The sequence below is a fragment of the Cygnus olor genome, chromosome 1, assembly GCF_009769625.2.
Source record: "Cygnus olor isolate bCygOlo1 chromosome 1, bCygOlo1.pri.v2, whole genome shotgun sequence".
Taxonomy (NCBI): Eukaryota; Metazoa; Chordata; class Aves; order Anseriformes; family Anatidae; genus Cygnus; species Cygnus olor.
The window spans coordinates 33854509-33926597 of NC_049169.1; the positions used below are offsets into that span (position 1 = coordinate 33854509).

At 37.7% G+C, this 72089-nt stretch overlaps 1 long non-coding RNA gene across 1 annotated transcript; it reads right to left on the reverse strand.

Moving 5' to 3' along the window:
* Positions 1-2828: 2828 nt before the first annotated feature.
* LOC121064204 lies at positions 2829-22290 on the reverse strand. The gene is made up of 3 exons (XR_005816408.1): positions 22180-22290; positions 12947-12952; positions 2829-2862 (listed from the first exon to the last, which is right to left on the reverse strand). It is a non-coding gene; the product is annotated as an uncharacterized LOC121064204 (long non-coding RNA).
* Positions 22291-72089: the final 49799 nt, after the last annotated feature.

Sequence of the window (72089 nt, forward strand, 5' to 3'; positions counted from 1 at the left end):
CAGCAAGTCCTGGTTTTATTGATGTCTGCTGAATTCACTCAACTCTTTCAAAGCATCTTTCACTAACCCACTGGTTACAATAACTTGCTTTGCTGAGTCCCTGCTGTTGCTGCACCAGTGCTGGAGCCTTTTGAACCTTCTCATACTGTGTCCATAGAGCAGACGGTCCTTGAAAGATACAGTCTGGACATTACTCACCAGATTCTGTTTCATTTTCATCCTGTGTTGACTAGCCTTCACAGATTTTATACTAAAATATCTCGATAGAAACTTGTCTGTTAAAACAGGATTTGAACAGAGTTTGAAAAAGATTATTATTTTTTTAATCATAAAATGTTAAACTGCATCTTTGGCTTCTTTCCCAGCCTTGCCATTTAGTATGGCATAGAGTTTTTACAGCCTGAATTTAAAATAATTTCTGAAAACCTGGAAATCATATGGTTTCAAGTCATATGTCTTGCAAATTGAAGCTGAACTAATTATGTTATTAAACAATTGTTATTGTCTAGTGACTAGTAAATATGTGTGTTAAAAATGTGCTGTAAAATGAGCTTAAATTCCATTAATAGAACCAAACAATGAATGATAAAGTAAAGACTGACTTTTTTAGCTAGTTGCTGTGAATAATATTCCAAAACTGGTTTATAGGCCAGGAGGCAAGTGTGCTAGCTGGGGATGGCCGCATAAAAACAGCACTCAGGCAAAACCCTTTCCTCAGGACTAGTTTTGCTTTCAAACAAGAATCTCAAATAGATGTAAATAAGTTCCAAATACTGAAGACCACCTGTTACAGGGTGATAGATAGAGCTACAGCAAGAAGCCGTCTACGGTGCCTGCGACTGGATTAGTATTTATTAGTGTATACACACACACACACACATACACACACTTAAGGAAACCATGTTTCTCAGTGCCCATCCTTATAAAAGCAGATTTTAATGGTCCATCATGGTTACAACAAAGAGACCCACATGAAATGTAAATCTATATCTCTTTTATCAGGCAGGCTTTCATGACTAGCTTCCTACAAATGAAAAAAGATTTCCTAGGCCTATGGCTTGTGAACATAAACCTTCATTTCAGAGGACTCTGACATGCATATACACTTATCCAAAGGCAGTGTGGCATATTGCAAAAAAATGTCTTTGTAGAAAAATGTACAAAAATATTCTGTACACTTACAGAACCCTGACTCAGGCTTACCAGTCTGAAGAAACTGTTCAGATACACATCATTAACATGACAAATTAATATGATTTTTTTTAATAAGATTTCATCTGACCTTCTATGTGACTTTCTTAGCTGTCTGGGCTGTTAATATGGCACTGATTGCCAGCTAGGAAAGACATATTAACTCCTTTAAATACTGCCTTTAGAAATTCCATCTTTTATATTTTTCCTTATTATTAATTAGAGTGGTTGGTAAGAAGCCAGGACTTTAGCTTAAATTTTGATTGGAAATTCCCTTCCTTCTCCCCCAGCTATTATCAAGAAGCATTTAAATGTTTGCATTGGATAAAGAGACTGAGGGTGGAGGAGTTCTGACACAGCATAGAAATGAAGCAGTCTGGTGAGCAGTGCCCTGTGTGCTTGGTCGCCAGATGGGAGGAAATGGGGGAAAGAGAAGGGTCTTAGAAACATAAAGGATTGTAGTACCGTATAAAAGAGATACCTGCTTTCTGCAGAAATATATGGGTGAGGTGCCATTTTCTGATCTTCCATTAAATTTCTCTTACCAATATAAATTCTTGTGTTTTCCAGAATTCCCTGTGAAACAGAGCAACATTGTAAGACTCATGGTTCTAACCAATGCTGTGAAAACACAGCCAGCCACTGAATACTTAACGGTATACTACAATTTCTTTACGTGCATCTGCTGAGTGGTGTATAATCTTGGGAAGGAGAAAGTATTGCTTCCAGGACTGAAGGTCACTTAGTGCCACGTGTCATGCTATGTCCTGAGGAAGAAAGACACTGTTTGTGGGCTATGTCCCTGACATCTTGCATATCAAATGGAATTGCAGAATTTTAGGGAAATGGGACATGAAAGTACTCTTAGGAAATGTGTCCATTATGTGGGATGGCTTTCCTAGTACTTCAGAGGCATATGACCTCCACGAGTGTCATCAACACTTGTCAGGTTGCTTTCATCCACATTTCATTGCATCACTCTTTGCTTACAGAGTTGCCATGTGCTTGGTAAGTGATGTACATGTGGGATGGTAAAGGTGTCTCACTGTGGTGCCCCAGTCACCAAGAAGAGCTTTTGTTCAGGGCTGGTACCAGAATTCCTCCATTCTGTTAATCCAGTATGTGTTGGTAAAATGTCTTAGTTGGAACAGGGCATCTTGACAAGTTAATTAAAACAGTAAAATGTGTAATTTCCTTCACATCTTTCACAGAATCACAGAATCACGGAATCGTCTAGGTTGGAAGAGACCTCCAAGATCACCTAGTCCAACCTCTGACCTAACACTAACAAGTCCTCCACTAAACCATATCACTAAGTTCAACATCTAAACGTCTCTTAAAGACCTCCAGGGATGGTGACTCAACCACTTCCCTGGGCAGCCTATTCCAATGCCTAACAACCCTTTCAGTAAAGAAGTTCCTACTAATATCCAACCTAAACCTCCCCTGGCGCAACTTTAGCCCATTCCCCCTTGTCCTGTCACCAGGCACGTGGGAGAACAGACCAACCCCCACCTCGCTACAGACTCCTTTAAGGTACCTGTAGAGAGCGATAAGGTCACCCCTGAGCCTCCTCTTCTCCAGGCTGAACAATCCCAGCTCCCTCAGCCGCTCCTCGTAAGACTTGTTCTCCAGACCCCTCACCAGCTTCGTTGCCCTTCTCTGGACTTGCTCGAGCACCTCAATGTCCTTGTAGTGAGGGGCCAAAACTGAACACAGTACTCGAGATGCGGCCTCACCAGAGCCGAGTACGGGGGGACAATCACTTCCCTAGACCTGCTGGCCACGCTGTTTCTTATGCAAGCCAGGATGCTGTTGGCCTTCTTGGCCACCTGAGCACACTGCTGGCTCATATTCAGCTGACTATCAACCAGTACTCCCAGGTCCTTCTCGGCCAGGCAGCTTTCCAACCACTCATCTCCCAGCCTGTAGCTCTGCTTGGGGTTGTTGCGCCCCAGGTGCAGGACCCGGCACTTGGCCTTGTTGAACTTCATGCAGTTGACCTCAGCCCATCGGTCCAGCCTATCCAGATCCTCCTGCAGAGCCTTCCTACCCTCGAGCAGATTGACACATGCACCTAACTTGGTGTCGTCTGCAAACTTACTGAGGGTACACTCAATCCCCTCATCCAGATCATCGATAAAGATATTAAAGAGGACTGGCCCCAGCACTGAGCCCTGGGGGACTCCACTAGTGACCGGCCTCCAACTGGATTTGACTCCATTCACCACAACTCTTTGGGCCTGGCTATCCAGCCAGTTTTTAACCCAACGAAGCGTACGCCAGTCCAAGCCACGAGCAGCCAGTTTCTTGAGGAGAATGTTGTGGGAAACGGTGTCAAAAGCCTTACTGAAGTCAAGGTAGACCACATGCACAGCCTTTCCCTCATCCACTAAGTGCGTCACTTTGTCATAGAAGATCAGGTTCATCAAGCAGGACCTACCTTTCATAAACCCATGCTGACTGGGCCTGATCACCTGGTTGCCCTGCAAGTGCCGCGTGATGACACTCAAGATAATCTGCTCCATGAGCTTCCCTGGCACTGAGGTCAAACTAACAGGCCTATAGTTCCCTGGGTGTACCCTCCGGCCCTTCTTGTAGATGGGCGTCATGTTTGCTAGCTGCCAGTCGACTGGGACCTCCCCTGATAGCCAGGACTGCCAATACATGATGGAAAGCGGCTTGGCCAGCTCTTCCACCAGTTCTCTCAGTACCCTCGGGTGGATCCCATCCAGCCCCATCGACTTGCGTACATCCAAGTGCTGTAGCAGGTCGCCAACCATTTCCTCATGGATAGTGAGGGCCACATCCTGCTCCCCATCCCCTTCCACCAGCTCAGGGTACTGGGTATCCAGAGAACAACTGGTTTTGCCACTAAAGACTGAGGCAAAGAAGGCATTAAGCACCTCAGCCTTTTCCTCATCTTTTGTAACTAAGTTTCCCCACGCACCCAGTAAAGGATGGAGATTCTCCTTAGTCCTCCTTTTTGTGTTGATGTATTTGTAAAAACATTTTCTGTTATCTTTAACCGCAGTCACCAGATTGAGCTCCAGATGAGCTTTGGCCTTTCTAATTTTGTCTCTGGACAGCCTCGCAACATCCTTATAGTTTTCCTAAGTGGCCCGCCCTCTTTTCCAAAGATTATATACCCTCTTTTTTCTCCTAAGCTCCAGCCACAACTCTCTGTTCAGCCAGGCCGGTCTTCTTCCGCGCCGGCTCGTCTTTGGGCACGTGGGGACAGACCGCTCCTGAGCCATTAAGATTTCCTTCTTGAAGAGTGCCCAGCCTTCCCAGACTCCTCTGCCCTTCAGAACCACCTCCCAAGGGGCTCTGCCAACCAGTCTCCTGAACAGCTCAAAGTCAGCCTTCCAGAAGTCCAATACAGCGGTTTTACTGGTCCCTTTCCTGACTTCGCCAAGAATAGAGAACTCTACCATTTCATGGTCACTCTGCCCAAGACAGCTCCTGACCACCACATCTCCCACCAGTTCGTCACTGTTTGTGAACAGAAGGTCTAGCGGGGCACCTCCCCTGGTAGGCTCTCTAACCAGCTGCGTCAGGAAGCTATCTTCCACACTCTCCAGAAACCTCCTAAACCACTTTCTCTGGGCTGTGTTGTGCTTCCAGGATATGTCTGGGAAGTTGAAGTCCCCCATGAGAACAAGCGCTGACGATTTTGCAACTTCTGCCAGCTGCCTGTAGAACTCCTCATCCGTCTCCTCATCCTGGTTTCTTCCTGCAGCCCCAGTAGATCCAGGTTAGGTCCATGAATGGACTGAAAGAGAAAACCTGTGCCTCTCCTCTTTCTGTCAGAGGTTTGTTGTGAACAATTATGTCTGATGGTCCCCTTCACACATTCTCTAAACCAGCATGTAAAAGACATTCTCCAGTATAGCTGGGTATTAGGCCAGTAACTTCTTCACATGGAATAGCCTGGTTGCTAATTATTGACTAGGAGATTTCACAGAGAGGTCTCTGTTCATCATCTTCTCTAGCAGCATCCCCTGATTTCTTTCTTTGCCTCTGTGGTGGTTTTACTCGGGTGGGTGGCCAAGATCCACCACAACCACTCTCTCACTCCCCCTCCTCAAAGAGAAACAGGGAGAAAATACGATGAAAAGGGCTCAAGGGTTGAGATAAGGACAGGGAGATCACTCAGTAATTATTGTAATGGGCAAAACAGACTCAGCATAGGGAGATAGTAAGATTTATTGCTTATTACTAACAAGCTAGAGAAGTGAGAAACAAAGGAAAGAAACCAAAAGTACCTTCCCCCCCATCTTCCACCTCCTCCCCCTGAGCAGTGCAGGGGAACGGGGGAATGGGGGTTATGGTCAGTCTATAGCACTTCGCCGCCGCTCCTTCTCGGTCACTCTCATCCCCTGTGCTGTGGGGTCCCTCCCATGGGATGCAGTCCTTGCTGAACTGATCCGGCATGGGCTGCCCACACGCAGCAGCTCTTCAAGAACTGCTCCAGATATGGGTCCGTTCCACGGGGTCCAGCCCTCAGGAGCAAACTGCTCCAACCTGGATACCCCCAGGCAGCAGCTCCTGCCAGGTCGCCTGCTCCTGCATGGCCTCCTCTGCACGGGCTACAGGTCCGGCCCGGAATCTGCTCTGGCAGGGGTCTTCCACAGGCCACAGTCTCCATCGGTGCAGGTCCACCTGCTCCACCGTGGTCTCCTCCATGGGCTGCAGTGTGGAACCCTGCTCCACCGTGGTACTCCATGGGCTGCAGGGGGACAGCCTGCTTCACTATGGTCCTCACCACAGGCCGCAGGGGACTTCTGCTGCAGCACCTGGAGCACCTCTCCACCTCTCCACCTCCAGTGTTTTTTTTTTCCCTGTCTTAAATATGCTCTCACAGAGGCGCAAAACAATATCACTTATTGGCCCAGCTCTGGTCAGCAGTGGGGCCCTTACCAAACACAGGGCAGCTTCTAGATCCTTCTCACAGAAGCCACCCCTATGGCCCCCTGCTACCAAAACCTTGCCACGTAAACCCACTACAGCCCCTGGGCAAGATAATATCTCACAGGTAAACTGAAGTGTAGGCAATATTTTATTCTTCACATCAAGATAATATGCACATAAATATGTATAAGTATGCCATCCTTAGTGCCCAAACCATCTGTACAAGTGTCACCACAAGAGCTATTGTTGGCTCTTCTGCATGTCTCTTTCCTTATTTACAATCTGATTAGAGCTCTAAACTCCAGCTTGACTTCTAATTAGCAGGGTAGCAGTTACTCATTATTGCTTTGCTATGTCCTGCAAAGCCTGTTCTAAGACGGCAAAGCTGTGTGTGGATCTACTGACATGCCAAACTATTTCAGCTTATCTTTAAGGATCTTTTTCAGGCTTGGCCCATTCTTATTGGTCTTCAGTTTGCAAGCAGCATTGACAAGCATTACCAGTTGATAGTGGGGAGTTTATTATGGGAAGTTTTAACAGGAAGCAGAATGAGGCCAGCACTGTTCCCAGAGGCATTAATAAGCTTTGATCTGGTATGATTTGTGTTGTGTGTTCATTGTATTAAGTCTGCCTCATTTGGTTTTAGGTCATCTACTGAAACTATCTTAATCACATTTTAAACTTTACCTATTTATTGTCTCTTTTTTTTATGATCTGATGCAATTGCAGATTTATTTTATTTTTATTTGCCTGAAGATACTCATTTGAAGAGAAGGACATCACCAATGATGGAATAACTGGCTGACTGATGAAGATCTTCACAAGTGACTCATCCATAAATGAGAGGCTAAATAAAATCAAGGATTGCAAAGAAACAGTGAGCATATAGCATGAGTTTATTTGACAGGAAAAAGACTGCATCCATTTGAGGCTTTACCATGTGGGATGTCTGCAGGCATCCAAATGACTTTTGCAATTTCTTATCTTTATAAATTACTTGAATGGACAATAAACAAGTCAGATAGGCTAGCGATGTAATAATGAGAAGAGGAATGACTGCATATCAAGTGGCAAGAAAGATTCAGTATCAGCTTTGTAATGCAGCTGACACCTAGGAAATATAAATTATTCTTGATAAACATTCGGCTTTACTCAAAAAAAAAATGTAAAAAGAACAAGAAAAAAAGTAACAGAATATAACTAAGGAAATAAGATTTTCAAAATAAGGCCTTGAAGAATAGAATAGTGGATTTCCTTGTAAGGAGTACTTTAATTATCTGGAAAGATAGTTCACTGATATGACAGTATACTGTGTCTTCCATTATATTAAGCATTGTGATTTAGGTCAGCCCTATTTCACTTAAAATACACATCCAGGTTTTCTTTCCCCAAAGTTATATATTTTATACAATGATTGCAAATTAAGAATGTACTCACATTGTGTGCACACATACTCTGTTTCAAAACCAGCGTCTCCTATGCCATTCAGCAGCACCATTCCCCAGAATTCCTATCGGTACAATTCACATTGGCACAACATCTTTTGCAACTATTTCAAGAAATACAGCAGTGAATTCCTGGTAACTCCCTGTCTGGAAAAAAAACATGGAAACTCAAGCAAATGCTGATGAAAACTTAACCCAATTGGTCACATAAATAATACTTAAACTCTATCTGCTTAGTAATTTTTTCAAGTTAAATGTTTTAAAGTATGGCCTTTCCTGCAGGGATTTCAAATTCTTCAATAAAATAAAATAAAATAAAAAAATCATTCTGATATACAAAAGAAGATAAAAGAACAAAAGCATGCAATAGTTTTGAAAAATTCACATGGAGTCAACTGTGAGATTCCCTTTTGTCAGTAGCAGAACTCCTACTTGCATCTAAAGGACCCAAATTTCATGCTTGGAATCTGCCTAGTGGAAGCAAATACCAGAAGTATAGTGACAAACAAAAATATTCTCGTGTTAAAAATAGTGTACAAGTCTACTAAGAGAAAATGATGTTTATATCATTGAAACAAACCCACAGATATTTCTTTCTTTGTCATTGTCACATCATATTTTACAACTTCTGGCACAAAAAAATAGCCTAGAGGTGTACTTGTTTGGTTTTCCTTATTCCTAATACTTTACAGGAAATATAATCCAGTAAAATCTGAAGGATTTATGAAAAGCAGATGGCTCATTGTGATGCCAGTGGAATTAATAAAATATTTTTCTATTAGGTAGTTGATGTTAAAAGTCTGGTAGGAGAGTTACTAAATACGAGGACTCATGAAAACTGGTGTCCTGGTTTCATCTAGAGTAGAGTTACTTTTCCTCATAGTAGCTGGTAGCGTGCTGTGTTTTGGATTTAGGGTGAGAATAATGTTGATATCACACTGATGTTTTAATTTTTGCTGAGCTGTGCTTACATGTCAGGGACATTTCAGCTTCTCATACCACCCTGTCAGCAAGGAGGCTCGGGGTCACAAGCAGCTGGGAAGCCACAGAACCAGGACAGCTGACCCCAATTGGCCAAAGGGATAGTCCATACCACGTGGAGTCATGCTGAACAATTATGTGGGGTGGCTGGCAAGAGTGGGCAGGTGGTGAGCAATTACATTGTGCATCGCTTGCTTTGTACATATTATTATTAGTAGTATTGCTACTACTATTATTATCATTATTAATTGTCCTTTTTCTATCCTATTAAACTGTCTTTATCTCAACCCACAAGCTTTTTCCTTTTTTTCACCGATTCTCTCCCCCATCCCACGGGGGGGCGGGAGTAACGAACAGCTGTGTGGTGCTTAGCTGCCTGCCAGGTTAAGCCACAACAACCTGAGAAGGGAAGTCTGGGAGGGGTGTAGGAGCAGTCTTCCAACAAGGGGAAGCTCAGGTGAGATCTTATCCATGTGTATGAGCACTGGCACAGGCTGCCCAGAGAGGCTGTGGGGTCTCCTCCTTGGAGCTCTTCAAAAGCCACCTGGACGTGGTCCTGGGCAGCCTGCTCTGGGTGTCCCTGCTTGGGCAGGGGCTGGGGCAGGTGGGCTCCTGAGAGCCTGCCAGCCTCAGCTGTTCTGTGAACTAAGAGGAGGTTATTGATAAGATGGAAAAATCTCTTCATATGGCAGGTGGATGAGAAACAGGGATTGTAAATTGTAACAGAGAAGATTCTGACTTGATGTAAGTAGAAAAAAAAAAAACAGTATGGAGAGAGTCAGACAGTAGAAGAGGCTGCCCTGAGAGGTTGTGCAATCTCCTTCCCTGGAGGTTTTCAAGACCCAAATGGAAAAGCCCTCAGCAACCTGGTCTGAGCTCAGATGTGACTCTGCTTTGAGCAGGAGGTTATGCTAGAGGCCTTCTGAAGTGGTGTGAATTCCAGGAGGTGGACAGTTGGGGTTTTGCACAGAAGACAAGAAATATTGGAAGATACAGGAAATACAAGACTATAAACGAGCATTGGATGTCAAGGTGATTTAAAGAACATAAATATTTCCTTAACCTCTTGATACTTGGAAATGTCATGTAATACCAACACTGAAATCATCTAAATGTTGCAATGCAGTCAGTAGCTGGAATTGATGTTCACGTTTATTCCTGAATCTATGCCAGCTCTCAGCAAAAATTTACTATATGTGTAATTTAAATTTGGATCGGATATTTTAAGATGTGTTTTTTCACAGGGGATCCTAACTAACTTGACCGGTTAAACTCTCACAGACTATATAAAGGAGCCAGCAAGGGTGAGCTTATTCAATGAGAAATGTCTTTTGTTAGGAAAGGAGCATTGTCATCATCCTGAATCTTCAGTATATAAGGTAAAACTCAGCATTTGAAGTATATCAAGAACAGAGATAATATGGGCTTTGAGTAAGAGTGACTTTGCATTGGAAATTTAATTTTCTACACACTGGAAAAAATAAAGCACAAACTTCCATTTTTTTTTCCCCATAAAATATTGTTCAGTCAGATAGTTTTTCTCAAATCCATAGCTGCCATGCTTTCTGCAGACAGGCTATCTGGGCTGAGTGATCCTGGGATACTCTGAAGGGAAGCACACACAGACAGGGTCCACAAGACATCCAGTTTTCTGCTAATTCTAGAAAAAAACTTACTCCTTGCCTCCAACCTTTGTGGTCTGTATGGCTTTTGAACAACTAGTAAAACCTTCAGTATGACTTTTATTTTTCTTTTTTTTTTCTTTTTTCTTTCTTTTTTTTTTTTCTTTAGAGAAAATTCAAAATCCCTTTACCACGGAGGAAGAGAGAATAAAAGATATTTTTTGTTTGCTTGTTTCAGCATAGTTTTTTAAAATGTAATAGAAATTTCCATTAAAAAAGGATTTCCAGTTTCCAGCCAGTTCCCAGCAGAACCTGTTTATTAGCTTCCATTAGTCACATGTGCTTTCACATCCTTGGAAAAAACGTTTTCTTCTCATGCATCCAGCTATCAAAAGAGTTGTCATTTAGCTCTAGGCCATGATACATATTGTTCCACTGTGATAATCTGCCTTGCTTTTGTGAACTTTAAAGAGTTCTACTATCATTTTAAATAAAGAATTAAAGCATTTGTCATGTTTCTATGCAACTTCTATGGAATTCTCTGTGTGTTTTCATGAAAACTGCAATAAATTAACTTCACTTCTGATCTTAATACCTTGTTATTTTAAATGCAGTTTCCTCTGAACAGATTCTAATGGAAATAAGGTAAGGATTAATGAAAGTTATTTCCTTTTATGGGAGAAGTAAAGAAACAATCCTTAGAGACCAACAATATGCAAAGAGCATTCCTCTTAATAGCAGAGTAAAGAAAACAGAAAACAAAAACAAACTAACCCCAAACACCAGAAGTATTTTCCAGTCGTCTTTTGTGTGTTCTCTTACTTCAGAAAGCTTTTAGTTTCATCTGACAGACAATAAGTAGAGAAATAACTGGCAGAATTTCACATTAATTCCAGTAATGTTTTGTGTTATAAAACAAACCTGATTAAAAGGAAAGGAACACAAAGGAAATAGTAAGTGGCTTACACTGACAAAAGCCAAATCAACTATTTCTAGTTTCCAGTACTATTATAACATAAATGTACACCAACAAATACCAGAATATTTATTCTTATGGACATAAGGTAAAGCTGGATCTACAAGACAATAAAGAGACGCATGGACTCGTATGAAAACTGTTCTCGAGATCATGTTTCTACTATATATTCATTCTGTAGTGAAAACTATATCTGCTCCTTCTTCCAATGTGTTTGTGTTGTGGGAAAGTGAGGAGAAGGGCAAGAAGAGAGAGCATGCCTTTGCTTTCATCCCAGTTGCAGTTGAGCTTTCAGGTATTTAGTCTATATACAGATACCTGAAAATGCTTGTGTTTCTGTTCCCACACCTTTTCCTAGTGGGACTCGGGAATCACAGGTGATAAAAACCTGACTCCCATTGCACAGGGAATAAGGTAGCAGGGCTGCAGCAGAATTATATTTACCTTTCACTAGAGCCATTGAACTAATTGCTTTTAATGAAACATATTATTCAAACAGCGTAGTTCTCTGAAAAAGTGCTATTATGACTATAAAGTCCAGACTCTACCTTTTGGCACAGTTGGAAAAATATACCTGATGTTTTTTGTATTATATGTCTTCTGTATTTCACCTCAGTGCACTTTGTAGTATTAGATCCTACCAGTTAAACAGTGATTGTGGTGTGTTTTTTGTTTTGTTTTGTTTGTGTATGTGTTTTTTTTTGTTGTTGTTGTGTTGTTTTGGGCATTTATTCATCTCCAATCTACTGAAAAATAAAGTCATAGTCTTGGACCGTGCTATTTGGTTACATCACAGCAAGTGTAAAAGGTGCATAAATTTCTACTGGATAAGTATTAAGGTACTAATTTCACTTGTTAAGTGCTTTGATAATTAACAATAGGATTATCCATCTGCTGAGATTTGTATTGGCTCAGGGTCTAATTAAAAATCTACTCATTATTTTAAGGATAGATATGGTTATATAACTATAACATATTATGTTAGTAGCATACAAACTATTCAATTAATTTGAAGATAATCACTAAATGAAAGATAAGTACAAATTGAAAAAAAAAAATCACTATTTGATATGTCATTCCAGTTCTAATTCAGTCAAATAATATATTTTTTTTTAATTTTCCCTTCTCATTACACCTTGATAAGGTTTTGTTTCTTTTCTTTTTTATTTAAAAAAAAAAGTTAAACTAGGAGTTTCTTATCATAAAAGCACATAAGATGAAAGATTTTCTCTCTTCACATTCTTTGCCTGTCCCTCCCATCCAGATTCTTATTATCTTACTTTTATTTTTATTTCTTTCTTTTACTGTAACTATCTTTTCTTCTTTCATTTATTGCAACCATCTTTTCCTTCTCCTTACATTAAACGAATTTCATAGCCTAGGAAATCTGAATCTTTCAGCTAGGAGGGAAATAAATTAAATGGGGTCTTTTTGTCCTGTTGAACAGCCATTAGTCCTAAAACGAGCCCAAGGAAGTGTGCTTCAGAACACAAATGAGGGACTAAAATCACACACCAAGTAACACTGCATGTGAAAGTCATTATCATGATAAATTTGATTGTGTGTTATATAGTTTCATGAAACTTTGTTTGTGTTTGTTTCTCGTTTTTTGTTGTTGTTTGGTGGTGGTGGTGATTTCGTTTTGTTACGAGAATGTAAGCTTTTGATTATAGGCATTGTGTTTTTGTGTATGTCTCTGCAGTGTCCAACCCAGTGGAGACAAATCCTGATTTCAGTCTCAGACTTGTATTAAAATAACAATAGGTGATAAAACAAATGCTGGGAAGATTAGTGTGCTATTGACTCTCAGTAGGAACTGCTAACTCTATTCAGCAGCACAACTATTTGAAGAGATTTTGTCTGATACGTTAATGTGAATTTACCACGCAACTAGCTTTTCAGGCAAGTTTCCAGTAGGTAGTGAATGTGAGGTGATTCCAAAGGCCCAATAAATATGTCATGGAAAAGTTCTGATAACGTGTGGCTCAAGGCACCTGTAGTGGAGTGTGAATGGTTTGCTTGCCAGTAAATTTATGTGGATAAATTTGTACACATTAATATGCTCAAGGAGAAAAACCCTCTAAAGGTTCAGGCATTATAAATTAAAGACTGTTAATGGAAATGTTCACCATCAAGGGTATGATAAGATGAGAATAATAAAGAACATGACCTTCTGGTCTGTCAGCCCACACTGCACCATGCTTCTTATGAAGGGCTCATATGGCACACAAAGATCATCTCAGCTGAACCAGGGGACTGATGGGGACACAGTTGCTGTCATTCTGCTAAACCAAAATGTCCAAAGTCTCTTGCTTTGTCTGCCTCTTCTTCAGGAGGCCAGGAACTGGGCAGTCCACACAATGCTCTCAGTATGAATCAACCTCTCGCATCCTTTACATGTGGATAAAAGTAAGTTATGGGGATCTTCTCTCTTAGAGAGCAAAATTTAGGTTGAACTGGACCCAGTAATGGTATTCTGACTGTGAACTTCAGGCACTGGTTTACTTAATTTGGAGAAAGAAACAGAGATAGCTACTTATTGCTGCCAAAGGCACTTCAAAGAAGAATTAAATAGATTTTGAATGCTTGGTGAAACCTTGATATAGCACTGACTGGAATTAAACTAAAATCTTCCATTTATTTTAGTATGAATATGACTAGGATGATAATAAAAGATTGCGATGGCAATAATCAAGAACCATAGAATAAGTGTAGAAATGCTCTATAAAATTTATCTTTGAAATTCCTAATTTATTTTTTTCCATTTGGAGACTTTTAAAAGAAACAGTGTAGGATTGGTGTTGTTTGGTTGTTGTGGGATTTTTATTTTATTTTTATTTTATTTTTATTTTATTTTTATTTTTTTTTATTTTTGGCAGGAAGGAGGAATAATGTAGCCATATGTTCATATTAGCCATATGTTCATATTAGATTATGAGGAGATGAATATACATGTTATGACATATATACTACTATCTATACTACTACCCTACTTCCATTTATTTTATTGAAACTTAAAGAAAAAAATCCATCCCTGAAAAGTCTATTTGTTCTGGAAATTTTTAATATACCAAAAACAGAAATTTCTAGTGGAAATGTCACTTCAACCACAATGGTAATTAAGAGCATTTTGGCAAAGATTAATTAAAATTATGAAGTTTGTTATGGTCAAAGCAGCATAGGAAAGAATATCTAAATCAAAAAAAGAAGAATTATATTATACATATCTGCTCCACTTTGACTAGAAATCAAACCAAACACTTTTTCATCAAATAACAATAAAAAGGCAAATCTCAGAGGCTTATGTTTTCTTTCAAAATCTGGCACACAAAGATAGATGTATTTTATAGATTCATACTATTTTCTTCATTGCAAGAACATATGTAGCTTTTCTGTTGTCACAGTAATATATGATGGCCAGGATAAATTTTCCACAGTCTCCTAGTACCCTTCCATCAGGCCTGTGGGTGATCTTGAATCTATCAGCTTTCTCAGTTTCACTATTACCCGTCTTCACCCCCGCATCATTCACTATCGCCATCTCACAGTTATCCCAGTATGCCTCAATCACAGTCCAGAAATCATTCATCAGTTAAAGATACCCTAACTCCTATTTAGCAGTCTATTTTGACCTCACTCATCCTGCCCTGAATTCCACCAAGTTGACTTTCCTTAAGATCCAGAGGAAAGGAGAAATATGATGGCAAAAGCAATGGTCTGGAGTTATGAGGTCAAGGAAGAGAAAGTTTTATGTGAGACAAGTCTCCATTGGCGAACATGTTGAAAAAGAGAAAATGAAATAAAAAAAACTTTCCAGATCAAAAAGTCTGGAAAACAGGCCTTAAAACTACAGCATCTCTAGACTGTGGAAAATCGTTTCATAAAACTTGTCTCCAAATACATCCCTAATGGACTATGCATATGTTGTGTTTTGGTGGCCCTTTATATACTTTGTTAACTTTGCCATAAGTGTTTCGGAATTCATCTCTTCATGGTAGATCACCTCTGTCATACAATAACTGTTGTCACTGAAGGTGCTCAAGCCTATAGGATCATCTTAAGAAAAATTAAGGTTGTCAGCAGTCTCCAAGGAGTCTAATCTAATTCATTGCCCTTCGCTCTGTGTTCAAGATAGACCAAGCTTATGACCTTCGTATCAGTCCCTACATATTGTAATTCGGTTATGAGGCAGTGTCATCCCCCATGTGTCTTGTTCTGTAGACAAAGCAAAGAGATACCAATGCTTCCTGTAGCCTTTTAGGTACGTATATATATATATGAATATTATATTGTTATATGTATATTATATGTATATTATAATATATATTATAGTAATAATAATCAGTTATAACTGTTTTGTAACCCACTTTCCATCAAATATGCAGTTTGCATTTACTTCAGAAGCATTTCTCCATGTGAATCTGGGAGCAAGTTTTGGTCTTTAATGTGACTTGTATAAATTGTAGCTTATTAATTCTGGGTTTGACAGAGTTAAATGTTTAAAGAACAATAAAATATAACAGTATTAGCAAAGTCTGCCATGACTAAAATAGTCACAGTTCTTAGGTGACATTTGTATGCCTAACAAAAAAGTTGAGTGCAAAAATCTAAAGCAGATTGGTGATGTGATTAAGTAGTGTATCCTGTGAAATTGGACTTGTTATAACTCTTTTTGTCAAGAGAAACAGTCATTCTTATTATAATTCCTGATTTGAACAACAGTTCTACCCCACACAGAATTTAATTTAAAGTTTAAATTCAGGATTAAAGTTATTAAATTTATAATATCTCTGGTACTTGTCTTGAAAAGATACCTGTCTGAAAATAAGACAGGTATGGAACTGTATCTGACACAGATAACAGTAAAGTGTCTAAATGATGGTGAGGAACACCAGGGAGACGTGTTTTCCACATTATGAATTAAAGAAGATAAATCTAGATGACATTCTGGATGAACACTGTGGAACCTCATGCCCTTTCAATTGCAAGTTATTAAAGCCAAATTTTATTGCAGTAATCTCAAGGAGGTATGAAGAATTTGAATAAGAAAAGCAGACAAAAGAAACTCGCCACAACATTGGCACAAGTAAACAAACTGAATAGTAAATAACAAAGATAATAATACTGGAGTTAATTCTTCTCCTGTGATTTTGCATTTTAGTTGTCTTTAGATGAAACAGGTTTAGTTTGACTGAATTAAGTGAGACGTAACTCAGTGAGTCCAGTATCAGTTTTTTTCACAGGTGAAGTGTTTGTTTTATACAAAGGAGAAAATTAATTTTAAGAGCAACAGCAGACTGAATTTCCATGTGACATTACTATGAGCCTTACATCTGTTGCACAGGAACTTTTTCTGAAGTGTGAGTGGGTGGCCAAATCTTCATAGCCTTTAGAGAAAAATTTTCTCTGTGACTGATTTTATGTTACCATTTTTAAAAGGTCAGAATAGAGCAGAATAGGTTAAAACACTTCTTTTGCTCAGAGCAAAAAAAAAAAAAAAAAATTATATATATATATATATACTCTAGCTTTTTCATGTCATGAAGGGATTCAGAACCTGTCTCTTCACACCCTGGAAGGCTTCATGTACACAAAGCTGTGCGGACAAGAAAGAGTCCTACACCCAGCTCTGCAGCATTTAATTTGAGATGCATATGCACAGGGAACCAGAGCAATAAAGAGTGGCACTGCAGTCCGGTGGTGAGGAGCTGGCCCCGTTCTTGCTTTCTAGACTGTCTGTCTTTTACAGGAAACAATTGCTGTAAAACATTCAGTGCTTTTTTTTTTTTTTTCCCCAAAAGACATAAACAGCCTCTTTCTAAATGTGGGTGCATTACCAACTATATTAAAGGAGACACACACACACACACAAAAAAAATAAAAAATAAAAAATAAAAAATAAATACAGATTCTATGAAGGTGCTTTTATGGACAAATAACTATGAATGCTAACAAAAAAAAAAAAAGCCCTCAGTCCCGAATGTCCAGGAGCATCTTACAAATCTGTATACCTGTGGAGTTTGGATACAAAACAAGATTTAGAAGAATCACTTTCTTGGATTTCAGTGTTTATGCTTGATCAGTTCTTTCCTGCTTGACAGAATAGAGTTATTTTGTGGATTTGGTGTTAAATTCATAATGGAGTTAGTCTTTGATGCTTTGACAGCTTTTTATTTTTGTTGCTGTTGTTATTTTGTTATTTTTTAACCAATAAATACTAAAAAGCATTATAAAAATATTATTCTTGTTGAAACAGAAATGATGGATAAAAATCTAATGTTTGATACCAAAAAATAAAGGTTTTCTACCATTTTTAGTGTCTATTTATCTTTCTAAAGCATATGTCTTGAGGTTATATTTGATATTATATTCTGCAATAGGTTAACAGGAAACAAAATTTTTTGAGGCATGGACAGAAGATGACAAGCAATCAAAAGCAAGGTGCCAGTTTATGAACACAGATTGTAAAAGAGAGAAACAAGAAAAATAACATATAGAGCAGGGAGAAAAGCCATGAAGAAACATGGTAATGGAAGGGGTACTAAGATTTCGTATTGCAAATGCTGTGGCAGTTAAGTGAGCAGATTTTCAGTATCATTGATATCTTTAAGCCACATCAAATGAGGTGTCAGTGAAAATCACTTCTATTGTAAATGATATAAATGTTCTTAGGCCTTACATGACATGAAGAAATTTTTTTAGGATATTGACTGCCATGTTTAATCTATCATAAAGAGAATTTCAGCTGATTTCATTTATAAATTTACTGACCTTTTTGTATCTCCTATATACATATGCACCTATATCATACTTTTCATAAACTGTGATGTTAGATAAAGAAATATCTTCCTGAAGTGTTTGTGTACTGCCAGAAAGAAGCAGTGGACTGTTTGCAAGGTCATCAATTTTCTCTAGCTGTTCATAACCTTCAGATGTTGGAAGGACCTTTTTCCATCAAGCGTGATGATGTTAATTTTCTTTCGTGAACAAACATAAATACTATATATTCCATAATAATACCATGTAAAAGAGCTAGTTTTGAGTGTGGGAAAAGCTCGTGGTTTCTGATGGACACTGTCTGCATGGGTTGCCCATGACTTTGCTGCTGGCATGAGATCTGCAGAGGTCCCTTTGGACTTATGACGCTCTATGGGTCTGATTTCTCCTCCAGGTAGAGAGAAAGGGGAACAGTCTATTTTCTATCTTCTCTTGATATGCAGCAGCTGAAGGGGGTTTAAAGGCTACCCAATTCCTTTCTGTTCCCTCATTTTCCAGTGACTGGTCTCAGAGCTGTCAGAGGTGAGGTGACTGCTGCAGGTAAAGAAGATCTGAGCATTGTGAGAGCTACTGGTACCTCAAAAGGCTTGGTAAATCCCTGGCGGGTTCTAGGATGGAAAAGCAAATCCTGTGTTATGGAGAAAGAGGAGAGAGGAGATGGACGAATCTGGAGAGAATCCCAGCAAGACAAAATTTAGCTACTCATGCACGTTCTTGATGCCTGTGCCTTGCGCTAGCACCAGGAGTAGCAGAGAACTCTCGGCCATTGCCATTCTGAAAATCTGCAAATACCTGCTAATCCCACTCTCTGTCTTACTCCCTGACTGATCCTGGCCCCTTACCACTGCTCCTTGAAACTCTGATGATCCATCACAGCTTCCCACGTCTACCTGCTTTCTTTTACCTGCCTTTATCAGTGTGACAAAATTAAAGTTGTTGACATTAATGTTAAAGAAAAATAAAATGATGGTGTATCTCTTATTATCTGCAGGAAATATGCTGCCTACATAGCAGAGAGGTTTTGAAACAGCTCTGATATTCACACATTACACTAGAGAGGTTTTTAGGCATTGGCCAGTGTCCACACAGAGTGAGAGTTTGAAACCGTTTGCTACTTTAACAACTAGGTCTGAAATTACAAGCAAGTTTGTTCTTTGTCATCCAGGACAAACAGGAGTCCTTATCCTTGCTGATAATCCTTTGAGCCGCCTGATCCTCCAACAATTTCATTCTTAATACAAGGGCTCAAAACAACATTTCTGCATTATACATGACTATTTTGTTTTAAATTGAAATGGAATCTCACAGTCCATCGGTACATTAGAGTTTGACTGTAAATCATAGTCTGAATTATACTGTTCACATAAATTTTTCAGACCACAGGATTGAGTTCAAATCTCTGAGATATCTCTTACAACACATAATGGGTTGTTGAGTTTTTTACTTCAGTGTTGAACTAGTCATCTAAAATTGGAAAAGAGGACTTGTGACCTTAATCTTTCAAAACAATGCTTTCTCCTAAGGAAAGAGCTACAACCATTCAGATTTTCACTACAGCCATTTTCATAGGATGTCAGAATTGCTGAGATTGGAAGAGACCTCTGGATGTCCCTAGTCCAATTCCCTGCTCAGAGCTGGGGCTGCTAGCACAGGTCTCTGTCATGTGCGGTTTTGAATATCTCTTTGAGTGGAGACTCCAGGGACTCTGGAGTCCCTGTTTATAATCTTCCTTGCAGTAAAAATGTTTTCTTGTGTTCAGATGGAATTTCATTTTTTTTATTATTATTATTTTATTTTTAATGTTTCCATTGCCTCTTGTCCTTTCACTAGGCATCACTGAGAAGAGATTGACTCCATCGTCTTTACTGCACTCCATCAAATATTTATCCATATTTGTAAGACACACCTAAACCTTCTCTTCTACAGGTTGAAAAGTCCCATCTCTCTCAGTCTTTCCTCATACAACAGATGCTTCAGTCTCATTAACATATCTGTGACCCTTCACTGGACCACAGCACATCATCCCAGTATGTTCCTGTCTCTCTCGTACTAGGGAGCCCAGAACTGGATTCAGCAATCCAGGTGTGTCTCACCAGTGCTGAGTAAAGGGGAAAGATCACATACAACCTGGTGTCCGCCGGGATCACCAGGGCCTTTTTTGCCAAGCTGCTTTCCAGCTGGTCAGACCCCAGCCTGTACTGGTGCCTGGGGTGATTCCTCCCCAGGTACAGGATCAGTATTTCCCTTTGTGAACTTGATGGTGTTTTTCGACCCATTTCTCCAGCTTGTTCTGAATAGCAGCAGAAACCTGTGGTATATCAGCCACTTGAGGATGCATTTCTTTCTGTCTTCTGGGTTGTTAATGAAGAGGTTAAACAGTCTTGTTCCCAGTAACTCTGTTGCTGGTACCTCTGGGGCACATCATTGGTGCCTGGCCTCCAGTTGGACTTTGTGCCACTGATTACAACTCTCTGGGCCTGCAATGTCAGCAGGTTTCATTCCTTTCCTTTCCTTCTTTGCATTCTTAGAGCAGCAGGACCTTCTTTCTTCCTTTTTTTTTCTTCTTTTATTTCAAATACAGAACAGACTTATGAAAAATCAAAACTGAAAATGTGCTTTATATATCTTTTTAATGTTAGGAGTTAGAATTCTAAATAAAATAAAATAAAATAAAATAAAATAAAATAAATAAAATAAAATAAAAAAATAAAATAAACATTGTTCACCCAGGTAACAGAGCTAAATTGAAAGAGGTCTGGTAGCTCATTGATTCTAGTAATCAAAATACAGATACAGAATCTAATCATATTGTTGGAAATGGTCATTAAGAACGTGAGCAGAAGTCATGCTTTCTACTCCTCTTTGTAGGGCCTGGTTAGAGGCGTGTATGCTCATTAAACCCTTCCAACAGATGGCAGTCTACAGTTATGCTTCGAGATTCCCTCTGTCTTTTTGAAAGCAAAACAAGATGATGCATTCTGCATAAAGCTGTAGCTCACTGTATAAGTAAGTAGGCCCACCGCTGTGCACATCAGGATAACTCTCATGATACATGGAGGTAACACAATGGAAATCACAGTTTAGAAATCCAATTTATCTTGCTGTGAATAGAATTGCATCCACTACAGACAGCAATTAGTTTTGTTCCATAACACCATTATAGAAATGTGACATTGAAAAACTATTTGCAAACTACTAAGTATTCACAGAGGTTGAAGTTTAGAAAAATGTTAATTCCCAGTGTGTGACAAGTACAACAGATTTTTTTTTACCAACTGCAGCCAAAAGGTCAGAACACAACTGCTGATGTAATGAAGCAAAAGCTTCCTTCAACTTGAGTTGCTTATATAGTTTAAGAAGGGCATAATATTCTGTGAATACCTCTTTCTCATGGCACTGTGTTTCTGTTACAGCTGCAATACATATAGCTCTATTGTGAGTCTATACCTTCATACCTTTATTTTATTCGTACCTATAGCCCCAAGACTGATAAACAAAGGATACCTGCTATTTAGAATTTGGATGCTGTGATTTTTTTCCCCTTGCTTTTTCAAATGTCAAATAGAAAGTTCATTCATAATGTAAATATATGCCGCCAGTCCTTTAGAAGCTTTAACATGCTAATGTTAGGTATTATTTGCTGTCTACATTTAAGACATTGACTGATGGATTTACGTATCAGGTCTTATGAGCTGACTAACTGTGATAGAAGGAGATGGGGCTTAACACTATAAGTTCCTTGTGCTCCCATATTCTCACTGCATATGAACCATTCTTATAGCAGAGATTAACTTCTTTCAGAAAGAATCATAGAATGAGAATCATAGAATCGTAGAATGATTTGGGTTGAATTTACCTAAAAGACCATCAAGTTCCACACCCTGACATGGGCAGGGACATTTTCCACTAGACTAGGTTGCCCAAAGCCCCATCCAACTGACCTTAAACACATCCAGAGATTGGGCATCCACAACTGCTCAGGGCAACCTGTTCCAGTGCCTCACCACACTCACAGTAAAGAATTTCTTTTAATATCTAATCTAAATCTACCCTCTTTCAGTTTAAAACCACTCCCCCTTGTCCTATCACTATGCTACCTGATAATGGGTCCCTGTCCTGCTTTCTTGTAGGCCCCTTTTAGGTACTGGAAGGCTGCTTTGAGGTCTCCCTGGAACCTTCTCTTCTCCAGGCTGAACAACACCAACACCTTCAGCCTGTCTTCGCAGGGGAGCTGCTCCAGCCCTCTGATCAATTTTGCAGCCCTCTTTTGGACTAGGTCCATGTCCTTCGTATGTTGAGGGCCCCAGAGCTGAATGCAGCACTCCAGGTGAAGTCTTATGAGAGCAGAATAGAGGGGGAGAATCACCTCCTTTGACCTGCTGGCCATGCTTCTTTTTATGCAGCCCAGCATATGGTTGGCTTTCTGGGCTTCAAGTGCACATTGCTGTCTCATGTTGAGCTTCTCATCAACCAACACTTCCAAGTCTTTCTCTTCACAGATGTTCTCAATCCATTCTTCGCCCAGCCTGTATTGCGTTTGGGATTGCCCCAGCCCAGATGCAGGACCTTAAACTTGGCCTTGTTGAACTTCATGAGGTTTACGCTCTCTGGGGAGACCTTATTGCAGCCTTTCAATAACTAAAGGGGTCTTATAAAAATGATGGAGAGTTACTTTTTACTCAGGTAGGTAATCATATGGCAAGGGGGGGATGATTCTAAACTAGAAGAGAGGAGATTTAGATTTGATATCAGGAGGAATTTCTTCAGTCAGAGTTTGGTGAGGAACCATAGCAGGTTGGCCAGAGAAGCTGTCGATGCCACATCCCTGGAGGTGTTCAAGGCCAGGCTGGATGGGGCCTAGGGCAACCTGATCTAGAGGGTGGCATCCCTACCCATGGCTGGGGATTGGAACTAGTTTATCTTTAAGGTGTCTTCCAACCCAAGACATTCTATGATTCTATACACTTTTCATTACTTTCTCTCTTCCTGACATCATGCTCAATGCTATTCTTCAAGATAGCCAGAAAGAGACATCCTGGAGCTCAGCAGAACTAGCTGCTGGGAAATAGAGGAGCTTATGCAATCCTCTTATGTAAACTCTAAGAAACTGTCATTTGTTTCCCTAGGAATATTCATTACCAGAAGATGCTGGTAGTCAAGGTTCCTCTTCACTATTACCTCATAATTAGCTTTCATTTGAGAACAATTTTTTTTTTTTTTAATTGAAAAATCTTGACTGCATTCAGAACTCATTAATTTCTCCATGAGAACTTCTTTACACAGAGAAATGCTCAGAATCAGTGTTTCAGAGTACTGCATCCTGTTATTTTCTACTCATGAAGGTAAATGCAGCCTTCATCTGAATTATGGAAAGAAGGAACTATATAGATATTTACCTATATCCATGCCACATGACTCAGAATTATGCACTTAATATGCCAGTACCAACACAGGAGCTGAAGTCCCTTTGCTCTTCTTTGCCTTTTCTGCCACTTTTTTTTTCCTCCCTTTTTTTTTTTATTTTTTTATTTATTTTTTATTTGACAATGGCAAGAACTTTGCTGCACAAAGGCATCCTATTCTAAAATTAAAGGCACTGTAACATGCAGGATAGTCTTTGTACAAGGAATTATGCCAAAATATTTAATCCTGGTCAAATTCTTTGTACAGAGACAGATATTTACAAGTTGTTTTAGTGTGTTTTAATGAGTTACTGTTCATAGTAAGTACATCTACTTACGAAGTCTGAGCAAGTTTGTACTAATACCAATACTTAGCTCCTGCATGTCTTTTTGTAGTGACAAGTCTTACAAATGGGTGTAGGTTCCTCATTTAAGCTGAGGAACTGTTAGTAGAGAAACTGAGAAAAGGTGAGGAAGATGGGCTGGGTCAGGATTCTCTCTGTTTCCTTATGTCATGTCCAACTTGGTGTAGAAGCTTATGATTTACTTTTCTCAAGTTCCACGTGATATAAATATTTAGGAAAAAAAAAATCATCCTAAAAAAATTGTGAAGAATCACCTTATCTTTCTAAGCTATCTGAAAGTCACCTAGAAAAAAGGAAAACAGCTGCAGTCAATACAAGAAACAGTCACATCAGAAGGATGATTTACTTGCTCTGTTACAAGTATCTGAAAGACATGGCATTAATTCCTTAGTGGGTGGGTCTGATCCGGTCATTTAAAAATAAGAATTCACTACCTTTGGAGGTAAGCAACTTCTTATATCTGAGAGACATTCAAAAGAGGCTGGCAGATGTAACCCCGAACACAAAAGATTCTGGCTATCCAAGAGGGATAGCCTAAGGCCTCTAGAGAACCATTAAGAGACCTGTGCATGGGAAACCAAAAAAACCTGAAACATTTGTTATTTTTTCCTAAGGAGTAAAGGAGTTGTTGATGCCTTAATATTAATTATTGGGTGGCTAAAGATGAATCCAGTTCACTCATAGCTGTCACACATCACACACCTTTATAATGTGCCAGAGCCCCATTCTGCAGTGCATCATTCCCATGGAAAACATAGTTGCACAACTGGCCTAACCACTATGAAAAGATGGGGACTGTCTTTCATTTTATGTTGAAAATTCTAATCCAATACCTTACCTTACTACACAAAAGTCTGCCCATAATTTCACACAAAATAACTGCAGTGGGTGAGGCAGTGGAAGGAGCTTTAAAACAGATGCAGTACAGGAGTGATATCACTTTACTTCAGTTGGCTGATTTACATGACAAGCAGGTAAGAAATCTGAGAGTACTGAACCTCTCCCTGGAATAAAGCTTTAATTGGATAATGAGGTGAAATAACGGTCTGATGTGCTAGTTTGGCAATAGTTCACAATGCTGACCTCAACATTAACCATGTTTCACTTGTTGCCAAATTTAAAAAAAAAAAAAAAAAAAAAAAGTCAAGACAAGCAGGCAGCATTTCAAGACTATTTCTGTAGAAAAAAGGTTTCCCATCCATACCTCACAGATTCTTTACCAAGAAATCAATTGAGTTAAATAACATGCCAATTTTGGACACTGTTTACATTTTATAGGCTTGGATTTTGATTCTTATATTGATTTTATGCTGCTATAAATCTTTTACTTCAAAGGAGCTACTTGATCTAAATCTGTAACAGAACATAACAGGACCTATTTGCTTTCATTAAAGTCTTTTGACTTCACTAGTATCAGTATTAAACAGGAATGGTCAGAGGACTTCACCATAAATTATAAGAGTACTTAATTTCATTTCGGTACCTACCACATAATTACATTGCTAAGAACAAATTCTTTCTGCAGACTGTGTTGGTGCTACTTGCAAATAAAAAGAAAGCAAAGAGAAGAACGTTCAAAAGAGATGTACATCTTGAAAGAGGAAAAAAAAAAATAAGACGTATGTTCACATGTATGCATGTAGACCCATATAAATATTTAAACATTAAAACTGAGGAGGACAGTTAGTGAATCTGAGCAGGAAACTAACAAACAAAAAAAAGCACTTGTCAGACCTCAACTCCTTAAGTCTTTCATCAGTCTAAGTACAAAAGAAGGAATGAAGCTCATTCAGTTTGATGTTTGGTAATTCTTGTTTCTCTTGAGGGAAAAGGCTTGTTGTCTTCAGAGACTGAGAATGAGAAATAGCATTTTAAAATTTTGAAGTGTTAATGACGCTGAACTCTTAAAAGTAAATTCTAGTTTTGTGATTTCAGAAGGACTTGATCTATTCATTTGAGGTTCAGCGATGTTTTTTCTGCCATAAGCAGGCTTTGCACAGGAACCTGCTGGGTTTCTGGTGCATGCTGCAGTTTGACAGCTCTGCTGTGCACATCTGGAAGGAGCTGCCCTCTCTTCCATGACTCCTCACACCGCCCAGCTCCAGAGTGAGAAGACAATTTTCTGCTGTAATCAACAGCTGTTTGCTTTTCAGGGTTTGACAATGCTTTATTTTATTCTGTCAACTTTGACTATTCAAATATTGGCTCTCCTGCTGTCCTTTCAGCAAGCCTTGATTATTTTCCATGTTGCATCACCAAAATGCTTTTTCCAGTCTTGCCCTTTAGCAAGCTTATTTTCTTTTCCAGCTAACACCTGTCCATGTTTTTTGTCTTTGTCTGTCACACAACATAGGTTTGTACTTGTTACTTTCTCTGAAAGATGGGCCTTGGGTAAGGACATACAGACCTCATAAGGGCAATCAGTAATAGTCTGTAAAATACACCCTGTTTTCACAAGTCACCCCATCTGGCTGTGCCTGCTTTTGATTAGAAGGCTTGCTAAAAATAAAAATTATTATTAAAAAAAAAGAAAAAAGAATAGTTTTGCCTTGCAGAAAAAAAATCATGATTTATAGCTTTGTCCTTAAGGAGGAAACAGAGAGAAAATGCAGAAAGTGTAAGAGACATTGCAAATGATTTTAGACATCTCTTGTACTGCCAATATCATTCTCTGTAACCTCCACTTTACAATTCATTACTGCAGGTTCATGAATTCACAGGTGTTTACAGTACTAAAAATGAGCTAACACCAGATTTAGCATGGCAGAGCTTTAAAGCTGTAGAGAGGGAATATCCCTCGCTCCACAGGTTTGCTTCAGTAGGATCTGGGCAAATGCTGGAAGAAGAACTGATGGCTCCGCATGAAATGTCTGTAAGTGCTCCTACTCAACTGTGTTACATTGTGGGCTTAAATTCATTCTTTTTTTTCTCTCTCTCTTTTTTTTTTTTTTTTTAAACAAAATTACTTGCTAAATAATTAACCCCATGTTCACCCTGCTATTGTGTCCTCATCCTGGAGAGAGTGACTATTGTTTGTTATAAGGAAACATACAAAGTAAAAAGTCTCTGACCCATCAATGATAATAGAAATGACACAGATGAAGTCTTGCCTCTCAGGACCTCCTACTCTTGATAACTTTTGTGTTTGCTGGAAGATATAATATTGACATTGATGGCAGTCCTCTCTGGGACTGTCACATAAGAGCTAATGTAGCTAATACTGATGAACGTTCATTAGAGTCTCGAAGGTTAATCATTGGGACTTCGAAGGATAACCAAAGCTCAAAGGGGAGGTAGTAACAGAATGGAACCTGGGAGTATGAAGTTTTCTTTGGTCTTTCTAGGAGGCAAGATGTTGCATAAAACCAGATAAATGTCTACACAGAAGGAAATAAATATTTTTTCATCCATCACACACAATTTATTCCATTAATACGATTTTTGGAACCATAGTCACATCATCAGGCTTTTGCTAAAAAAGGAGAAGAAATAAGCTGGAGTATTGAACTATGTTTATTCATGGTGCCTAATAGCTAGCACACTACTGGCATGATAATAACCCTGGCAAACTAGTACTTTCTAAGACAAGGCTGGGCATGGGTTGCGGTATTTTATGCATCAGGGTCTATTTCCAAAATCAATATGCATGAGCCTGAGTGAGGTTTTGTTTTCCTCCCTCTCAGGACAGGTCTACAAAACTGTTCTAGGAGTTTCTTAAACACCTCTGTGTTCTTTTAATCCATAGTTTAGTGGAGGAAAAACATACAGCACACCAAAATCAAGGACTATCAGTTTCACACTGTTAAAACACTACTCTAAGGGGCTGTAAAGTAACCTTTAAAATATTTCAGACCTTTAAATTTGAGAAAACAGCAGGAATGTGAGCCATGATTCAATGCAGATGATTCTGGCATGGACCTGAAGGGCACCCAGGAGCCAACATGAATGTAGCTTTTTGGGCTTCTTAGCATGACCTTTATATAGCAGTGTGTGGGGTGTGGGGATAGTATTAGAGGCTTTATATATTCCTGTGCTGAAATGTTTATTGAAACCCTAAACCATTTGTTAGTTTTCTTATCTTCTCTATTTCCTTCCAGCACCTGGGTTGTAACACTGTTTTATTATCAGTCTTTTCATTTCAGTAGTTGAATGCCTATTTATGTAGCTTAGGTAACCATTAAGTGTAAGCATCCTTGAATATTGCATTTCACTAGCAAGAGACATAAGAACTGATTCTTAAATTCCCCTTTTTCCCACCTACACATTTTTTATTCCGTTCTGTTTTGTGAACATAGTGCTGACAGCATTCTTTTTATCGCTTCCCTCTTCTGTGTTGTATATTTTATATATTTTGTATACCAGTGTCATATAGCCTAGTAATTCCCTCTCTGATTCTGGAGAGAAGACATTAGGGTACCTCAGATCCTGGCACTGTCCACCCCTGGTTGTCTTTAGTCTTTGCAGAGACATTGTAGCAGTCCTCCTCTATAGTACTTTTTTTTCTGGGATGAGGGATCTAACTACACACTGATTGGACTAGTGGCTTCTCCTAAGCTTGCCCTTTCAGCTCAGAAAATGTCATTATCAGTGCTTTAAGATACAAAACAAAACAAAACAAAAAGTCTTTTTATGTGAAAGAATATTTCCTGACTACAATACCCTCATTTGCCAACAGGTGATACTCAGGAACTAAGCTGCATTACCATGTCTATAAAAGAGCAGTCATAGGAGTACAAGCAGCTTTGACTGCCAATATGTCTTAGTAACCTTTTATATTATAGCAGTGCTGTTACTGCCACACTAGGTTACAGTATGTCACCATTTCTATTATATTTGAAACCACATTTTTCAGGGTTTTATAGCTTTCGTACTGTGATAAACACTGAACTGAATCTTTATATATGACTTGTCAGATAAAATAGATGAAGACATAGTAGCTGGAACTTGGGTGGTATATTACAACAAAATGGCAAAAAAGAAGACAAGAACAAGAGGAATTCTCTTATTTTTGATAGTATAAACATTAAATATTCTTGAAAGAGAACATAATCTCTGCTCTGAAATTAGGCTTTCTACTTTTAACCCTCAAAAGAAGATTCCCCAGTTACCTGAGTGAAATAGAACTAACATCCATGGGCTCTCAAGACACAGGATGGTATGATATTTTTACCACCTCTGGAGATTAAACAAATGAAGCTACTACTGCCTACTGGGGAATATCCCTTGCAAGGTCTGGCAGAACAATAATTTCAGAGTCTGTGAGAGGCATTCTGAGGTCTGTCCGGCAACACCAAGAGGCATACTAACAGACAAACTGTCAAAGCAATGGGAAAACTGCATAGCTGATTAAATAATCTGAATATGCTCTTTGTAAAAGGGTCATGGCATTCCTCTTTCCCATAGGAACTTTTATGCAGAATTTTCTGTGCAGTGCATGAAATGATATAATAAGCCTGATACAAATGTGCAGTTCTTTTCATAAAATATGACAAATCAGGTGATTCCAGCTAAGTTAATTCCAGCAAATTTAATCCATAAATTCAACTAATAATAGAAGAGAAAACAAAAGACACAAAACCAGGACTATCACTTTGCAGTAGCATATCTGGACAGCAACATCATGTCACCAAGGTTGTTATCCATGTGAGGTCTTTAAGAAGGCCTGTCCTGCATCCAACAGGATGATAGACAGGTGCTTCCACCTGCCATGAACCCCTGCCACCATTTCCACCATGTTTCTGTTTATCCACAAGCCTCTGCGCTGATTCCCAGCTAAGAAGAGAAGCACTCACCTTGGCCTCACCATGGCTGGCGGAAACAAGGGTGTGCTCGTCCCCACACTTTGAATATCCAGCAGTATGTCTGAGTGTGTCCAGAGGTGCAAATGAGTTCCGGGATGAAATAAAAGTTAAAAATTGCTGTCCATTCACAAGGCCTATACAATGCAAGCCTTAAAATGACACTTTCCACCCCCCCCCCCCCCCCCAATATTAGGGTTATTTTAATTAAGGTTGATAGATAGATAATGCAAATAGATAATAGATAATGGCAAAATATTAAATAAATCATACTTTAAATAAATGTCCCTAACTCCCTGACAAACTTTATAAGGGCCTATGGGGAGCAATTGTTCCCAAATGAGTTGAAAATCAGGATTTCCTGAGATTCACAGGCATTATCATGTAAAAATAAATAGTAAATATTAGTAATAATATTTTAAATGAATTTGTTTTGTTCATACTCATTCTTCTTGTTTTCTTGTGTTTTTTCTTAATTTATTCCTTCAAGTGTTTGGGTAAATTTAACTTTATATTTACAAAGTGCATACTGTTTTTAAACATCAGTATTTACACCAGAAATATGTGTGTGCTTACACAAAAATAAACAATAGTACCTTGAGCAATTACTACTAAATACTATAGATCACATATTACAGTCATGAACCTAGAAATCTTTTCTAAATTGAATTCTCATGAGTGATCCAGCCCTAACTCCATACTGGGACATACACTGTACTTTCTCTTCTGCATCTTGGTTTCAAAGGGAAAGCTACCTGCATGGATAGATGAGAGTTAACATCTGCTCTAGTCACTAGGGCAGTGGGAGTACATAGTGTGCTAGAAAGCACATCTACTTTGCTGGTCATTACAGTTATATTTTTTCTGTTTGCTATTTAAACAATCACATGGAAAGCTCTCCAAGAAAGCCACAGATTTATAAACCACAAAAAAAAAAAAAAAAAAAGCATTTTCCATACAAAATAAGATTCATAAAATGTAATCTGCTCATAGATATTCTACAACAAAACAACGCTAAATGCATTATTTATATATATATAATTGGATAAAAAAAAAATCTTAAATTTAGTGGACTAAATTCATAGAAAACATTTTTGAATTTTAAAATGCATTTTCATTGAAAAAAAAAAACAAAATTAATCAAATGACATCAAAAAAAAAACAGAAATGTTACTTATGAATGGAACTGATCATAATTGTCTGCTTCTTAAAATATTTTTAGCAGTCTGTTCACAAATGAATCACATACAAAATACACTCAGAGAAATTGGTTGTACAGTTTAAAACATGTATGTTTTACATACATTTTGCAACCTGCTACAAACAATGCATGAACTGAAAGAGAGGTAAACTTTAATTAAAATAGCTATTCAAGGTTAAGGACCCCGTTCTAGCAGTCATCTGAAGTTGGATTTATTTTCATGTCAGAAATTTAATCTCTTGATGCAGGAAAAAAATAATAATAATAAAAATATCAGCAAACACACATACACAAATCTGATGTGCTTAAAACAATTTTGTGTAACACTTTAATGAGAAATTATGGTTAATAAAAATCTAATAATTAAGGAAACAACTCAGCAGAGAAACAAAGATAAAGCAGCTCAGAAAATCAGTAATGTGTGTTTTTAAGATTTGTACAATTATGTTTCGTTTTTTGGTTTGATTATAAGGTAAGTTATTAGTATACATCATTTTTACTGAGTTGGAAGGGCTACATTTTTCAACATACTGTATGAAGAATAAGTTGTTCTTGAATTTCTGTGTGTTTGTTGTTGCTAAAAAAAAAATGTACCCTTGAGGTTATTACTGTGATTTACAGGAAAAATATGTGATCAGATTATTTCTGGAAAAGTTATATTGTGTCCGTTAATATTTATAAAAGAAATAAAGCATGGAGTGCATTTTTGCAGTGGAAAGGAATAGAATGTTGATGACCACAACAAAATCTCTGTAGAAGCTGGATTGATCACAATAAAAAAGGTACAAAATGCTTATATATTACTTACTAAACGAGATGACAGCATGCTAAAATATTAAAACTGTATTACTGTTCCTCATTTCCACAACCATTTCCACTATTAGTTTAGCATCAAAGAAGGTGGTATTCTGTACTTTTACTAACACATTTTTCATTTCCGGGCTAATGGTGTATTTGTTCTGGGCCTATTAAAGAGCCTTTAGTTCTGAAAACACAGTTTCTATTGCAATGCTACTGGTAGTTCTTGTAAGTGAAGCCTGAACAAATATCTGAATACTGCAGCCTTGGATCTTTTTTATTTTATTTTATTTTATTTTATTTTATTTTATTTTATTTTATTTTATTTTAATTTATTTTAATTTAATTTAATTTTTGAATGCCGGACAGTAGAAAAAGCAGAGGATGAACATTTTAAAAAAGAAAGGTGTCTTGAATATGCATTCTCTTTGATTAGAATAACAGTGTTTATTGAGAAATATGGACCCTAATTTCAGTCAATGAAAGGACATTTTAGCATGCTTCCATTCAACATCAGCTGAAGTGCACTTTCGTATGCTAGGCAGAAAAGTAATGTGAAATAAAAAACACTAGACAAAATGTCGATGAATACATTTGATGAAATATTGGCTGAAATTTCTCAAAATGTTTTCCCTAAGATTTATTTGACAATAAATAAATAAAACAAAGATAGTATTTTTGTCTACATTGTATTTTTTGATTTTCAGCTTTGGCTTGAAATTTCATTGCTGAGTATGAATGCTTGAAGATTTTAAATGAAATCAGATGTAAACTAGAAATCACTACAATATTATACGTCCATCAGAAGATGACATTTGGGCCATGAACATTTTCATTTTGTCTTCAGAAATCTGATCGCCAAATTTTAATTTTTATTTCTTGTCGCAGACTATGCATTTATTTCCATACACATGTGGATTTGCAATCATAAATTTACAAAGACTTGATCTAATCCTCTCGTATCCATAAGCTTTACTCACTTTGCAAGCTCAACATGTTACTTATGTGCCCAATAAAAATATATCACTATACATGTGCCAGGGGACTGTCACACTGTGTATTCTACTGTGTGCCAGGGGACCCTGAGGGTGACACTAGCTGTGTGCTTCATCCTTATTAGGCTCTTCTAACCTTACAGCACCAACATGAGGCTCTTCTTAATGAGTTTATTATTTTTTAAAAATGCAGTTTAGTATAAAACTGCGATGTGTCAAACATTTTTATATCAGTTATACACAAAGGCATATATTTGGTTTAAATACATGTTGATGATGCTTTCTACCCCCAGTAGCAACTGAAAGCTGAATCCTGAAGGTGTTCAAAGGTCTCTGCTGGGGATAATGTCATTTATCAGAATTTTTTACCTGAAATGTAGGCTTCCATAAAATGGTAGTGACATTCCCTGAAAGTCTGTTTTTAGCTGTAAGAACTAGATCTTTACAATGTTGCTGTTAAATATTTTATTAAATATAAATATGAGAATGTAAGAATCTAATAGACTTCAGAAACACAGTGTTGATACAACTGCTTGAACATTAAAGGTTCAGAGCTACTTTGAGTCTTGTAGCTATTATCCTTCTTTTTCATGAGGTTTCTGTTCGATAAATCTTTGGGTTTGTTTCACAGTGTGTAGTATCCCTGGGAGCAAAGGGCAACCCACTATTTCCTGGCATACTGATAGCCTAGAGGCAGATTCTATTGTGTTGAGTTTGTGAGTATTCATTTCAGCTGATCACAAACACTCAGTCTGTGTCCACCTATTGGTCTAAGTAGAGTCTGGATGTAGTTTTTTTTTTTTTTCTGGAGATTACTAGAAACCCTACCATGCACAAGTCCTTATCTGCAAGAGACTTGTAAGCATGCCTACCTCCTGTCAACAATATGGTAGCACCAGGGGATAAGGAACTCTTTCTACTTTTAGGAAATTGTATACTTGGATAATTCTGGAAGGAAATTTGCTTTGTTTATATCACGAACATTTTTCAATGAAAGGTATGTTTAAATTGGGAAAACTAGCACTTTTGTAAAATGAAAATTCAACCTACCCCAGAATGTCAACACTGAAGTGAAATAATGGAAAGGAAATTTCATGCAAATATTTTTAAATGATTAATATCAGAAAGACCAAATTATTTGTTCAGCATATATAATCCAAGCAAGGCTGCAAGTGTTTAATAAGTAATTAAACCTACATAAAAGAGAACCTGGAAGTACAACTGATTCTTCATAAAATGTTTTATTAATCAAAATGCTAACCAAATTGTCAGACTGTATGAATATCTGCGTTAAGACCAGAACAGCTGCTTAAGATGCTGCATGGGTGATTAAGTGCTTGCTTTTCCTGTTTCACTGCATCAAGGTCAAAGCCTTTGTCCTCACCCGCAAGGCCTGTCACAACTGTTTTAGGATTGCATTCCTTTTATTTTTTATTAGTTAACAGACATCCACTGCTTTGCCTGCCTTGCCCCTCACAATTTAGTCTCTTGTGCCTCTGAGGTATCATCTGCTGCCTCCTTTTTGCGTTGTCAGCAGTAACCCTGGTAAGACAACCATTGCCCTGCAAAGCTGCCCTGACAGCTGCCAGGTGGCTGATACTTAAAAAGTGGGGAAGAAAGGGATTGTCAGCATCTGTTTAACTTCTAGTCTTGTGACACAACATATGACTACACCCTTGTACTAGCAGTTGTCCTATGTTGTAAATGCTTTGGGGTTTCTGTGTATTGGAGTAACATGAACTTAACTTCAGAAAAGAAACCACCTAAGAAGAAAATAAAATTAAGTGGGGTTGCAAAACAAAGGATCTGAAAATTATGAAATTCCTCACTTAGCTTAATTTGCTCAGCAGACTGTATACAGCAGGATATATCCTTTTATTACAAGATCACAAACTATGTTTTGCACAGAGAGTGTTTTCTGTACTTTAGTGCACAGAATGAGTGGAGCTCTGGGGAAGAATCACAATTATATAGTTATTCTCTACAATATTCTTGTTTCACCTTTTACAAATGCTGGAAGACAAGTACAGAAAAAACAAACAAACAAACAAAAAAAAAAACCAAGAGTTTGGGGAAAAGTATCCAAAGGAGGGCAGATGAATGCTGTCTTGCAATTCTGGATGTTCTTCCTCCTGCAGCTACAGGGTTCCTGTATGATATGAAGAAAATCATTTAAGGATCAGATTAAATGACATTACTTTTTTCTTTATTTTTTGAGTCTCTGGCCTGTGATTACTGATTTCATTTGCATGCAGTTAGTGGTCATAAACTCCTGCTATGCCAGAGCCTCAGTTACCCGGGGACTCTCATTCTGTGTTTCACTGGTGCTCTGTGTTGTCTCATTTTTGCCCCATTTTAGTTTCCAGTCCCCATCTTCTTAAAAAAAAACAACCCTATACCAGCCTCCAATTCCTCCAGTCTCCAGGGTTCCCATTCCAGGCTCATTTCCCATTTCTCTAATTCTCTGTGCAGTTCCTCGAGTCTCTCTACTCCTTTTGCTCCTATTATTTTCCCTCTCTGCTCTCAGTCTGGTAGCTTCATTTTCTGCTCTGCCTGGGCACCCAGCAGGGACTTGCAACTTGCAAATCAGAGCTGCAGATTTGGGTCTTTGTCCTGAGATAGCCTTTCTTAGCAAGCATTCTTCTAAAAGTTATGAGCAAATGAAAAGATTTAATGCTGCACAGGTAAAACACGGAATACTGAAAATGACGAGTGAATCTTAGTTAATACATTAATTTGATGACTACTATCCTTCAGGAAGGAGCTCACCCAAAAGACCAGTCATCAGAAACAATAAAAAAAAAGAGGCCACCTGCCTCTGGCTGCATTTGGTTTTGCAAAAGTCAGGATGATGTGTACAGAGGATCAGAGAGAAAAGCCTTGCTGGGCTACCTGAGGAGCCACCCTATTGAAAATATCTAAGACCTACCAAAGGTATGTGCAATCTACAGGAAAACACTGCCATTCGTGGCATTCAGCAGACTATAATACAACCTAGCGTATACACTGTGTTTATTAAAAATCTTTTTTTTTCTTTTCTTTTTTTTTTTCTTTCTTGTACAACAGCCAAGTGCACTCTAAAGGGCAGAAAACTTTCTGTCTGAATCAACACAAAAGTGTTATCTTGAAGTTAAATATATATATATATATATATATATGCACAATACAGGACATCAGAGTATGACCTGATCTGACCTCATTACTTTTCTGAAAGTGTTTACCTCTGTGTAAAAACATGTAATGACCCCAAAAATATGTTTACTCAGCTTCATGGACTGCACTTGTGCTTAACTCATTTCTCCTCTGGATATATAGTACAACAACAAAGAATTCATAGTGATTACTAACAAGTCAGCAATTTTACAACCTCTTGCTGTAATAAATAGTCTAAATGAGAACCAAGCAGAAAGCTCCATTGACCAGCTCCTGCGCTAGCTGGGCTGGGAACCATTTGTTTCTTTAAAATAAGTGAGGAGCAGTAGTGTGGATCCTTGCACCCCCCTGAGGGTCCCTACATCCTGTACCCTGCCCTGCCACACCTTCCCCCCCCCCCCCCCCCCCCCCCCCCCCCCCAGCAGAGTTTGTGACACCAGCAGGGCAACTTCTGCCAGTTTCAGGCTATGGCTTTGATCCTTCACACTGATAGGAACAAAGGATCACTCTTTCCAGACAAATAAATAAATAAATACGTTGAGGGAAGGAAGGGGGAACACCAGCTAAAATCCCAGTTTGCTTGCTGTGTAATGATATTCATGAAAATTCTCATCTAGTGACATTTTTCATGTCCTGAATCCAAATGATTTTGTCTCCCGTGTGTACTTTAACATTTTTCACTTAACAAAAAAAAAAATCAGGTTTTAGTCAAAATGAGTGAGCAACGTGCCCTTGCTGCTGAGACAGCTAACAGTATATTGTGGGTTAACACTAGCAGGCAGCTGAGCACCACACAGCTGCTTGCTCACTCCCCCACAGTGGTACGGGAGAGGGAATCAGAAAGATAGAAGTGTGATAACTCCTGGCTTGAGATAAAGACTGTTCATCAAGTAAAGAAAAAGATGCACACAAGCAAAGCAAAACAAGAAATTCACTTGCTACTTGCCATTGACATATTCAGCCGCTTCCAGGAAAGCACCACTCATCATGTATAACAGATTCTTGGGAAGACAAATGCCATCACTTTAAAGGTTGTCCCTACTCCCAGTTTCTTTCCCCCAGCTTTTATTACTGAGCATGACGCCATGTAGTATGGGACATCCCTTTGGTCTGTTTGGGCCACCTGTCCTGGCCGTGTCTCCTCGCAGCACTTTGTCCACCCCTGGCCTCCTCACTGGCAGGGCAGCATGAAAAGCAGGAAAGGCCTTGGCTCTGTGTAAGCCCTGCTCTGCAACGACTGAAATCATCCATGTGTTATCACCATTATTTTCATCATAAGTCCACAACACAGCATCATACCAGCTACTATGGAGAAAATTAACTCTGTCCCAACCAAACCCAGGACAGAGTATTCTTGGTTGCATTAGGCAAAGTATCACAAGCAGTTCAAGAGAGGTGATCTTTCCCCTCTATCCAAAGGTCTCTTCCAGCCCTAATAACTCCGTGATTCTGGTATTCTCTGAAAATCTTAAATATGTAGCTAGAGAAGATGTGACAGTTCTAGTTAATAAATGGTTAATAAATGTTTTTGTTTGTTTGTTTGTTTTTAGGGATTGCGTAGATGGGAAATTAGGATGCAATAAGCTTGAGAGTAAATTAACAATGCTATGATGACTTTCATTAGTAGGTGCAAAGAGTGGTGCTGTGCAGCACCACGGCACCATAAGCACAACAGCAAGTGTACTTTATGTTCACGCCTCAGCTTGCTACCGTGAAGGTTTATGCAGTTTCTTAACTTCCATAGAAAACATAATTCCTTCATTCTATCATATCTTACTTATTGTAGAGGTGAAAAGGTAACAACTGTGATGAGATTTTAATTCAGAAATACTGGGGGAAATGTATGAATCCACAATGTATGAATCTGAGCTGAACACTACAGACAAAAATGAATCTTTGATAGCTCAGCAAAGGACAGGATTTTCTGCAATTGTAGCCTAAAACAGTATGCAACGATTATTAATGTAACTATTGAGAAAAAAGATGTAATTTTATGACATCCAATAGGAGATAAAAGTTACACCCCATTTGGTGATTTCATCATCCTTATTAGGTACCTAGAGAAAGGAATAATTGTTATGGAGGCGTCTTACAGAATAACTGTCTCCCAAAGCAATTGGTGCTTACTATCAATTTTTTATAACGAAAACATAAAACTGTTTCTAAGCATGTAGCTAAAATAAATAAATCAAAACACTGTTAGTTTACAGAACACTTAAATGATATATTAACAGGCTGAATGTACTTTATTTGCAAAACAAAGTAATTTAAAGACTACTGCTGACAGACTGAATAGATTCTATTACTTTAATGATGATGACTAATCTTGATAATACCAGGTGGGACCATCATCCCCATATAACCTAAACTACCTATGTAAAACAAGTACAGATGATATATGTCATAACCTAGACAACAAATTAACTTCAATCAGGCACAGCGGTCAATACTGCCTGCATGCTTTGATCATCAGAAATAATCTTTCATGCTAAGGTAGCTGGTTTGAAGATCAATCTTTTAAGAAGCAGCAGCAAGCTGGTGGGAAAGGGAAGTGAAAATTGATGCAAAAAACACAGTGAAGAAAAGACAATCTTGATTTAGACTGCAAAATACAACATAGTTTGCTAATCATAGAATAGCTCGGGTTGAAAGGGACTTCAAAGATCATCTAGTTCCAACCTCCCTGCCATGGGTAGGGATGCCACCCACTAGACCAGGTTGCTCTAGGCCCCATTCAACCTGGCCTTGAACACATCCAGGGATGTTGCATCCAGTACTTCTCTGGGCAACCTGTGCCAGTGCCTCACCACTGTCTGAGTGAAGAATTTCCTTTTAACATCTAATGTAAATCTCCCCTCTTCTAGTTTAGAACCACTCCTCCTTGTCCTATCATTATCTACCTGAGTAAAAAGTCACTCTCCATCTTTTTGATAAGCCCCCTTTAAGTACTGAAAGTCTGCAACGAGGTCTCCACTCATGACCCAGCCTCTATTTCTGCTTGGGATCGCCCTGACCCAGGTGCATGGGGGTTGCACCTGCACTTGCCCTTGTTGAACCTCATTAAGTTCACATGGGCCCACTTCTCAAGCTTGTCCAGATCCTGTTGGACAGCATCCTTTTTTATGGGATCCTGTTAAGAAACTATAAATGTTTAATTTACCAGGCAACACACTGTGTGTTAAAACTGAATTTCCCTGTAGGTACAGGGAAAAACAAACAAACAAACAAGAACAACAATAAAAACTTAACAACATGATATGTGTTCTATTGTTCCTAACATAACTAATAGAAATTACAAGAGAGATTCCAGAAAGCTTCACTGATATGAGAAATCCTTGACTTTGAATATGATGAGAAGGGAGACTCAGTACTCAGGGAGTAAAAGTGCAAATGACATACACTAAACTCTACATGACAAAACAGAATGATACTGTTATCTGAGAAAGAGTGTGAGAGAGAGGCTCAGAAGGAATAGCAAACCACAAAGTACTTACTGATTAAAATGATAATTAGACTCACTTATATTATTTACAATATAATTATGATCAATATAAACCCAAATGTATCCAAAACTGCACAAAGCACTCCCAACACATATCTTATTGGAGGTAATAGCAGTTTCTTGCCTAAAACAGTGCCTGCAAGAAGGGGTGACAAGAGCACTTAAAGGTCTTCTTAAAGATAAAGGAATCACGGTCTGTCCCCCGATATCTTTCCTTGGGCCATGGGAAAGCTTTTGGAACAAATTTTGTTTTGAGTGAGATATTTCAGAAGGCCAAGAAAACTGACATTTTTCACTGAAACTTTGTTCTACTGGAAAATTTTGACATCTAAAAAAGATAAAAACTGCAGTTGCTTAGATACAACCTATTAATATAAAAGTTTTGTGCAAACTTCCAGACAGCATTTCCGATATGTAACCAAGACATGCAGGGCATGATGGACTATCATTCTTTTGAGATCAGCTATCCAGCTGTGTGTTACATCTCATCCATCTCTAAGCTGCAGGTACTGAGACAGATGAAACACCACTAATCACCCCAGTCAATTGAAACAAACAGCAGCTTTTCTAACTTTTCACACTCATCTTAAATTCATATCTCTACAGACTTCGTAAACACTACCTGGAAACCAAGCCAAAAATTTCCCACCAGGAAAAAAAATCTATTATCAATGAAAACATTTTGGTCTACTGGGGTAATTGACCTTTTGAACTAATGTAAAGGTACTACAAATAAGTACTAAGGGAATTAGGTTGTTTATAGCATCTGGGAATTCAACTAATTTAGCAGTTTGTAAGACATTTAACAACCACCATATGAGAAAGCACTTTGGAACAAGTAATCTGATATGCAGAAAAGAAATTCATTTTGCTTTGACACCTCTTCTTTAGCTTGGAAATTATGATCTGTGCCCTAGGCTATCAAACATCAATGCACAAAATTATTCACAAAGGGTTTATGGTTCAAGTGGTAAATCCAGTCATTTGCAAAATGTTGACCCAAGTGAGTCAGCACAGAAAGCTTGATCTTTCAGTTTGATGAAAATGTAATTTTATGGATGTCAAGTCGAAGTTCAAAAGTGACATATAGTGTCATACAGATAAATAGTTTTGCCGACAGCAATGCCATAATTCATAAGTACTTGTCTAGCCAATAGTAACTACTGTGATGATTAAGAAGGCTGCTTGCTAGCAAATGCATATTTTATCTCATTTTACATATCATGTAAGTCTCTAGAATTAAAAATTAAGACAGACCTGCTTAAGAACTGCATTTAACACCTCAATTCCACATTTCATTTACATGCAATGAGGATCTATAGAAATCTTTTTAAAATTTACTATTTTCATGAGTATTATTTTATATGTACACTTTTGCAAGATTGAAGAGAAATTACAGTTGCTCCAGTTTTGAACCAATGACTAAGTGAAGTGAAAATGCTGTGAGGAATTATGGCATTAGTTATACTGTAGTTGTTAGCAATTAAAAACTGAAATGAGAAATTATTTCTATTTTTAAAAAAATATTTTCCATGTATTTTCTTGTAACTTGTGAGAACAATAATACTCCTTATATATGTTCTCTTTCTCCTCTCTGCAATAATTTCATGTATAATGGAAAAGCACATAAGAACTAATTCGTAGAGCTTTGTAGAAAGTACAGAAGACTGTAACTGCCCCAATACTATTTTATTTACAACAAAGTGATATACAGTAATTAGTTTCTTATCTGTTCTCATTCAAAGCAGCTAGGAAAGCCAATCTTTCTATTCAGTCATAACCCTTCTACACAGTTTCTTAAATGTCTTGATTCCACATAGAGCAAAGAAAGAGTGCAGGGGTCTAACTAATATTTAGGACTGAGTTCTATGTTTACTGAAAGATATTGCGTACCTTGGATAGGTCTTGCCCTATTAAATAAATGAAGCCTGTGAAGAGGTTTGTGTCTAAATGCCTCCAACTCAGTAACACTGTCTCTACATGATTAAACACAGCAAAGACACATAGATCTGTTACCTAAACTTGTCTTTTCTTTGCACCTGTAATGCATGCCTTGAGACAGGAATACAGATGATTTCATATTACTTACACTTATTATAAGTTGTACTTCTGCTGAAGCCCAATAGCTATGGCCCCTGCTACACAGCATGCAGGATCAGTCCCCAGAGGTAATATTCAATGTCAGGCACACCAGGGTCAATCAATTCTAATTTATCATATACTAAAAATATGTAGTAAGTTAGAAGATATGCATAAATCTTATTTTATCTTCGACTCTGCTTATTTGGAGGGTAGGGCAGGAGACTCATAATGCTGTTTCAGTAAGGAGACTAGATCAGAGAAAGTCTCTTAATGGGCCAGTACAAGATGGGCCAGTGTAAGAAGATACAGGGTGAATTCTGTCCCAGGTGTGGTCTGGGGGAACTTTGGAGTGTGTAGGGTCTAGCTCTGTCTTCTCCCTCAAGCTTCACAGTTCAGTCCATCCTAAACACACTGGAGGTTATAAATCCAGATACTGGACTTCACAATGCACCTTGCACAACCATTTAGAGGTAACACCATCACTTGTTCCCCTCCTTGGCCCTGTTCGTTTGTTCATTCGTTCCTTATCACAGAATCACAAGATCATAGAATATCCTGAGTTGGAAGGGACCCATAAGGATCATCAAGTCCAACTCCTGGCACCACACAGGTCTGCCCAAAAGTTTAGACCATGTGACTAAGTGCACAGTCCAAACGCTTCTTAAATTCAGACAGGCTTGGTGCAGTGACTACTTCACTGGGAAGCCTGTTCCAGTGTGCAACCATCCTCTCAGTGAAGAACCTCTTCCTGATGTCTAGCCTAAACTTCCCCTGCCTCAGCTTAACACCGTTCCCGCGGGCCCTATCACTGGTGATTACGGAGAATAGGTCAGCGCCTGCCCTCTCCACTCCCCCTCGCGAGGAAGTTGTAGACTGCGATGAGGTCCCCCCTCAGCCTCCTCTTCTCCAGGCTGAACAGGCCCAGTGACCTCAGCCGCTCCTCATATGTCTTCCCCTCTAGGCCCTTCACCATCTTCATCGCCCTCCTCTGGACACTCTCCAACAGTTTCACGTCTTTTTTGTACTGTGGTGCCCAGAACTGCACGCAGTACTTGAGGTGAGGCCGCACCAGCGCAGAGTAGAGCAGGACAATCACTTCCCTCGACCGACTAGCAATGCCGTGCTTGATGCATCCCAGGATACGGTTAGCCCTCCTGGCTGCCAGGGCACACTGCTGGCTCATATTCAACTTGCTGTCCACCACAACCCCCAGATCCCTCTCTGTGGGGCTGCTCTCCAACGTCTCGTCACCCAGTCTGTACGTATAGCCAGGGTTGCCCCGTCCCAGGTGCAGGACCCGGCACTTGCTTTTGTTAAACTTCATGTGGTTGGTGATCACCCAACTCTCCAATCTGTCCAGATCTCTCTGCAAGGCCTTTCCACCCTCATCCGAGTCCACTACTCCTCCAAGTTTGGTGTCGTCAGCAAATTTGCTCAAAACACCTTCTAGTCCTACATCCAAATCATTTATAAAAACATTGAAGAGGACTGGCCCTAAAATGGACCCTGGAGGGACCCCACTAGTGACCATCCGCCAGCCAGATGTGGCCCCATTTACCACAACCTTCTGAGCCCTGTCCGTCAGCCAATTGCTCACCCATCATATGATGTTTTTGTTTAGCTGTACACTGGACATTTTGTCCAGTAGGATCCTATGGGAAACTGTGTCAAAAGCTTTGCTGAAGTCCAAAAAGATCACATCAGCTGGTTTCCGTTGATCGACTAGATGGGTAATCTTATCATAAAAGGAAATCAAATTTGTTAGGCAGGACCTACCCCTCATGAACCCATGTTGGCTGGGACCAATGACTGTATTGTCCCCCAGGTGCACTTCCTTCCTTCCTTCCTTCCTTCCTTCCTTCCTTCCTTCCTTCCTTCCTTCCTTCCTTCCTTCCTTCCTTCTTTCTTTCTTTTAGCACCACAGGCATTAACAACTGTCATCAGTGACAATCCTGTCCAGGACTATGTTTTCCCAGTGAAAAAAGATATGATTTTCAAGAACTGTAACATATGAATTCCTCCCTATCTTCTCCTCTTCACAGCTAAAAATCTGCCTACCACCTTAATTTCCATTTCTCCTCCAAATTGTTTCTGTGTCCTATGGCTAGCAGAAACTGCATTTACTTTTTGAGTTATTCCTTCATAGATTTTGGAGAAATTTATTTTTATTTATTGATAGCTAAAAGCTTTTATATGTAAACAAAGTAAAATGGGAAGAATGAAAGCACTACTGGGGAATTTTCTCCAGGACAGCATTCTCATTCTGTGGACAAAGCTGATGTTTCACAAACATCTCCTATTTCTTCTGCAGTAAAGACTTTTTAAAGTTTGTTTCTCAACTTACCAAAAATATCTTCAGTAATATTTCAGCAATGTCTTTACTTCATTCATCATTTTATTTGTATATCTTTCAGCCCTGTCCTCACAACTATAATTGCAAATTTGAAGATGTTTATGGATGTGTAAGAGGTTTCATCTGGGGACTTTCTTTTCCATTCCTTGCCTCCTCCACATTAAGTATTTGAGTCAATATGAGTCCCTTCCTACATGTTTGATCCTTTCATTCTTGTCTTGTGAAATTCTTGTGAAGCTATAGTAACAACAATCTGTGAAGGGATGCTACAAAAAGCTCAGGCAACCTCAAGGTTAAACTGATAAGTAGAATTGCAGTGGGATGCAAATATTGCTGCTTACATTACCTTGCAAAGTTTGCAGACTCTCATATGTCTTCTGGGTACCTCTGATTCTCTAAATCCCGTAAGTCCTGAACCAGGCATCCACTGAAATATTCTCAGAACACTCCAAAATATCTGATTTAATATTTCTGAGTGCAATGCACTTAGCTAATTTATTCTTTGGATGTTCCATCTCTTAGCAAAGTTTGCTCACTAATCTGCATTTTTAATAAAAAAATGTATTTTTTTCTACATAAATCTGATACAGTGTGTTAGACAGCTATTCCACATGACCCAAAAACATCAGTGTAAGTTAGGAAGTAGTGGCTTTCCCAAACCAGTTTTTGTTCTTTTTCTGTGATTCAGAATGAGCCTTTTTTGTTTTTGTTTTTGAGAAATGCCAAGAGGAAACAAATATAAAGCCACAGTCATAAGAAGTCTTAATAATACAATAATTGTTTCATGCGCTCATTTTGCAAATTAATTAGATGTTAGCTTTGGCACCTCTCACAGATTTTTTTGCGTTGAAGTACACTATTTTTGTCACCTTATAAACACATTTTTTCCAGTAAAGTATCTTCATAACTATTTTTCCAGCCCAGAGTTTGCTAACAGCACTCTTCTGTTTTTCAGCCTATAAAAAGCATCAGTCTCAAGGGAGTTCATTAACTAGGTGCTCCACTGGATCTGTCTCCCAGGTTATCTGCCCATAGCATGAAGCAACAACAGCAGATGCAGAAGAACTGACCTTGCCTTTGTTATTAATATCCATAGCATTATTAAAGGCTGAGGACAAATATACGATCAGCTGACTTGTATATCACTAAAACTGATTCACCGCTATAACATCAAATATTTACCTTACCTGGGGCTACAAGTAATTATAAGCTCATTCTGTTGTGGCTCAAGCAACAGGGATCAAGAATTTTTGTTAATTATTAAGTTGTAATGAAAAATATGATTTGCCCACTCCTGGAGATATCATATGCATATGATCTCTCAGTACCAGGGAAAACTTCAATTTGTGTGAATATATTCAATTGCTGCAAGGAATCACTTCAAATGTGTCAACTAGAAGTAATTACCAGTCCAGGAAAGTGATTAAAATGGCTTAAAATTAAGATTTAAGCTTGCCACAATTATTTCTATGCAAATATGCTATATTTTTTCAACCAACATGCAGGTCTTAATTAAAAGCAGACTAAAGTTTTGAATAACAAAAAAATTTTAACATTCATTCTGTAAAAATAATTACTTGAGCCTCAGTTGCAAATGAAAGTCTTTTTTTTTTGCTTGCTGTACTTGTTTTCACTCCTCTTTTCTAATGAAGAAAGACATTGCACAATGCACTATTAAATTGTATGTTCATTGAATGACTGCTTGAAAGTATCAGTCCATTTCCTTTATACTGGCTAGCTATAATAGCTCAGAGTGGGATGCTATATTGCAGATTTATTTTTATATCTAATATATATGTCTTCCAATATATGAATTGAGTGATTCAATCCTGGGAATATGACATGAAAATTTTGTTGCAATTTGCAATAGGAAATGGAAATCACAAGAAACACTTTTGTTGACTGTATCTATTCAGGAATATTTGATTGACAGTTTGAGGTCGTCTGAAAGCTGGGTTAATATCCTTAGTGCCTCCTGGATATCAGTCTGCTGAGTATATATAGTGACCTCTGCTAAAGCTCTCCATTTCACATATGCCATATACCATAAGCCAAGCTCAATAAAATAGGGCACAATACTTGCATAACTCTCATTGGATGTAGGTTGTCCTTGCTCTGAAAGAATGGGGCAATAAAAACTTAACACTTTTCATGGGTTAGCATTCCTTTGACCTTCAAATAAGGGACAACTAACTAAGCAGGAGGAAAAACATCCAGAGATTTGATAAATTTTAATATTTTCCTCCCACCTGTTTTTCATTATCTGAAACAGTTCATTAGTACATTTAACTTGATTTTGTGAATCATTTCAGATGTTCCAAACCTTCATTGTTAAGTGAAATTGCCATTTGTTCAGGAAAATCTCTTTTCCTGCTTAACCATTCCTAAAGTATGTTGGCTTAAAGACAACACACTAGTGCATTATTAGTTCATATGCTGGACTGTGAAAAATATGCAGGAATTTTTGCAAAATTCTGTGAAAGGATGGCATTTTGAAACAAATCTATAAAGCTCTGAGAGTTCAGTATTTAATTCAAAATCTAAAGAAACTCAGTAAGTTAGAGAACTCTGGTACAATCAATCAAAGTATCTTTCATCTAATGAGCAGTTCTCCTCAAATTTGAAGCAATGTAATTTCATACTCAACATTTTCTGAGTTAGTTAAATGAAACTATTAAAGGCTAACTATCAAGTTGCTAAAATAAACAGATATTGCCAGAAAGAAATCTGTTCTCTGTTTGCTTTTCTGTTTACTATCACTTACGTCTTGGACATATGGAATGCTTTTGTGAACTGCCTTCACTTATCTTCCTTTTAAAGAGAGTTCTGGTTCTGGTGGAGCTTCTGAAGTCTCCATTCCTCTCATTGAGTTATTTTTGTAATGTGTTCAGAAATTATGAAGGGTAAAGCAATCACAGATCCATCTGTTTCATTCAGAATAAACCTATAGAATAATCTAAAAGTGCTTGGAAGTATTATTTGGCTTTGAGGCCAGCTGGTGCAGGAAGGTCTGCATAATGCTCTTGTTTTCTAAATCAGAATGGCTGGATGCAAACTGACTGTTGGAAATTGGCTGCTACCTCTGCTTACACTTGCACACATGTCCAGGTATTATTTGGGGGAAAACTAGATGATCCAGAAAAAAAAGAAAAAAAAAAGTGCCAGGGACAATTTTAAAAATTAATTGTCCAGACAATAAGGTTCCACTTTAATTTACTATTATAGACATAGCATAGCTTTAATGTTTGAGCTCTACTGATTTTCATTGCAACACAGCTTATTGCTATCCAACAATCAGTCCCAACAAACTCTAGATTCAGGTACATAAAGCCACCACTATTTACACACTAATCTATTAAAAGAGCTAATTCACTGCAAAGAGTTCACCTGGCATCTGAAGAGTTCATAAGGAGAACCCATTTGAACACAGGGTAACATTTAAAGTTTGACTTTATTCTTTGCTGCTATTTGACTGCCTGTCTGTGACACACCATTATAGCTGCTTTTTGACGAACTAAAGCAATCAGTGACAAAGATGGCTAACCAAAGAGCAGGTGCTAGAACTGGTTGTCAGCTGGTCCCCGGAGATGAAACTCACCCTCTGGAAATGTTTTGCCATCCTGTACTGACAGTGCAATATTCATTTTCAGCAATTGTTTCTCTCAGTAACTCCAAAGACATTTAAGAAGAAAGATAGCAGGAGACATTCAGATGCTGTCACTAGTGTCATTCACCACTACATCCTTGTACATTACAGAATTTCAGTTTATCAGTGATAGATATAATAAATATATAAAACAGAATAGAAAGCACTTTTTTACTTTTTTTTTTTTTTTTTTTTTTTTTTTTTTTTTTTTAGGATTTAAAATTTACTATACTTTTACCTGTGATCAGGGCTGCAAAGAAAAGTGAAAGGAGTCTTTTTCCTTGATTCATTTTAGAGGACCTTATCTTCTTCGAAAAAGGAGGATTCACATATTTTCTTGCTGCATGGAGCTGCTTAAAAATATTGGCTGTACCTTTAGATACGCAGGTGGTTAATTAAAAAAATAATAATAATTTGAAGTTCTCAGGGTAAGCAGACAGACTGATATTTGGTTCAGGGAATTTTAATGCTTGGTAGTTTTTGTTCCTCCCTTTCTACATGTGATTTCTTACCTTTCACATGTTCCTGTTCAGTACACTAATGAAAAGTACTTGTTGGTGCTCTTAGTTCCTGTATATTGCTATTACTGAAACAAACTGGGATATATGACAAAGATGAGACTATGAACTGTACTGGCCAAAAGTGTAGCTGGATGGTGCTACTGGTGTTCAACAAACATATTCTTCCACTCATCTATATAGACCCTGCTGTTGCTGCTCAACTCCTCTCCTGGGATTAGAGTTTGCAAAAAAGAGACTACAGGGAAAAATACTTCTTTGGCTGCTGTTTACATCCAGTGATCTAGAGTGCAATAAGTATGACAAAGACTGACAATTTTAAACCTTTGTACAAGTTCCTGGGATAGGAATGCAAAAATAAATTGGAACTTCCACTTAATTAAAATATTTCTTCCCATATTCATAAAAAATAACTTCAGCAGGCAGTGCTGAAATATGTCAAAAATCTCTCTCCTTGCTCAAAACCAGATGTGACATATTTCAGTAAAGATATTTTGAACTACTGCAGTACTGAGTGAGGGGATGAAGAAGGGAAAGGCATTCAGTGTTAGCTGTTACACTGTCACTGTAGTGCTGCAAGGCTGTTCAAACTATGAGAAGTGACAGTTAAAGAAAACAATGAGAAATAAAACTATGTAATTTCAGTGGTGAATGCACTGAATGCTCTTTACTGTTATATGCAAAAAAGTGCATGCATGTTTTTATAGGAAATTATATAAATAAAAAATATCCATAGTAAGCCAAATTGCCTACTTTTTGTTCATGAAAGTCAGATACAAAAATGAAAAACTTTGTCTCAACATGGGAGACTCTATAACAGAGCACTGGCAAGTATATGGTTCTTTAAGGAGTTCAAACTAATTCAGTGGTATTGTCTTGCTAGTATAGTATATAACTTTTAGGATTTTTTTTTTTTTTTTTCAGATTTAAAATTAAGAAGTGATCTTGTCCTGGCTAAGCTAAAGAGCTTACACTGTGTGATATTCATCTTTGTAGCTGTATGAAATAGGAGGCATGAAATGGCTTACACTGTGTGATATTCATCTTTGTAGCTGTATGAAATAGGAGGCATGAAATGCACAATAATCCATGGCTCTATATTTGATTATCCTACTAAAAATAGTAATACAGATAATTGCCTATGAGGAAAAAAAATATGTTAAATTTATAAACAGAGAGAGGAAATGCTGCCAGTATAGTTTATTATGTTTTCCTGTAAAGCTAAGATAATATAAAGTCTTAGCAATACACTTTCACACATGCATATACACAGTTTCTGTTTAGTTTTATGATCCTTTAATCCCTGGAGCACTTGTCTCCTCTTTGTGAAATTCTCTTTCTATGCTCCTGCTTGAGTAAAAGTCATTCTAAAGAATCACAGTCTCCAGAGCTGGAATAATTGAAAAATATAAAACAAACTTTTCTGAAATGCCTAGTTAAAGTTGTTTTAGGTCTCTAAATTGAGTCCTCTGCCAATTAAGCATATAGATAACAACAGAGGGACAAAAGGAGAAGAAAAAAAAAGTTGAAAACAAAAGTTGAAACTGAAGCTTTCTAGGTAGATCTGTTCATGAAAAATACTCAAAAAGTAATATAACCAGAGTTTAGTGCATGAGGTTTATTTTTGCTTTTCCTGTAAAGACATGGATATCAAAGGTGTTCCCATGGTTCAACAAGCAGAATGAAATATTAATGAAGTTCATTTTTCCATTAGAAACATGCCAGTGTTAACTACAGTGTGAAGGATATTGTAATTTTGGCATGAATAAACTGAGTGTTGTAAAGGATAATAATAAAATGTTTTTGGATAATGTAGGAAAAAAATATATATAAATATATTTGCTATTTATAGAAGGCACATTTCCTCAGCCAGTCACGCCTTTTACTGCTGCAGTCATAGATGGTATGTGGATCAGACAAATTTATTGAGACACACAGTAAAGAGTATCAGTGGAATTGTGAAAGCGATGAACACCATCAAACATGTCAAGAATAATAAAGAAAGGTGAAAAATTGGGGTTATGGATTCTATGCATTCAAAAACTTGTCTCAGTAAAGGCACAAGAGTTATATATTAATACAGTCCCAAGAGGACAGTATAGCCTCAAAGAAATGCAAGCAAATGATGAATGTCTTCTGTTTTGTATTTCTTTTTTAAATGACAATACCTTCTTATATGCTACTCCTCACACTTAGAAGTGATGCTGTTTGCATTTAATTTAGTTAAACCTGGCAATCGTCATTGCGTTGAGGTATTTATCTAGAGAGGTCTGGAGATCATTATTGCCAGGAATGCTATCAAGGAATCAGAGATACTTCTTGTAAAGTCAGGCAATGAATGGTAAACAATTGGGCAGGCTTGTTGACTGACAGATGAAACAATTTGTTCTGAAAATATTCTGCATATAATGATTATTTAGGTAAAGTTGTTTGTTCTCCTTTTCTTGTCAGTTTATTCAAGTTCCTTTTTGCTTACACATGGTCTTAGGTCCTAATGCTTTCTATTTTTGTGCAAAGGTTAGGACTGCAGCTGAAAGGAGACCAATGTAGTTAGCATATTACACAAGTGGAAGTACAGTTTCCTTTAGATTTATTCAGCCACTGGTTCAGTATTTATATATTACAGTTTATTAACAGATAAACACATATCATAGAATATCCCGAATTGGAAGGGACCCATAAGGATCATCAAGTCCAACTCCTGGCACCACACAGGTCTGCCCAAAAGTTTAGACCATGTGACTAAGTGCACAGTCCAAACGCTTCTTAAATTCAGACAGGCTTGGTGCAGTGACTACTTCACTGGGAAGCCTGTTCCAGTGTGCAACCATCCTCTCAGTGAAGAACCTCTTCCTGATGTCTAGCCTAAACTTCCCCTGCCTCAGCTTAACACCGTTCCCGCGGGCCCTATCACTGGTGATTACGGAGAATAGGTCAGCGCCTGCCCTCTCCACTCCCCCTCGCGAGGAAGTTGTAGACTGCGATGAGGTCCCCCCTCCGCCTCCTCTTCTCCAGGCTGAACAGGCCCAGTGACCTCAGCCGCTCCTCATATGTCTTCCCCTCTAGGCCCTTCACCATCTTCATCGCCCTCCTCTGGACACTCTCCAACAGTTTCACGTCTTTTTTGTACTGTGGTGCCCAGAACTGCACACAGTACTAGAGGTGAGGCCGCACCATATTATTTTTTAAAAAATATTCCATTTATTATATTAATCCAATGGACCACATCAGGTTTTTATGACTTGCAATCAAATGAATACCAATGAAAAATGACAAATAATAAACACTTCAAGAATCAGCTCCACAAAAAGAAGGCAGGTGTTTCAAACAAGAACAGTGGAGGACACTAGGTTGTTTTGTGGATATCTAAAATACCCCCAGCAAAATTTCTATCTTAAAGAGTCAGTAAATATTTAAAAAGGACAAGACATTATAAAATAAAATATGATATGATATTCAACTCATTGATAACCTCCTAGGAAACTAAAATGTAAGACTACCAGAATGGAAGTTATATTTTGGGCGAAGTGGTAAGTGCCAGTTCAGACAGTGGCATAACTCTCATAGTTAGGAGTCTTTTACGAACAAGACTGTATTTATTCCTAATGATTTTGTTGTTGGTGGTGGTGATGGTGGTGGTTGCTTGGTTTTGTTTGTGTTTTGTTTATTTGTTTGCTTGCTTAATGTCAGCTGGTCTTGTATCATTTCCATTCTTCATCTTTAATCACTCTCCTTCCATAATGGATAACCAATAAGCATCTGAAGAGTACACTCATATCCCTCCTTCACTTATTTTATGAAACTAAGCAGGTCTACCTATCTAGTCTGCTCTTGTCAGAATGGTCAGTTTCTTCTGTCTTAGCAGTCCTTTGCTCTATCAGTGAAAGATTTATTTAGTTATTTATTGTGCTTTTCTATCTAGGAGTGTACACACTATAGAAGGGTAATATTTACCAATGCCTACAACATTCTGTGCTAGACACTTGCCCTTGTGGCTAGAAATACCACCTGATTAGGTGGATAGAAATACCACCTGATTAGGATGCCTCTTGCTGCAAACCGCATCCTTATTACAAAAAGTAAAAGAAAAGCAAACCAAAACCATATAGAAACACTGAATGACATCTTACTCAATCTAACGTGGAATAAGAATGTAAGAGTGAGCAATTTGAATAAAAAATGTGCATCTCATCACATCTTTTACACATATATTTTCTAATTATTTGCTCAAATGTTAGGCTTCAACAGAAACTATATAGCCATTGAAGAATATGTTTGAAAAGATTAAATAACTTGAAGTATATAATCTACACAGTATATGACAGGTAGCTTTAAAAGGCAGACTTCCATCTGAGTTTAGTTGCATTTTCTTGGATCAGATTTTAAGCTCTTGAGTTACATCCTGAAAGACAAATAAGACTGCTGAATCATAGCCAGGTAATATTTCATATAAATACCAGAGAATTAAATACATACAATGTGAATTTGCATACAGTGTCAAGTTTGTCTTAAAATTATGTTAAACTACAACTTCCAGTCAATGAAAAAAATATTTAACATTTCATTAATTCTTACTTCAAATTAAAATAATCACTTTGCATTCAACAACATGTTTAGCTCTAACAAAATTAGTTACAGTGACTAGAAAATTATGAACATCACACTGGAGATAAAAAGATTTTAGCTCATCTAAAAGACAAAATTTCATTAATGATTGCAGAGATCTCTGTGAAAAGCTCAGAAAATAGTAACAGAATATATGACTCTCAAGCAAAGCATTAATGTCTTGACAAACTCAGCTGAGATGAATATTTTGTGCTAATGGAGTAGTACCAAGAGCTAAGAGAGTAGTAACAGAGAGCATGAACTGAATGCTGCAAGTAGGTATAGGCTGTGTTGCATTAAAAGGGGATATGTTTATACACATTATATGGCAAAGTTTTTATAAACATACATAGTTTGGAGGGATTTTTAAGGTTTTCTTTAGTTCTTGATGCTTTCACAACTCAAATTCCAAAAATGTGCAACGCATGGGTAAGTGTTTTGTTGGGTCATGAAGAAGAGACTAGATGAAATGACTGTTTCTTGGAACAGATAGTCACAAAAAGCCAATGGACAAGATGCACTAGTCTTTTATGTCACATTCAACAGTCTTGTAGGAATGGGGAAAAAAAAATCACAACAGTAGCTGAATCTGAGGAATAAAAATAAGGTTTATAGTTAGAACGGAATTAATCAGTTGAAAGTATATTGTCATTACCTAATCCTGAGGCTTCCAGAAAGGTACAGGCTAAGGAGCAAGCAAAGTGCTAAGGCTTCAGTGAGACCAAGAGGTTACATAAGGATCACTTGAAATAAGTTGATTTCAAAGATAAAACTGAATTGATTATTAGCACTAGTGAAATGAGTATGGAGATTCCCAGACCGGAACTTATTTTTATGAGGTGAACCTGAAGAACTGGTGGGAACAGCTGTGAAAAAGGCTTTTTGAGTGAGCTTATACAAGAGACAAAAAATATGTCACCAGGACTGTATTGTAGATTCTTGGGAACTCCGATGGCGAAATTATTCATCTACCACATGTAGAGACATCCTGTTGTTTAGTCTTAAATCAGGTGTGGAATTGAAGGTGGAAGAACAGAAGGCAGGATATACAACAACATTTGAGGAAGACGTTAGCTATAATAAGGAAATTTCAGGCCAAATCCTGGACTCTGTTAGAGAGAGGGGTGAGAGGAATGGACTTTATCTGTTCGCACAGTCTACACAGTGCTAGCGACTTTTCTTACAAAGGTTATTTTACCGTTTCTTCTTTTTGTCTTCTGTTATGTAGACAACATCGCAAATTCAGGGTGATTGGTCTTATTTCACTCATTCAAAACAGGACACACTTTTTCCAGAAGACTGCCACTTCTGAAGAGTAAAAGCTATTCAAACTAAGGATTAAAATATGTTATTTAAAACAAGGCAAAAAGTATTTTTTTTAAAAATGATCACAAGTCCCTCTTCCAGAAACTAATGCAATAATCATGGTTTTCTACTATATTTGCTTATTGGAATTTAAAAATTGAATGTCCTTTTATATTTTTTCTTAACTTCTTAGAATTTTACAAACAAAGCATCTGCCAATTTCTTTTTATCAATATGTCTTTTATCTTGGCTGCAAATCATAATGCATATGAAGTATTTGTGCACTTGGTGTCTCCTTATGGACATAGTTAGAAATTCTGAATATTTTAATACTAAGGCTGCTAAGCACTAAGGGTAGTTTTTTGTATATGCTAGCCTTACATGCTGATGGCGTGAAAAATCTGATCATTTGTATAAAGCAGACTTACACTTGCCATTCAAGTTGCTCCACATTATTTTAATTCTATTGAATTTAATTTTACTTGCAAGCCTGGGAAAGTCTTTTGTCTGGTTTAAATGTAGCTTGCTCATTCAGCAGGTTTATCTGAATCTCACCAGTTATGATTATTACTTTTGGAGGATTCATAGTTGGTTTGATAATAGAACAATACAAGAAAAGTCAGTTTTCAGCAACAATAATATTCAGATCCATTTGGAAAAAAAAAAAAAAAAGAAAAAAAAGAAAAAAGAAAAAAAAGAAAACATTTTTATATGTCCTCTTTTCTGGAATTAAAATGCTTCTGTCAAGAAGTTAAAGAACTACAGACTTACACAGAAAATATTCATAATTAACATATATATGGGGGGGGGGGGGGGGGGTTAAAGGTATGCTCTACCTGCTGTCTGGATGACAAATATGATATTTTTGTTTTTACATTATTTTATTACTTTAACTAAACCCCACTAAAAATAATAAAATTTGGTTTTTATTTTATTAGTTTTATGATCAAAAGGCAGAAAAAATCCTACCAAGGAAGGTTTATTATTTCTGTTATCTTTCTAATTAGATTGAGATGGCAAAATGTGCACAGACTACCTGTCTCTTAAGCAGCTGCAGATTTAACCCTTAGTGGATGATCAACTTGATGTCTACTTAAACACTCAGGAGCAGAACAGCAAAACTTCTTAAATGTCCTTTTCTGTCCTACTGTTGAAGAACCACCTTTGCTTTTAACATCTGGACCCTAATGCTTTCAAAAGCAGAATGGGAGTGAAAGACCAGCTATTTCTACTCATTAAAATCAGGTTTGAACTGAACTATTACATGGTGAAAAGGAAGGTGACAGATGGGGTCAGGCATGTAAAAATATAATTAGAAAACTGGCTACGTAGAGACATGTCTAATGTAATGTTAGTCTGCAAAAGGCCAGCAGTTATAATATCAAAAAAATAGGTAAGTAAGTGTAAATGCTGTGATTATGTGATTCAGTCCGGCTGTATTCCCTGCCCTGTGGAAAGGCAGCACAGGTTTCACTTTTCTGTCTTCTCCAGGTATGCTGCTTGACTGACTTGGCACACTGCTTTACAAGTATCAGCTTAATGTGAAAAAATTGTTAGTAGTTTGAGTTATTGTGCAGAAACCAAGTCTTCTTTTATCATTAACCAGGACAGTTCAGATTAAATAAAAGTTTACTGCAAGTAGAGGCTGAGATATGCCCTCATGATAGCTGGGGAATGGGGTGGTCCGAGCTGGCAGAGGCAGTGCCAGGCGCCTGCTTACCATGAAAGATGGGCAGTCATGGGGCACTGCTCAGAGCCATGCTCTAACCCTGTTTATTATTTTATTAGCCTAGACATAGCCCCTGGTTCGCTGCTATATTAAACTGCACAGCACAGACATGCCCAGAGCTGTTATGCTACAGCCTGGGTGAAATATAGTTCATGTTCAGCTGCCCCAAGATTTAAAATTTGCTTTTGGAAACAGCCATGGGAAAAAGATAGCAGTATAGCAATACAAAACTGCTGTCTGTTTCAGTTGGCAGCTGGATGGCACAGCGGGTATGCAGCCTGGGCACTGCTCCTCCGTGCCTGCCCGACCAGCACACAGATAGTGAGGGGGCTGCAGGATGCGGCTGCCCTACGGAGGTGAGGTTGTTGCAGCTCTGTCAGCCCAGTAACTGGGCCCTGGATCCCCCAGTCTCTCCAGCTGCTGGCATCTGGGGACAGATGAGCCACTGAGGCTGCAGTCTACTACAGCCACATACATACTCAACCAGGTCTGACCCCAAGACCCCACGGCCTCTCCAGGAGCTGTCTTGGGCCCTATGGTCAGTCCAGTAGCCACGGCACAGACCCCCTTGTCTATCCAGTGTCCACGCTGGACCTGTGGTCACTCTGGTTCCCAGCCCCCTGGCTGTTTCTCTGCTCCTTGTGTGGTTTGGTTGGACGTTCACAAGTGGTTACATGCACCCACATATGCACCTGCACGCACAATACACGTGTGAGCTCATCTCTCCAGCTGCTGGCACCACAGGCATGCAGGCCCCACAGCCCTTGCCCCCACGTCAGTAATCAGCCCCCCGCTACGTACAAGAAAAGCCAGGTGTGAGTCGCTGCATAGATCAGAGCCATGCTCTATATTTCCAAAATGCTTTATTTGGTTACCTTCATAATTTCTACCATCTCCTGGGAAAACAAAGTTATAGCTGTTGAGTGACTCTCATACAAGAAAGATTCTTTTGGAAAATATAGTGGGAATCTAATGAGAAATACTGAAAAGGAAGAAGAAAAAGAAAATGAAGCTCAGAATATGAATCACCTCTCAACCCCAACTTTACAATCATTACCATAACCAAATCCTCATAATTTAAACAATGCTTCCCTCAGCTGAAAATTGATGACTCGCATGTTTAAATGGGAATTTTACTGTATTCCAATAATCTGTTTTGTATAAATTAGGCCTCTAGGGTAAAATAATCGTTTTGAAGCATACATTTGTTTGGATTTCCTTTCACATTACAACAGGTTTCAGTCTAAATGTGGCTAATGCTCTCACAATTTGGAAACAAGGCAATGATTTGCTGTCTGTGGCATTAATTAAATAAGAAACACGTTGACAACAGGAGCCTTATCAAAGTGGGAAAAAAAAAAAAAAAAAGAATGCTCTTTAACACTAATCCCTAGCACTCTCAGCTTATGCTTGAACAGAGTCAATTATTTTAGTCTAAAACCCTTTACTTCCCATGCTTGAAAATCTTCTATTTTCCCCTACATTCATTTGAGTTTGGACTTCTTCTTCTGGCATACAGAGCAGTTGCTGGCTTGTTATAGAACACCCAGCTGCCATGAGGGCTGCTGATGCTGTCTGTTGTCGCCATAGAGAAACACGTTAACAGGAAAGTTGCTGTTGCTGCAGTCCAAGCAGAGCAAATGGTAAGGCTGGCAGAGTAGGTGGAGTTGATGGGTTTGCAATTGTATACGTTCTCTTACAGTAAATTCTGGGTAGTTTACCTATTTGACCTCGCAGAAACATCCTCATTTTCAAAAAAATATTATTATTACTATTTTTCTTATATCAAGTCCAGTTTTGATCACCATTTCAGCTTTCTAAATTTTTTTGGAAGTCATTCTTGCCTGTCCATCTATCTCCCACCGTATAAGGCGGTTACCTCCTAAAACACCACTTTGTGTAGTGTCTCTTCTTTCTCAGCTTTAGAGAGATGTTGTCTGAGCATGCTGTTGGCTGGTCAGAACCCCCTGAATGTCAGAGACTTCCTGCAAAGTCCTGTGGTGTTTGTGATTTTAAGAAATATGCCATCTCCCAAAGAAAAACATATCCAAGAGATTGATAAAGGGGAAAAAAAAAAAAAAAGTAAAAAAAAAAAAAAAAAAAAAAAAGGTAATTTAGGGCAGGATTTGCTTGTCCAAATGTAGATGTCAAATGAGAAAAGACTCCCTGTGGTATCCAAGACATGCACAAGGTGGGGATGTCATAGGTTTTATTAGATAGCCATGACATTCCAGAGAGGTGGCTAGAAGAGAGGCTGATTATCCTGATGCATTGGAATAGCACTAGAGTTCTGCACTTGGGAAAAAGAATTGAGTCCCTTTACTCTGAATCTACTCCCAAATTTGGGAAAATGGGTTGAGTCCCTTTACACTGAATGTGAATATGTGCTTGCCCTTCCTCCAAACTTGAGGGCCCCTGCCATGCCAAGGATACTTCTTTCAGTGAATTAAAATTCAGCACAAGCTTACTGGACCACATTCTTTGTGGGACTTAGCCACTGCCTGACTTCATTTATGCCCCTCTATAAAGCTTAGCAGGTTGCCTTGGGGTAATGGTGGACATGTATAGAAAGAACTGCTGTCTGAGCAACATTTATGGATCATTTAACAATTTGGACTCTCTTCCCATACCAAAGTATTAGGACTTAAGAAAACTCTTCAGTGAAGATATACCTCAGTCTGAACACCTGCACCTGCTAACAGCAGCCAGTTAACGTGCAAGGTCTTCTGATTGGTAAACTTAAGTCTTTATTAATATATAATAAAAAAGATATTTTAATATATATATTTATATATATGGTTGGAAATGCAGATGCCTTCACAGAAATTGCTGGTTCTAAACATCATCCATCTCTCTCTCTGTGACTCATACGTGATTGCTGCTGCTCTCCTTGTGGCAAGAAATGAAAGTCCTTCCAATCCTAGCAAGCTCTCTTCTAGGAGCATTACGGGGTATGTAAAGAGATGGTTTATTATTATTATTATTATTATTATTATTATTATTATTTTTGGCCACAAAACCGTACAGCTATAAAACCTCATGTCAGAAGTGGAGAAGCAAAAATTCATCATTTTTCAGAGAAAAAAAAATGAATTGTCTCCTCCCCGAAAAAAAAAAAAAAAAAAAAAAAAAAAAAAACCTTTGAAAGTCTTTCGGAAGTTTGGAGCATAAAAAAGAAGGAAGCAGAGAAACAGGTGAAGTGACACATAGTGGCAAAGAAAGCTGATTTGCTGAAAAGTTTGGTTGGTGTCTCTAATTCTAATTTCCTTTCTTGTGAGTTTTGTCCTACATTTTTGGAAATAAAGAAATGCCTGACATTCTGAAGTATAGCAAGATTATAAAAACCTATCTAGTAGAGCCACCTGAGAGTAACTGTCTAGTTCTTCATCTTTATGATGGAAACTTTTATACCCAGCACCAGTAATACCGAAGAGGTAACACCTATATTTAACAGAAAAAGGAGACATATATATCTCTTCTAAGAGTTACTGCCAAATGTAGCATATTGTAGGATTCAGCTGTCACTAAGCCTGTGGGACTTGAGCTGTTTCATAATAAAATCTGCCAGCAAATTCTCAATAGGCAAGCAATCCAACTGCTTCTTTACTTTCAGACTGCTGTTTTAGTCATTCAAAGTTTCCTTAATTGGATTCTCAAGTCTTTTCATTGTTTGTAAGTAACTTCAGTCTGAAATATGGCTTTAGTTAGCATGCTATACATCAGATCATAGTCAATGGCAAAAGGACAGATTTTGATTTTATGTTTTTCAGTCATGTTAATAGCTTAGAGACATTGTTCGAGAAAAATATTGCAAACCAGAGCTTCAGCTGAGGTAAACTGCCTTTGGCTGTCATTGAATTTTATCTTTTTCCATCAGTTAAGACTCTCATTTTGGACTGTTAATATGTGCAAGCTAGGAAATATTTTGATTACAATAGCTCAAGAAGTTGTTAAAATTAAAATTTCCTACCCTTTTATACTATTTATTTTGGCTTTTCAAATTTTAGTTCACTTGCACAAAAAGCTGTACTCAGTAATTTTTTTTTGTTTCTCACATCCTGGGAGAAAATGACTGTGCTTGTAAATGTAACTGTATTAGTAAGCATCTTGTTCCCATATACTTCGTATACTGGTGTAAGATGGTAAAACACAGCTAATCGCAAGACTAGGAGAAACAGTGGCCATTAAATGTACTGGGAATTACTCAAATACAATATTTTCCTACAGGGAAATGAAAAATACTGAAAAGGTTCCCAAGTGCAAGAGTAACAGAACATCTGTCTAGTGTCGTAACATCTCAGTAATGAATGGTATGACACAAATCAATTTCAGTACTTTGGGAAAATAAAAAAAGTAATCTCAAAACCTCTTTCCACTGCATTTTTATGTTCCTTTTTGCTACAACAGGGAAATTGAATCTTTGATAGAGAAACATAACACCACTTACACAAAAGCAGTTGTGTAATGAATGTCTATGGGAAAAAATGAAGTCTAAATACTTGCTTTTTCTTATTATTCAATGTGTGTATAAAGCTAATCAATATGACTTTTTTTTTTTTTTTATTGTCGAGCAGTGATTTTTTTTGCAAAATTCTATGATTGAGGTGGCCAGTCTCCTACACTTATTAATTGATTTTCGGGAACTCCCGTGGATGAAAATTGCTGCTTCAAGATACATTTATCAGATTCCCTGAAATCTTTTGAACCCCTTTTCTTTTCTTTTTTTTTTTTTTTTTTTTTTTTTTTTTCAGGGGCTTGCACTGTCAGGCACCATGCTATACCCATGAATTCATTCATCGACTAAATTACAAACTAAATCAAATTTGAAAATGGTTTCGATTCTTTTGCGTAAAAAGTCACATACTTTTTATTCACAGAGCTTACAGAAAGAAAAAAAAAAAAAACACAGCTCCATATTTCTCGTAGTTACTCTGGTCAACTAAATTAAATAATAATGTTGTGTTTTTCAGTAGATTTTCCAAAATGTAATGCAGAACACCTATTTGAATACCTCATCTTTCTATTCTTTCTTGCGGTTGCGTATCAGTTAGGTTACAGTATCATAAAACTACAACCTTGTTACCTTTCTAAAAATCAGATCTGAAATCTGATTATTATTCAGATTAAAATCAGATTAAATTAGTTGGTGTTTTTGTGATTAAACATATTTGTCTTAAGAACATCTGAATGATTGAACTTACTTATGAGAATATGATTTATGGGATCAAGTACTTTGCAGCATCTTGGCACACTGGAATGCAAGCAATTCCACACAACCACAAAGTATATAAAGGCTATAGAATTAAACACTGAATGAAAGCCTGAGAACACTAATATCTTGTGCACTACACACATAGTCACACAGGAGAAGGCATTTTCATGTGTTATTCTGCTCATCTCTGCTCCCAAGATCTCCAAGGGATGCAAGGCTGTAGGAAATAAATTTCTCATTAAAAGACAAACTCCAGGTATACAATTCTTCTTCTTTACCTGGTATTAAAGTAAGAGAAAAAGAGAAGTGGCATGGAAAACAGTCACTGAGAGATATTCCTGGGGAAGAAGTACCACCAAGAGATGATTCAAAATTAACACAGTGAATTCTAATCAGGTGCAGGAAGGGACCAAAATGTGTATAAAGGAATGAAATTAAAATGTGAAACATGGATAAATTTGATCATATGGACACCAGGAGCAATAATTGCAATGTTTTAAATGATGCGTTATAGCTCTGTGTTTGTATTGTCCATAGTTGCAAACAAAAATGCTTGCCAGCCAAGAGACCTTATTCCACTTGGGAATAATGAAAAAAGTGCACAGGCTCAGCAGGAAGGTGTTTCAGATATATAGCAGTACCAGCTGTTTCTTAGTGGCTGAGAAATTTGGCAACTGATGAAAATGATTTCAGCAGCTAGTTATCCAATTTATCAAATATATAAACCTCCTGAAGGTAACTTGGTCATTTTTGAAGCAGGGGATGGACAGCCACAGATCACATCACAGGGTATGAAGATATACTCTCCAAAGGTTTTTTGTTTGTTTGTTTGTTTTTGTTTGTTTTTGTTTTTGTTTTTTAACCTGATGCCAGGCTGCAGCTTGCTGAAGTTCAGCTGGGCAGTTCTGTATTGAGGAGCTGTTCCTGGAGTGGTAGAGCCATGGGACCATAGGCAGAAACACCTGGAAGAGTTCTACCTGTAGCTCCCACCTTCCTCAGAGCAGCTCAGAGCTCCCAGGGGACTACACTGAATTTTAATTGACCAAGACAAGTTGTAAGGGATTAAGTATTCAGACCTTACACTCAAGAAAGGCATAAGAACAGAATAAACCTAGTTCCACTGGTGTATGTTAGATGAGATCTGACCTACTATTTTCATAGTGATGTCTGTGTACTTAATTATTGTGTTTATATTTTATCTGCCTCAAAGAAGCAATATATATATATAGTGTGTGGTTTTTTTTTTCATAGAAACAATGCATCTTTAGTCTTTATATATAGATTAACTTGATTGTTACCTTTTTTAGGTGTAGAAGATAATAGTACTTTGAAACCTCTTTTCATCCTAAACCAGCAGATTAAGCATAAGTATGTAATGCAACATGTCTATATTCCCCTCTTCTTAAAAAAAAAAAAAAACAGTGTGTTTGACCATTTTATTTCTATTCCTTATACAGTGTTAGCAATCTTTTATTATAAAAATCCCATCTCTATTCCTTATAGAAGTTTTAAAGTCATTTCACAGCTGAGTGGAACCCTAAACAGAGCTATCTTAGTGTAATGAAGCAGAAAACGATTGCTCTTTAACAAGACTGGTATATAGTGACAAACAGCTCATAAAAATCCCATCTGCTGCAAAATACTTCTATTTTAGTTGCTTTCAAAACTAAATGCTATATTTCCTGTTCCTTTTCAAAAAGAAGGGAGGGTATATAAAACCTAAACCATCAAATTGCCTTTTGATTTAAAAAAAAAAAAAAAAAAAAGAGAAACAACAACAACAAAAAAACACAGCCACAAAATAATCATTTTATAATATACTGATGCTAACCATTCCAAACACCACTAGGGTGTAATGTCACTTTTGGATGTATTTACAGTTCATAGTGCATTATTTTTTTAAAGCAAAAAGAGAAAGCTAACCAATTGTACTACAAAGAAAAAATTCTGATGATTTAACAGCTGAGGACTACATGTAAAAGTAATCTGTTGCTGATTCTCTATTGTAAAAATAGGCCTTTAGTGACTGAAATCAAATAGACGGTAACTGTAACTTGACCAGTAGTTATCCTGTTTAAATTATTGACAACTGGTTCTGGATCCTGTAGATTTTTTCTCACCCATAGACAGAATAATATCTACTTACTGAAGTTCTCCATAGTAATTATGGGATTTCTTCATTAGTAAATATTGCAAATTCTCCCTCTTTTCCGAATAGCACCATGCGTTGCTGCAATTTACTTGGATTTGCTGTGAATATTCTAAAACAAATATTCTACGTTGTGGGCATTTCTCCTTTCCATCAAATGGGTGAAAAACCACATATTGCATCTCCATTGCCCAAGGAGGTTGTGCTTTAGTTTTAAACAATAGCAAGTCATTTGTCTCTTTGCAGAAAGACACATACTATCCTTACAGTAGCAAAGAAACTTACATGATGCTTACAGTCTACTATGCACAACTATAAGTCCCTGAATCATGATGGTTCTTATCTGAATTGACTTTCACATATATTCTTCAAAGTTACGTAAATAGAAATAATTGTTTAATCAGGCCCTCCCCATCCTTAGACATAAGCTTTTGCTGTTTTCTTTGCATCCACTGTTTTAGCGTGTCTTGGTGATTAATTTGGATATTTTCTGAAAGACCAAAATTTTATCTTGCTGAGCAATCAATTTTTTTGAGCAATAGCATCACCTCTTCCAGAGAGATAATTTCATACTGGACACATGAAGATAGAGACCAGCAGATCATTGGACCTCAATAAACCAGTCAAAGCACGGGGTTCTTCTTTGTTCAGGATTTGGATTGTTTTGGGGTTAGCAGTTGCCCTAACAGTGGCAAAGACAGCCAAGGAGATAGGCGATCATGACACTTAACAACAGAGAGGAAGAAATATCAGTAGCATACATTTCAGTTGTTGGAAATGCAACAGGAATTATCATAATTTGTTAATAACAGATACAAATGCCATTCACAGACAAGAAGCATCATATTAAAGAAAAGCTGTCCAACAGCATTCAAAGGATCAAAGTACCTGTTGCAATCTTGTTTTCACCTATAAAACTAGCTGGAAAATCATGTATCTTTAGATACTCACAGACGTGTTCCTGCTCACTGAACTACTTTTTTGACAAAGTTGCCTGCTCTTTGTTTTAAAGTGTAGAAAAGATGTACCCAGAAGGCTTCTTTTTGGCTACATAACAGCTGTGGAAGTGACAAGATAGCAGGAACATCACTGAGGTTGCCCTGAGGTTGTTCAGTAGAGTGCCCTGAGGCTAGGAGAAGCAGATAACAACACCAGGATGAGGAAGGGAGTGTCATTTCCACAGGTGAAAATGTGATTAGTGGCACTGAATAGTCAGTAGATTCTAAGTGGTGTAAAAGAGCAGAGTATGGCCCATGTTCATCATCTTGATAAATGTGATACACTTTTTTTGACGGGAAGTGCTGGTAGGGGCCCCGCTGGGCTATGCCAGACTCTTTTCTCCTCATCCAGCTCTCTCACCATGCCCTCATCCTGCCAGCATAAATTGCAGCAGCAATTTTCGCTTGGATAAAGTGTAAATGGAGGAAATTTGTCTGGTAAAGAGGGCTCTGTGTAATGTAGTGAGCAATTTTTGAATAGAAGAAGGTATTTGAAAACACAGTGGCATTGCTTTTCTGGACAAGGGCATCACTGTCATTATGCAATCTGACAGTCTGCCAAGCAGTATGTGGAATTTAGGTTGAAAGTTCTTCCCCTGTCTTGCTCCTTCACCATTTTGTCAGCTTTTTTGGAAGCTTAGATGAACCTGTCCAGAGAACAGGTGTTTGTATACACAGGTATATACATAGGTAAAACGTAAGCAATTCAGAGCATTATGCAGCATTCTCAATCTACACCAAGAGTTCCTTAGCTTTATATATCATTATCATGCCGAGACTTCAAATTCAGTTGTGCTGGAGGCTGTGCAAAGGAAGGAGTACTGCTACTGGGGGAATTCAAAATCAGTAATGTGAAACACATTGCTAATAACATTGAGTAACTAATAAAGCCAGCTCCTTGGCTTTTATTAGGAACCTTTCATGTGATGAGAGCGTTATAGAGTCACCTTTGAGTGGACTGCAAGAGCTGGTGTTCCCTCGGTGCAAAGATCATCAGGAGGTACAAGACCATCAATTTTAATTATTGCCAAGAGTGGTTTCAGGGCAGTGGTGACTGCCTGTGCAAGTGTTAGCATTCTTAATTTACCCACAGTTTTATCAGAAAACTGTTTTGGCCTTTAATGAGGATAAGTCTGTATTAGAGTGCAGAAAATGATTCGAAAATCAAGTTGGTTATTTATTGCCCCTACACATATTTAGGTTCCTAAATTGTCAGTAGTTTAAATTGGTAATTAAAGAACTAAAGAGGTGTTAGGAGTTTAAATGTTTTGTTGGATCTGGACCTGAACCCTGTGAGTTTTGATGTGAAACTCAACAATTCCAAGTAATTTAAATATGATTTTTTTTTTCTTGTTTTGAGCTAGCTGTGTAAGATGTGAATAGCTAAGAAGGTATTTTACAAACCAACATGGTTAGTAATAAGTGTCCCTATACCAAATGCATTATATTCTAGTTCCAATCCAAACAGCCTGATCCAATAATTTGAAAGGGACCTCAACAGCTGTTCAATTCAAGTGTAACAAGACCAGAAACAAGTTTTTAATGTAAGAACAGAACAAACATTCATCTAACTCTGTTTTCCATCTCTAATTTCTGATGGAAGCAGATGCTTAGAGAAAAAACAGATCTGTACAAGCATAAAAAGACACTTATATGAGTAGAACTTTCAACTACCTACAAGTCAGAACAATTTGATTTAAACTGCAAAGGTTTATGTATTATTTGCAATTTAATCTGGCTTTAAATTTATTTTTTTCCCCAATGAGTTTTATTTTATTTTTTAGCAAAGTCTCCACTCAGCCTTTAATAAATAATAGTTTTCCTTATTTTAGCTTAATCTATGAAGTCATCCATTCTTCTTCTTCATTTTTAATGTTTTCTAAATTTTGACAGATGGAAACTATTACCTGTCTTTCAGAGTTCTTCTGTTAGAAAGTGGTCAAATCATTGTTTTGGTTTGCTTTCTCTTTTCTTTCTTCATTTTTCTACCAGAGAGCATGATAAAAGATGTGCATCCATCAAAGCCTCCAAAATCTAAAATGTAAAATAAACAACAGCAACAGCAACAAAAACACTTTGAGAATATCAGCTACGTTCATATCAGACTTTTTAATTCCATTTGCAACAATAAATTTATTTTGTTTTATTTTATTTCTAAAGACAGCTATAGTAAACTTGAATGTGATATGTAAGGCAGAATTAACAACAGCAAAGACACTGGGTGTTAAGGGTGTGAAATTAGTAGCCCAATCCAGTGCACTCCAGGACACAGGGTTTGCACCCTCCTGGTTGGTGTAGCTCAGCTGGGTACACTGTCAGTGCCAAGGATCTCTCCATCCAAGACCCAGGGATGCGGCTGCTGCTGTGCCCATTTGCTGTGACCACTGCAGTAGTGGGGCTGAGCAAGGATCTTGGAGAGGCTCATGCACACACATGCATGAGAATATACATGCGAATGCAGTCCCTTGGGCTGATCAGGTCTGAAGTTCATTACTGAGAACAATCTGGACAACATTAGTCCCTCCAGTTACTGGCACCTAGACCTGTGGGTGCTGTGACCCACGGCCCTTTCTCCAGTTGCTGTCACTTAGACTGCAGCACTCACGTATAGGGTAAAGTGTGAATTACACAGAAAAATAACTAAGAATAGTATTTAATAGCAAGAAAGGACAGGCTGTGGTAATGAGGTGCAAGGCTCAGTCAGACAAGCATACTGGTCAACTCACATCTGTCTGGCCACTTTTATCCTCCTTCTCCATTTTTTCATGTTTGTTCTTCTGTGATTCACCTTGATCTTTCCCTGCTCTTGGTGCTTCTCCCAAACACTTCATAACAAGATCTACATAACCTCACAAGCCTCTTTCGATATCCCAAAACACACAATTTTCACCTTGCCCCCCTTATTTCCAGGAACAAAGTTGAGACTGAACCTCTGCAAGGTTGTGCTCGAGCACCTCCTCCCATGGTCCTTCTGGCAATGACTGAGGAGTTCTGGTCTTTGTACTGCCTCCATTATCATCTGCTCATTCCTGCCTGAGTGTCTGTGGGGTTAGTCATTCACTTTCCTTGTTAAGTGTTATTTTTTTTACACTAAACTGACCATAACCAGGTAATTTAATAAACCCTATGCTCTTTCACTCTACAGACTAAGGAACTAAAATTTTTGATTTTTTATCTCCCATTTCAATGATTAAACATGCATGAATCAAGTTTCTCTTAAGAAAAAAGAAAAAAGTGAAAAATATGTCAGCTGACTAGTAATGAAGGTTTTACTTGAACTAGATGTCTGTATGAGATTAATGTGCAGTTAAGTTTTTCCTAATAATTTCTACAAGGAAATGATTTAGGAGAGCATTAGTGATTAAGTTCTTCTGTAGTGTGCTGTGATCTCCTATATATCTGACTGATTAAAAAAAAAATGTATTCAACCCAACTTTTTGTTTATCTGTTGTTATAGATGAACAATAAAATATTGCAAATATGATGGCCTAGCATCAAAGAACTGATGAACAAAATTCAAGCAGCATACAATTCAGGACATGTCAAACAGAAATATGTGAGCATGTAGGTTTTATGAACATTGTCTGTGTACCTTCAATACAAAGGAAAGTGGTTCACTTTGTTGGAAATTTTGATCTCATTTTTTTCTGTCCACTGGTTAATGATAAAGGTTAGTATTAAGAGAGTGAGAAGATTCCTCATGCAAAAATCAAGGTTTGTAAAAGACACATTTTAAAATGCACATCTTCATGAGTAATGCATTCTCAATTTTTCATTTACTTCACTATTAGATATACAAATCCCATAAAAAATTAAAGCTCTCAGATACTGCCAACTAATCCCCTTTCCCTTCCTTGATATAATGGAACAAGAATTTAAAATTCAGAGGATTATGAACAAATCCCAATCCTGAAGGTATAAATGCTGTTCCAGTTGACTTCAGTGGAAGATTCACATGTGCATCAGAGGGAAGGATACACCCTTTATCATTTAAAGATTCTGGCTAGACTTTTTTATTTATTTATTTATTTTTTCCCCAGTGGCTTCTTTCTCTATTTCAAGCACTTTCAATTTTCCAGGAAACTTGAGCATAAACAGGATTTAAATCATTCAGCTGCAACTCTACTTCTCCCTTTCTATCAGAACATAATAGGATTCAAAATAATTACGAGATTTCTCACTAAACTAATAAATTGAAGAAAAGTATGAGCTACAGAAGCTTACCTGTCTACACCAGTGCCTTCTATCAATGAACAGCAACTCAGCATTAGCTGCATTAAGACAAAGATTACTTCTGAACATGCAGGACTACATTTTAGTCAGATAACTCACAAGTAAGCAGAACGTCATATTAATGTTTGACCAGACTGACAAGACTTAAAAGTCATCCATAAATGAGTGAAAGCCCATAGCTCTTTGACTCTAAAGTGACTTTGAAGAGTTGGCATCATGCATAGCCACACACACACACTAACTAATATTCAACCTAAACTGAAGTTAGATACACTGAAATGAGATAGAAGTAACAAGTGATTAAAAAGACCCCGGATAAGACTTTTAGGCTCTAATATCTGGAATTAATTTCACCTGTCCTGTCACTGGCTTGTAGGGGTGGGATGTTGTATCTAAATTCAGGTATCCATAATGCAACTGAATGTATCTGTACGGGGTGTCTCAGTTCCTACGACAGTCATTGAAGACCCATCATGTTTAATACAGTAAGTAGACTCTTTAGAGCCACTCGTCATAAAGCAAACATGAAAGGTGTAATTTAGTTTTCTAAAAATAAGTAATTATTTTCACTTGAGATGTGATACTCATGGTTGGTCAGCTGAAAAACTCCCTGTCTATATTGTCAACGGTTTAGATCCAGCCACCTACATCTGTGTCTAGGGCCATTTGAAGTGCCCTAGGACATGAGACCTGTGCTCCAGCTGTCATTTTAAAACATTGTTGGTCTCCAGTAAGTATATAGACACAAGGATGCTGTCACATCTTTTACTAAGTTTCTACATCTACACAACAAATTATGTCCTGTATTTCCACTGAGTTGAAATAGCTGTTTCAACTGGAGTTGAAATAACTAATTCAAATGAAGAAAACACAGACATCAACTTTAAAGTGTCTGAATCTCTTCCTGAGTATCATTTTAAATAACATATTCAGTTTTGTAAACATAGATGCATAGTATGATTTAAATAGGATATCCTGATCCTACCTGCCAGTTCTCAAGGATATGAAAGTTTTACAGTCAAACATAAATGATAGACATCTGTTTTAGGAAGAGATAAATTGCCCTCTAGAAGTGCCCATCAGAGAGAAAACCCAGACAACTAGCTTACAAGCCTTTAGATAGCTAGCATGCAGCCTATGTACCTAAACGTACTGAGCACCTAAACATAACCCCCTTGCAGACATCCTAAACTGTCTCGAGATGTGCACAGAAGTGGCAAGCATGGACACATGAGACCCAGGCTCTCTTCTGCAGTGGCACCTGCAGGCTAGGTGGGATCCCTTGGGTGTCCAAAATGAGATTGGGTGTATATGTTTATATATATGGATAGATTCAGTGATACTAATTGAGTTTGGCGTTAAAAGGATCTAGAAAGCATCCCAGTTTTGGTGTGATTTTAGATTACAAAGAAGCAAGCAAGGTTCTCTGCCAACCAAACATGAGGATCTGTGAGACAACTGCTTCCAACATGCATCTGGTTAGACTACATATAGAGTTCTATAATGGGTTAGAAATTGGGTAAAGCATATATAGGTAATGAAATCTTCCGTATTTAAGAGGTAATTCACATTTCAGGAATTCCTTCAACATCCTAGAAAACATTCACTGAATTTCTTCTTACTGCTGCTGAAAATGGTAACGTCTTTCTTAATATGTTGAATAACAATTTATAAAAGATATAAAGCAACTCACTTCCAAATACATTGTATACATATTTTTAAAGACAGTCTATAATTGCTATTACAGATTTTTAAGTAAAATAAAATACAGACTTTTAAATAAAATATTTTTTTAAAAAATTGCTATCATGAGTCTGGAAGAGCAACACCACTATAGACACTAGCATTTGTTAACTAATGACAACACAACTTTAATGATGCACCAAGTGGAATTAATGAGTGAAACCTATTGCTTCACAGAATTTCATGCATAACTTTACTTTGCTTGGGTCATTAGTATTCATGGTTAAACTGTCCTTCAATGTGTATTAATAAAGTTTCTTGGGGCCACGCAAAAGATAATTCATAAGTATGCCTGCAAGGAGTAAGACACCATAATTAAATCATAATAATTAACACAGATATCAGATTACTTTGAATAACTGATCTGGATAACTCACATTCTAAAATTTAAAGATGGCTATGTTTAAGAGCAATTCGGTTCATGCTGTACAGGTAAGTCACCTTTATTTTGCTTTATATTTAGTTAGCTTTTTCATGAAGTAATTTGAATTAACTAAGAATCTACAAGAAATTTTAAGATGAGATAATACAGATTTCATTTTCTGTCATGCTGTGTACCATAGGAGAGGAGTAGAGAATGCCAGAGGTGGAATTAACACCCAGGAGCAAAACAGCTGTGCCTTCTGATCAATGAACCGGTGCTGCAGATTCAAATGTCCACTGTCGTGTGGTTCCATAGGCTGGAAGAAAGAGAAAGCAAAGGATGCATCCAGCCATACTCTGTTACAAGGGAAGACAGCAATAACCTGCACCTCACAGTAATTTTCCTAGGAAAGATCACGGACAAAACATTCACGAAAAAATTGATTCCAACTTCCACTCTCTCCTCTGGACTTCTTCTTTACTACCTTCACTTCCCCGGTCTCCTTCACCATCTTTTTTCCCTCGACATTTTATCACCATTCCGCACTTCTGCCTCTTGGATTTCACAATATTGCCAGAAGGATCCTTGTCTTATTCTTTGGCTGCTGCATAAATCTGACAGGGCTCACTGGCTATCTCTATAGTACAAAATGAAACGGCCTCCATTCATAAAGGCAAATGATATGGCTGTATGGATATGTCAAACCACACACTTCAGATCTATCCTGCCTCAGCATGGAGCAGTTGTGTCTGAATTGCTTTTTGAGGGATGAACTCTGAATTGGAGTTTTGGGGATGGACTGTCCCCTGCAATGTTCTCCAGCATCCTCCAGAAGCAGGCTCATTAGCACATGCCAAATGGTACTAAGGAGAGTTTAAATAATTCATCATTCAAGAGGTCAGAAATCCAGTGCATGCTTTAGCAGTGTTTTATTTACTGGTACAGGTGTAGCTAATGAGTTTACAATAACAAATGAACAGAAGCTATAAATGATAGCATAGAAATTGATGATTATGTTCCCTTTCATACAAAAGATAAGTATATTCAATGAGATACTGAGATTTTTTTCTCCAGTCTGGCCAGTATTTTATTTTTCCCTATATATTTTTCTTTTTAACTAGTTTGCATTTTACAGTCTACACATTGACAAGAGTGACAAAGAAGATTCTCTGGCATACAAGAAGATTTTACAAAAGCTTGTTGCAGTGTACATCCTTGTGATTTCTACAGGCTAAGCTTTAAAACAAGAATGCTTTTATCACAATGTGTTAATAATTCCTTCCTTGTGCATATTACCTTGCTAAAATATATTTCATGTCTACTTCAGGAATGGTAAATATAAGAAATATGCAGTACTTGTGTTAACATTGAGGGTGGAAAAGTTTAGCTTTGTAGGATGCGACTAAAATTCTGAGATTTAAAACAATTTGGTTTGATCTTTAATAAATATTTATTAAATAATTATGTTTTGTTGTTGTTGTTGTTGTTGTTGTTAAACCGATACTGAAAAATGTTAATGTAAAAATGATAGTGAGAAAAATGATAGAAACCAGAATCTGAAAAGTGACATTCAGTTCATGAAGAATTCACAGAGAGGTGAAAATGGAAAATAATCTAATACATTATTCATTCTTAGCAGTAATTATAATACGTTAGGACAGCTGATAAGTATCTTAGGTGTCAAACTGCTTGACTCATTTGCTTCTCTTTGCATATGAAACATTTTTGTACCTGCAAATAGTCTGAGTATATTTGTAAAATAACTGTTATAATATATATATATTCTAAACAGTGTTTAATGTTATATGAGTACATAAATAGAAGAGCCCTATCATGCTACCGCATACAGGCAAAGAAGCAAAATTAAGGGCAGGGAATGAGGGGAGAGAACAATAGGAGACAATGAGACTAACATTTAATTCTAAATTTCAGAGAGATTATGCTCAGATTTAAAGCAGTACCATAATATTCCAACAATATATCTTCTGCACTCAGTAAGTACTAGGATTTTGTTGTTGATGCAAATAGTGAT